This window comes from Pristiophorus japonicus, chromosome 29, assembly GCF_044704955.1.
Source record: "Pristiophorus japonicus isolate sPriJap1 chromosome 29, sPriJap1.hap1, whole genome shotgun sequence".
Taxonomy (NCBI): domain Eukaryota; kingdom Metazoa; phylum Chordata; class Chondrichthyes; family Pristiophoridae; genus Pristiophorus; species Pristiophorus japonicus.
The window spans coordinates 9,210,524-9,280,086 of record NC_092005.1 but is presented as its reverse complement, the minus strand read 5'-3'; positions in this window follow the sequence as shown (position 1 = coordinate 9,280,086).

Below are 69,563 nucleotides of genomic sequence, written 5' to 3'. Positions count from 1 at the left end.
AAACTGAGCAGAAAAACTGAAAAAACTGAAGAAAAACTTGGGAAAAAACTGTGAAAAAAACTGTGAAAAAAAGAAGAACTGAGAAAAAAAACTGAAGAAAAACTTAGAAAAAAGCTGTGCACAAAACTGTGAAAAAAAGGAACTGAGAAAAGAAACTGAGAAAAAACTGAGCAGAAAAACTGAGCAGAAAAACTGAGAAAAAAAACTGAGAATAAAAACTGAGAAAAAAAGACTGAAAAAACTGAAGAAAAACTTAGAAAAAAACTGTGAAAAAAAAGAAGAACTGAGAAAAAAACTGAAGAAAAACTTAGAAAAAAACTGTGAAAAAAACTGTGAAAAAAAAGAACTGAGAAAAAAAACTGAAGAAAAAATTCGAAAAAAACTGTGAAAAAAACAGTGAAAAAAAAGAACTGAAAAAAAAATGAGAAAAAACTGACTAGAAAAACTGAGCAGAAAAACTGAGGAGAAAAACTGAGAAAAAAACTGTGAAAAAAACTGTGAAAAAAAAGAACTGAGTAAAAAAACTGAAGAAAAACTTAGAAAAAAACTGTGAAAAAAACTGTGAAAAAAAAGAAGAACTGAGAAAAAAAACTGAAGAAAAACTTAGAAAAAAACTGTGAAAAAAACAGTGAAAAAAAAGAAGAACTGAAAAAAAAATGAGAAAAAACTGACTAGAAAAACTGAGCAGAAAAACTGAGGAGAAAAACTGAGAAAAAAACTGTGAAAAAAGCTGTGAAAAAAAAGAAGAACTGAGAAAAAACTGAAGAAAAAGTTAGAAAAAAACTGTGCACAAAAATGTGAAAAAAAAGAACTGAGAAAAGAAACTGAGAAAAAACTGAGCAGAAAAACTGAGCAGAAAATCTGAAAAAACTGAAGAAAAACTTGGGAAAAAACTGTGAAAAAAAAGAAGAACTGAGAAAAAAAAATGAAGAAAAACTTAGAAAAAAACTGTGAAAAAAACTGTGAAAAAAAGAAGAACTGAGAAAAAAAACTGAAGAAAAACTTAGAAAAAAGCTGTGCACAAAACTGTGAAAAAAAGGAACTGAGAAAAGAAACTGAGAAAAAACTGAGCAGAAAAACTGAGCAGAAAAACTGAGAAAAAAAACTGAGAATAAAAACTGAGAAAAAAAACTGAAAAAACTGAAGAAAAACTTAGAAAAAAACTGTGAAAAAAACAGTGAAAAAAAAGAACTGAAAAAAAAATGAGAAAAAACTGACTAGAAAAACTGAGCAGAAAAACTGAGGAGAAAAACTGAGAAAAACACTGAGAATAAAAGACTGAAAAAACTTAAGAAAAACTTAGAAAAAAACTGTGAAAAAAACTGTGAAAAAAAGAACTGAGAAAAAAAACTGAAGAAAAACTTAGAAAAAAGCTGTGCACAAAACTGTGAAAAAAAGGAACTGAGAAAATAAACTGAGAAAAAACTGAGGAGAAAAATTGAGCAGAAAAACTAAGAAAAAAAACTGAGAATAAAAACTGAGAAAAAAAGACTGAAAAAACTGAAGAAAAACAGAAAAAAACTGTGAAAAAAACTGAAAAAAACTGAAGAAAAACTTAGAAAAAAACTGTGCAGAAAACTGTGAAAAAATAGAACTGATAAAAGAAACTGAGAAAAAAACTGAGCAGAAAAACTGAGCAGAAAAACTGAGGAGAAAAACTGAGAAAAACACTGAGAAAAAAAGACTGAAAAAACTGAAGAAAAACTTAGAAAAAAACTGTGCACAAAAATGTGAAAAAAAAGAACTGAGAAAAGAAACTGAGAAAAAACTGAGCAGAAAAACTGAGCAGAAAAACTGAAAAAACTGAAGAAAAACTTGGGAAAAAACTGTGAAAAAAATGAAGAACTGAGAAAAAAACTGAAGAAAAACTTAGAAAAAATCTGTGAAAAAAACTGTGGAAAAAAAAAAGAACTGAGAAAAAAAACTGAAGAAAAACTTAGAAAAAAGCTGTGCACAAAACTGTGAAAAAAAGGAACTGAGAAAAGAAACTGAGAAAAAACTGAGCAGAAAAACTGAGCAGAAAAACTGAGAAAAAAAACTGAGAATAAAAACTGAGAAAAAAAGACTGAAAAAACTGAAGAAAAACTTAGAAAAAAACTGTGAAAAAAACTGTGAAAAAAAAGAAGAACTGAGAAAAAAACTGAAGAAAAACTTAGAAAAAAACTGTGAAAAAAACTGTGAAAAAAAAGAAGAACTGAGAAAAAAAAATGAAGAAAAAATTAGAAAAAAACTGTGAAAAAAACAGTGAAAAAAAAGAAGAACTGAAAAAAAAATGAGAAAAAACTGACTAGAAAAACTGAGCAGAAAAACTGAGGAGAAAAAGTGAGAAAAACACTGAGAATAAAAGACTGAAAAAATTTAAGAAAAACTTAGAAAAAAACTGTGAAAAAAACTGTGAAAAAAAGAAGAACTGAGAAAAAAAACTGAAGAAAAACTTAGAAAAAAGCTGTGCACAAAACTGTGAAAAAAAGGAACTGAGAAAAGAAACTGAGAAAAAACTGAGCAGAAAAACTGAGCAGAAAAACTGAGAAAAAAAACTGAGAATAAAAACTGAGAAAAAAAAGACTGAAAAAACTGAAGAAAAACTTAGAAAAAAACTGTGAAAAAAACATTGAAAAAAAAGAACTGAAAAATAAATGAGAAAAAACTGACTAGAAAAACTGAGCAGAAAAACTGAGGAGAAAAACTGAGAAAAACACTGAGAATAAAAGACTGAAAAAACTTAAGAAAAACTTAGAAAAAAACTGTGAAAAAAACTGTGAAAAAAAGAAGAACTGAGAAAAAAAACTGAAGAAAAACTTAGAAAAAAATTGTGCACAAAACTGTGAAAAAAAGAACTGAGAAAAGAAACTGAGAAAAAACTGAGCAGAAAAATTGAGCAGAAAAACTGAGAAAAAAAACTGAGAATAAAAACTGAGAAAAAAAGACTGAAAAAACTGAAGAAAATCATAGAAAAAAACTGTGAAAAAAACTGAAAAAAACTGAAGAAAAACTTAGAAAAAAACGGTGCAGAAAACTGAAAAAAAAGAACTGAGAAAAGAAACTGAGGAAAAAACTGAGCAGAAAAACTGAGCAGAAAAACTGAGGAGAAAAACTGAGAAAAACACTGAGAAAAAAAGACTGAAAAAACTGAAGAAAAACTTAGAAAAAAACTGCACAAAAATGTGAAAAAGAAGAACTGAGAAAAGAAACTGAGAAAAAACTGAGCAGAAAAACTGAGCAGAAAAACTGAAAAAACTGAAAAAAACTGTGAAAAAAAAGAACTGAGAAAAAAAACTGAAGAAAAACTTAGAAAAAAACTGTGAAAAAAACAGTGAAAAAAAAGAAGAACTGAAAAAAAAATGAGAAAAAACTGACTAGAAAAACTGAGCAGAAAAACTGAGGAGAAAAACTGAGAAAAACACTGAGAAAAAAAGACTGAAAAAACTGAAGAAAAACTTAGAAAAAAACTGTGCACAAAAATGTGAAAAAAAAGAACTGAGAAAAGAAACTGAGAAAAAACTGAGCAGAAAAACTGAGCAGAAAAACTGAAAAAACTGAAGAAAAACTTGGGAAAAAACTGTGAAAAAAAAGAAGAACTGAGAAAAAAACTGAAGAAAAACTTAGAAAAAAACTGTGAAAAAAACTGTGAAAAAAAGAAGAACTGAGAAAAAAAACTGAAGAAAAACTTAGAAAAAAGCTGTGCACAAAACTGTGAAAAAAAGGAACTGAGAAAAGAAACTGAGAAAAAACTGAGCAGAAAAACTGAGGAGAAAAACTGAGAAAAAAACAGTGAAAAAAAAGAACTGAAAAAAAAATGAGAAAAAACTGACTAGAAAAACTGAGCAGAAAAACTGAGGAGAAAAACTGAGAAAAAAACTGTGAAAAAAACTGTGAAAAAAAAGAAGAACTGAGAAAAAAAACTGAAGAAAAAATTAGAAAAAAACTGTGAAAAAAACAGTGAAAAAAAAGAAGAACTGAAAAAAAAATGAGAAAAAACAGACTAGAAAAACTGAGCAGAAAAACTGAGGAGAAAAAGTGAGAAAAACACTGAGAATAAAAGACTGAAAAAACTTAGAAAAAAACTGTGAAAAAAACTGTGAAAAAAAGAAGAACTGAGAAAAAAAACTGAAGAAAAACTTAGAAAAAAGCTGTGCACAAAACTGTGAAAAAAAGGAACTGAGAAAAGAAACTGAGAAAAAACTGAGCAGAAAAACTGAGCAGAAAAACTGAGAAAAAAAACTGAGAATAAAAACTGAGAAAAAAAGACTGAAAAAACTGAAGAAAAACTTAGAAAAAAACTGTGAAAAAAACAGTGAAAAAAAAGAACTGAAAAAAAAATGAGAAAAAACTGACTAGAAAAACTGAGCAGAAAAACTGAGGAGAAAAACTGAGAAAAAAACTGTGAAAAAAACTGTGAAAAAAAAGAAGAACTGAGAAAAAAAACTGAAGAAAAACTTAGAAAAAAACTGTGAAAAAAACTGAAAAAAAAGAAGAACTGAGAAAAAAAACTGAAGAAAAACTTAGAAAAAAACTGTGAAAAAAACTGTGAAAAAAAAGAAGAACTGAAAAAAAATGAGAAAAAACTGACTAGAAAAACTGAGCAGAAAAACTGAGGAGAAAAACTGAGAAAAAAACAGTGAAAAAAAAGAACTGAAAAAAAATGAGAAAAAACTGACTAGAAAAACTGAGCAGAAAAACTGAGGAGAAAAACTGAGAAAAAAACAGTGAAAAAAAAGAACTGAAAAAAAAATGAGAAAAAACTGACTAGAAATACTGAGCAGAAAAACTGAGGAGAAAAACTGAGAAAAAAACTGTGAAAAAAACTGTGAAAAAAAAGAAGAACTGAGAAAAAAAACTGAAGAAAAACTTAGAAAAAAACTGTGAAAAAAACTGTGAAAAAAAAGAAGAACTGAGAAAAAAAACTGAAGAAAAACTTAGAAAAAAACTGTGAAAAAAACTGTGAAAAAAAAGAAGAATTGAGAAAAAAAACTGAAGAAAAACTTAGAAAAAAACTGTGAAAAAAAAGAAGAACTGAGAAAAAAACTGAAGAAAAACTTAGAAAAAAACTGTGCACAAAAATGTGAAAAAAAAGAACTGAGAAAAGAAACTGAGAAAAAACTGAGCAGAAAAACTGAGCAGAAAAACTGAAAAAACTGAAGAAAAACTTGGGAAAAAACTGTGAAAAAAAAGAAGAACTGAGAAAAAAACTGAAGAAAAACTTAGAAAAAAACTGTGAAAAAAACTGTGAAAAAAAAGAAGAACTGAGAAAAAAAACTGAAGAAAAACTTAGAAAAAAACTGTGAAAAAAAACAGTGAAAAAAAAGAAGAACTGAAAAAAAAATGAGAAAAAACTGACTAGAAAAACTGAGCAGAAAAACTGAGGAGAAAAACTGAGAAAAACAGACTGAAAAAACTGAAGAAAAACTTAGAAAAAAACTGTGCACAAAAATGTGAAAAAAAAGAACTGAGAAAAGAAACTGAGAAAAAACTGAGCAGAAAAACTGAGCAGAAAAACTGAAAAAACTGAAGAAAAACTTGGGAAAAAACTGTGAAAAAAAAGAACTGAGAAAAAAACTGAAGAAAAACTTAGAAAAAAACTGTGAAAAAAACTGTGAAAAAAAAAGAAGAACTGAGAAAACAAAATGAAGAAAAACTTAGAAAAAAACTGTGAAAAAACTGTGAAAAAAAAGAACTGAGAAAAAAACTGAAGAAAAACTTAGAAAAAAACTGTGAAAAAAACTGTGAAAAAAAAGAAGAACTGAGAAAAAAAAATGAAGAAAAAATTAGAAAAAAACTGTGAAAAAAACAGTGAAAAAAAAGAAGAACTGAAAAAAAATGAGAAAAAACTGACTAGAAAAACTGAGCAGAAAAACTGAGGAGAAAAAGTGAGAAAAACACTGAGAATAAAAGACTGAAAAAACTTAAGAAAAACTTAGAAAAAAACTGTGAAAAAAACTGTGAAAAAAAGAAGAACTGAGAAAAAAAACTGAAGAAAAACTTAGAAAAAAGCTGTGCACAAAACTGTGAAAAAAAGGAACTGAGAAAAGAAACTGAGAAAAAACTGAGCAGAAAAACTGAGCAGAAAAACTGAGAAAAAAAACTGAGAATAAAAACTGAGATAAAAAGACTGAAAAAACTGAAGAAAAACTTAGAAAAAAACTGTGAAAAAAACATTGAAAAAAAAGAACTGAAAAAAAAATGAGAAAAAACTGACTAGAAAAACTGAGCATAAAAACTGAGGAGAAAAACTGAGAAAAACACTGAGAATAAAAGACTGAAAAAACTTAAGAAAAACTTAGAAAAAAACTGTGAAAAAAACTGTGAAAAAAAGAAGAACTGAGAAAAAAAACTGAAGAAAAACTTAGAAAAAAATTGTGCACAAAACTGTGAAAAAAAGAACTGAGAAAAGAAACTGAGAAAAAACTGAGCAGAAAAATTGAGCAGAAAAACTGAGAAAAAAAACTGAGAATAAAAACTGAGAAAAAAAGACTGAAAAAACGGAAGAAAATCATAGAAAAAAACTGTGAAAAAAACTGAAGAAAAACTTAGAAAAAAACGGTGCAGAAAACTGAAAAAAAAGAACTGAGAAAAGAAACTGAGGAAAAAACTGAGCAGAAAAACTGAGCAGAAAAACTGAGCAGAAAAACTGAGAAAAACACTGAGAAAAAAAGACTGAAAAAACTGAAGAAAAACTTAGAAAAAAACTGCACAAAAATGTGAAAAAGAAGAACTGAGAAAAGAAACTGAGAAAAAACTGAGCAGAAAAACTGAGCTGAAAAACTGAAAAAACTGAAAAAAAACTGTGAAAAAAAAGAACTGAGAAAAAAAACTGAAGAAAAACTTAGAAAAAAACTGTGAAAAAAACAGTGAAAAAAAAGAAGAACTGAAAAAAAAATGAGAAAAAACTGACTAGAAAAACTGAGCAGAAAAACTGTGCACAAAAATGTGAAAAAAAAGAACTGAGAAAAGAAACTGAGAAAAAACTGAGCAGAAAAACTGAGCAGAAAAACTGAAAAAACTGAAGAAAAACTTGGGAAAAAACTGTGAAAAAAACTGTGAAAAAAAGAAGAACTGAGAAAAAAAACTGAAGAAAAACTTAGAAAAAAGCTGTGCACAAAACTGTGAAAAAAAGGAACTGAGAAAAGAAACTGAGAAAAAACTGAGCAGAAAAACTGAGCAGAAAAACTGAGAAAAAAAACTGAGAATAAAAACTGAGAAAAAAAGACTGAAAAAACTGAAGAAAAACTTAGAAAAAAACTGTGAAAAAAAAGAAGAACTGAGGAAAAAACTGAAGAAAAACTTAGAAAAAAACTGTGAAAAAAACTGTGAAAAAAAAGAACTGAGAAAAAAAACTGAAGAAAAAATTCGAAAAAAACTGTGAAAAAAACAGTGAAAAAAAAGAACTGAAAAAAAAATGAGAAAAAACTGACTAGAAAAACTGAGCAGAAAAACTGAGGAGAAAAACTGAGAAAAAAAACTGTGAAAAAAACTGTGAAAAAAAAGAACTGAGTAAAAAAACTGAAGAAAAACTTAGAAAAAAACTGTGAAAAAAACTGTGAAAAAAAAGAAGAACTGAGAAAAAAAACTGAAGAAAAACTTAGAAAAAAACTGTGAAAAAAACAGTGAAAAAAAAGAAGAACTGAAAAAAAAATGAGAAAAAACTGACTAGAAAAACTGAGCAGAAAAACTGAGGAGAAAAACTGAGAAAAAAACTGTGAAAAAAGCTGTGAAAAAAAAGAAGAACTGAGAAAAAACTGAAGAAAAAGTTAGAAAAAAACTGTGCACAAAAATGTGAAAAAAAAGAACTGAGAAAAGAAACTGAGAAAAAACTGAGCAGAAAAACTGAGCAGAAAATCTGAAAAAACTGAAGAAAAACTTGGGAAAAAACTGTGAAAAAAAAGAAGAACTGAGAAAAAAAAATGAAGAAAAACTTAGAAAAACACTGTGAAAAAAACTGTGAAAAAAAGAAGAACTGAGAAAAAAAACTGAAGAAAAACTTAGAAAAAAGCTGTGCACAAAACTGTGAAAAAAAGGAACTGAGAAAAGAAACTGAGAAAAAACTGAGCAGAAAAACTGAGCAGAAAAACTGAGAAAAAAAACTGAGAATAAAAACTGAGAAAAAAAACTGAAAAAACTGAAGAAAAACTTAGAAAAAAACTGTGAAAAAAACAGTGAAAAAAAAGAACTGAAAAAAAAATGAGAAAAAACTGACTAGAAAAACTGAGCAGAAAAACTGAGGAGAAAAACTGAGAAAAACACTGAGAATAAAAGACTGAAAAAACTTAAGAAAAACTTAGAAAAAAACTGTGAAAAAAACTGTGAAAAAAAGAACTGAGAAAAAAAACTGAAGAAAAACTTAGAAAAAAGCTGTGCACAAAACTGTGAAAAAAAGGAACTGAGAAAATAAACTGAGAAAAAACTGAGGAGAAAAATTGAGCAGAAAAACTAAGAAAAAAAACTGAGAATAAAAACTGAGAAAAAAAGACTGAAAAAACTGAAGAAAAACAGAAAAAAACTGTGAAAAAAACTGAAAAAAACTGAAGAAAAACTTAGAAAAAAACTGTGCAGAAAACTGTGAAAAAATAGAACTGATAAAAGAAACTGAGAAAAAAACTGAGCAGAAAAACTGAAAAAACTGAAGAAAAACTTGGGAAAAAACTGTGAAAAAAATGAAGAACTGAGAAAAAAACTGAAGAAAAACTTAGAAAAAATCTGTGAAAAAAACTGTGAAAAAAAAGAAGAACTGAGAAAAAAAACTGAAGAAAAACTTAGAAAAAAGCTGTGCACAAAACTGTGAAAAAAAGGAACTGAGAAAAGAAACTGAGAAAAAACTGAGCAGAAAAACTGAGCAGAAAAACTGAGGAGAAAAACTGAGAAAAACACTGAGAATAAAAGACTGAAAAAACTTAAGAAAAACTTAGAAAAAAACTGTGAAAAAAACTGTGAAAAAAAGAACTGAGAAAAAAAACTGAAGAAAAACTTAGAAAAAAGCTGTGCACAAAACTGTGAAAAAAAGGAACTGAGAAAATAAACTGAGAAAAAACTGAGGAGAAAAATTGAGCAGAAAAACTAAGAAAAAAAACTGAGAATAAAAACTGAGAAAAAAAGACTGAAAAAACTGAAGAAAAACAGAAAAAAACTGTGAAAAAAACTGAAAAAAACTGAAGAAAAACTTAGAAAAAAACTGTGCAGAAAACTGTGAAAAAATAGAACTGATAAAAGAAACTGAGAAAAAAACTGAGCAGAAAAACTGAGCAGAAAAACTGAGGAGAAAAACTGAGAAAAACACTGAGAAAAAAAGACTGAAAAAACTGAAGAAAAACTTAGAAAAAAACTGTGCACAAAAATGTGAAAAAAAAGAACTGAGAAAAGAAACTGAGAAAAAACTGAGCAGAAAAACTGAGCAGAAAAACTGAAAAAACTGAAGAAAAACTTGGGAAAAAACTGTGAAAAAAATGAAGAACTGAGAAAAAAACTGAAGAAAAACTTAGAAAAAATCTGTGAAAAAAACTGTGAAAAAAAAGAAGAACTGAGAAAAAAAACTGAAGAAAAACTTAGAAAAAAGCTGTGCACAAAACTGTGAAAAAAAGGAACTGAGAAAAGAAACTGAGAAAAAACTGAGCAGAAAAACTGAGCAGAAAAACTGAGAAAAAAAACTGAGAATAAAAACTGAGAAAAAAAGACTGAAAAAACTGAAGAAAAACTTAGAAAAAAACTGTGAAAAAAACTGTGAAAAAAAAGAAGAACTGAGAAAAAAACTGAAGAAAAACTTAGAAAAAAACTGTGAAAAAAACTGTGAAAAAAAAGAAGAACTGAGAAAAAAAACTGAAGAAAAACTTAGAAAAAAACTGTGAAAAAAACAGTGAAAAAAAAGAAGAACTGAAAAAAAAATGAGAAAAAACTGACTAGAAAAACTGAGCAGAAAAACTGAGGAGAAAAAGTGAGAAAAACACTGAGAATAAAAGACTGAAAAAACTTAAGAAAAACTTAGAAAAAAACTGTGAAAAAAACTGTGAAAAAAAGAAGAACTGAGAAAAAAAACTGAAGAAAAACTTAGAAAAAAGCTGTGCACAAAACTGTGAAAAAAAGGAACTGAGAAAAGAAACTGAGAAAAAACTGAGCAGAAAAACTGAGCAGAAAAACTGAGAAAAAAAACTGAGAATAAAAACTGAGAAAAAAAAGACTGAAAAAACTGAAGAAAAACTTAGAAAAAAACTGTGAAAAAAACATTGAAAAAAAAGAACTGAAAAATAAATGAGAAAAAACTGACTAGAAAAACTGAGCAGAAAAACTGAGGAGAAAAACTGAGAAAAACACTGAGAATAAAAGACTGAAAAAACTTAAGAAAAACTTAGAAAAAAACTGTGAAAAAAACTGTGAAAAAAAGAAGAACTGAGAAAAAAAACTGAAGAAAAACTTAGAAAAAAATTGTGCACAAAACTGTGAAAAAAAGAACTGAGAAAAGAAACTGAGAAAAAACTGAGCAGAAAAATTGAGCAGAAAAACTGAGAAAAAAAACTGAGAATAAAAACTGAGAAAAAAAGTCTGAAAAAACTGAAGAAAATCATAGAAAAAAACTGTGAAAAAAACTGAAAAAAACTGAAGAAAAACTTAGAAAAAAACGGTGCAGAAAACTGAAAAAAAAGAACTGAGAAAAGAAACTGAGGAAAAAACTGAGCAGAAAAACTGAGCAGAAAAACTGAGGAGAAAAACTGAGAAAAACACTGAGAAAAAAAGACTGAAAAAACTGAAGAAAAACTTAGAAAAAAACTGCACAAAAATGTGAAAAAGAAGAACTGAGAAAAGAAACTGAGAAAAAACTGAGCAGAAAAACTGAGCAGAAAAACTGAAAAAACTGAAAAAAACTGTGAAAAAAAAGAACTGAGAAAAAAAACTGAAGAAAAACTTAGAAAAAAACTGTGAAAAAAACAGTGAAAAAAAAGAAGAACTGAAAAAAAAATGGGAAACAACTGACTAGAAAAACTGAGCAGAAAAACTGAGGAGAAAAACTGAGAAAAACACTGAGAAAAAAAGACTGAAAAAACTGAAGAAAAACTTAGAAAAAAACTGTGCACAAAAATGTGAAAAAAAAGAACTGAGAAAAGAAACTGAGAAAAAACTGAGCAGAAAAACTGAGCAGAAAAACTGAAAAAACTGAAGAAAAACTTGGGAAAAAACTGTGAAAAAAAAGAAGAACTGAGAAAAAAACTGAAGAAAAACTTAGAAAAAAACTGTGAAAAAAACTGTGAAAAAAAGAAGAACTGAGAAAAAAAACTGAAGAAAAACTTAGAAAAAAGCTGTGCACAAAACTGTGAAAAAAAGGAACTGAGAAAAGAAACTGAGAAAAAACTGAGCAGAAAAACTGAGGAGAAAAACTGAGAAAAAAACAGTGAAAAAAAAGAACTGAAAAAAAAATGAGAAAAAACTGACTAGAAAAACTGAGCAGAAAAACTGAGGAGAAAAACTGAGAAAAAAACTGTGAAAAAAACTGTGAAAAAAAAGAAGAACTGAGAAAAAAAACTGAAGAAAAAATTAGAAAAAAACTGTGAAAAAAACAGTGAAAAAAAAGAAGAACTGAAAAAAAAATGAGAAAAAACAGACTAGAAAAACTGAGCAGAAAAACTGAGGAGAAAAAGTGAGAAAAACACTGAGAATAAAAGACTGAAAAAACTTAGAAAAAAACTGTGAAAAAAACTGTGAAAAAAAGAAGAACTGAGAAAAAAAACTGAAGAAAAACTTAGAAAAAAGCTGTGCACAAAACTGTGAAAAAAAGGAACTGAGAAAAGAAACTGAGAAAAAACTGAGCAGAAAAACTGAGCAGAAAAACTGAGAAAAAAAACTGAGAATAAAAACTGAGAAAAAAAGACTGAAAAAACTGAAGAAAAACTTAGAAAAAAACTGTGAAAAAAACAGTGAAAAAAAAGAACTGAAAAAAAAATGAGAAAAAACTGACTAGAAAAACTGAGCAGAAAAACTGAGGAGAAAAACTGAGAAAAAAACTGTGAAAAAAAAGAAGAACTGAGAAAAAAAACTGAAGAAAAACTTAGAAAAAAACTGTGAAAAAAACTGAAAAAAAAGAAGAACTGAGAAAAAAAACTGAAGAAAAACTTAGAAAAAAACTGTGAAAAAAACTGTGAAAAAAAAGAAGAACTGAAAAAAAATGAGAAAAAACTGACTAGAAAAACTGAGCAGAAAAACTGAGGAGAAAAACTGAGAAAAAAACAGTGAAAAAAAAGAACTGAAAAAAAAATGAGAAAAAACTGACTAGAAAAACTGAGCAGAAAAACTGAGGAGAAAAACTGAGAAAAAAACAGTGAAAAAAAAGAACTGAAAAAAAAATGAGAAAAAACTGACTAGAAAAACTGAGCAGAAAAACTGAGGAGAAAAACTGAGAAAAAAACTGTGAAAAAAACTGTGAAAAAAAAGAAGAACTGAGAAAAAAAACTGAAGAAAAACTTAGAAAAAAACTGTGAAAAAAACTGTGAAAAAAAAGAAGAACTGAGAAAAAAAACTGAAGAAAAACTTAGAAAAAAACTGTGAAAAAAACTGTGAAAAAAAAGAAGAACTGAGAAAAAAAACTGAAGAAAAACTTAGAAAAAAACTGTGAAAAAAAAGAAGAACTGAGAAAAAAAACTGAAGAAAAACTTAGAAAAAAACTGTGAAAAAAACAGTGAAAAAAAAGAAGAACTGAAAAAAAATGAGAAAAAACTGACTAGAAAAACTGAGCAGAAAAACTGAGGAGAAAAACTGAGAAAAACACTGAGAAAAAAAGACTGAAAAAACTGAAGAAAAACTTAGAAAAAAACTGTGCACAAAAATGTGAAAAAAAAGAACTGAGAAAAGAAACTGAGAAAAAACTGAGCAGAAAAACTGAGCAGAAAAACTGAAAAAACTGAAGAAAAACTTGGGAAAAAACTGTGAAAAAAAAGAAGAACTGAGAAAAAAACTGAAGAAAAACTTAGAAAAAAACTGTGAAAAAAACTGTGAAAAAAAAGAAGAACTGAGAAAAAAAACTGAAGAAAAACTTAGAAAAAAACTGTGAAAAAAACAGTGAAAAAAAAGAAGAACTGAAAAAAAAATGAGAAAAAACTGACTAGAAAAACTGAGCAGAAAAACTGAGGAGAAAAACTGAGAAAAACAGACTGAAAAAACTGAAGAAAAACTTAGAAAAAAACTGTGCACAAAAATGTGAAAAAAAAGAACTGAGAAAAGAAACTGAGAAAAAACTGAGCAGAAAAACTGAGCAGAAAAACTGAGAAAAAAAACTGAGAATAAAAACTGAGAAAAAAAGACTGAAAAAACTGAAGAAAAACTTAGAAAAAACTGTGAAAAAAACAGTGAAAAAAACTGTGAAAAAAAAGAAGAACTGAGAAAAAAACTGAAGAAAAACTTAGAAAAAAACTGTGAAAAAAACAGTGAAAAAAAAGAAGAACTGAAAAAAAAATGAGAAAAAACTGACTAGAAAAACTGAGCAGAAAAACTGAGGAGAAAAACTGAGAAAAACAGACTGAAAAAACTGAAGAAAAACTTAGAAAAAAACTGTGCACAAAAATGTGAAAAAAAAAGAACTGAGAAAAGAAACTGAGAAAAAACTGAGCAGAAAAACTGAGCAGAAAAACTGAAAAAACTGAAGAAAAACTTGGGAAAAAACTGTGAAAAAAAAGAACTGAGAAAAAAACTGAAGAAAAACTTAGAAAAAAACTGTGAAAAAAACTGTGAAAAAAAAGAACTGAGAAAAAAAACTGAAGAAAAACTTAGAAAAAAACTGTGAAAAAAACTGAAAAAAAAGAAGAACTGAAAAAAAAATGAGAAAAAACTGACTAGAAAAACTGAGCAGAAAAACTGAGGAGAAAAACTGAGAAAAACACTGAGAAAAAAAGACTGAAAAAACTGAAGAAAAACTTAGAAAAAAACTGTGCACAAAAATGTGAAAAAAGAAGAACTGAGAAAAAAACTGAAGAAAAACTTAGAAAAAAACTGTGAAAAAAACTGTGAAAAAAAAGAAGAACTGAGAAAAAAAACTGAAGAAAAACTTAGAAAAAAACTGTGAAAAAAACAGTGAAAAAAAAGAAGAACTGAAAAAAAATGAGAAAAAACTGACTAGAAAAACTGAGCAGAAAAACTGAGGAGAAAAAGTGAGAAAAACACTGAGAATAAAAGACTGAAAAAACTTAAGAAAAACTTAGAAAAAAACTGTGAAAAATACTGTGAAAAAAAGAAGAACTGAGAAAAGAAACTGAAGAAAAACTTAGAAAAAAACTGTGAAAAAAACTGTGAAAAAAAAGAAGAACTGAGAAAAAAACTGAAGAAAAACTTAGAAAAAAACTGTGAAAAAAACTGTGAAAAAAAAGAAGAACTGAGAAAAAAAACTGAAGAAAAACTTAGAAAAAAACTGTGAAAAAAACAGTGAAAAAAAAGAAGAACTGAAAAAAAAATGAGAAAAAACTGACTAGAAAAACTGAGCAGAAAAACTGAGGAGAAAAACTGAGAAAAACAGACTGAAAAAACTTAAGAAAAACTTAGAAAAAAACTGTGCACAAAAATGTGAAAAAAAAAGAACTGAGAAAAGAAACTGAGAAAAAACTGAGCAGAAAAACTGAGCAGAAAAACTGAAAAAACTGAAGAAAAACTTGGGAAAAAACTGTGAAAAAAAAGAACTGAGAAAAAAACTGAAGAAAAACTTCGAAAAAAACTGTGAAAAAACTGTGAAAAAAAAGAAGAACTGAGAAAAAAAACTGAAGAAAAACTTAGAAAAAAACTGTGAAAAAAACTGAAAAAAAAGAAGAACTGAAAAAAAAATGAGAAAAAACTGACTAGAAAAACTGAGCAGAAAAACTGAGGAGAAAAAGTGAGAAAAACACTGAGAATAAAAGACTGAAAAAACTTAAGAAAAACTTAGAAAAAAACTGTGAAAAAAACTGTGAAAAAAAGAAGAACTGAGAAAAAAAACTGAAGAAAAACTTAGAAAAAGGCTGTGCACAAAACTGTGAAAAAAAGGAGCTGAGAAAAGAAACTGAGAAAAAACTGAGCAGAAAAACTGAGCAGAAAAACTGAGAAAAAAAACTGAGAATAAAAACTGAGAAAAAAAGACTGAAAAAACTGAAGAAAAACTTAGAAAAAAACTGTGAAAAAAACAGTGGAAAAAAAAGAACTGAAAAAAAAATGAGAAAAAGCTGACTAGAAAAACTGAACAGAAAAACTGAGGAGAAAAACTGAGAAAAAAACTGTGAAAAAAACTGTGAAAAAAAAGAACTGAGAAAAAAAACTGAAGAAAAACTTAGAAAAAAACTGTGAAAAAACTGAAAAAAAAGAAGAACTGAGAAAAAAAACTGAAGAAAAACTTAGAAAAAAACTGTGAAAAAAACAGTGAAAAAAAAGAAGAACTGAAAAAAAATGAGAAAAAACTGACTAGAAAAACTGAGCAGAAAAACTGAGGAGAAAAAGTGAGAAAAACACTGAGAATAAAAGACTGAAAAAACTTAAGAAAAACTTAGAAAAAAACTGTGAAAAAAACTGTGAAAAAAAGAAGAACTGAGAAAGAAAACTGAAGAAAAACTTAGAAAAAAGCTGTGCACAAAACTGTGAAAAAAAGGAACTGAGAAAAGAAACTGAGAAAAAACTGAGCAGAAAAACTGAGCAGAAAAACTGAGAAAAAAAACTGAGAATAAAAACTGAGAAAAAAAGACTGAAAAAACTGAAGAAAAACTTAGAAAAAACTGTGAAAAAACAGTGAAAAAAACTGTGAAAAAAAAGAAGAACTGAGAAAAAAATTGAAGAAAAACTTAGAAAAAAACTGTGAAAAAAACTGTGAAAAAAAAGAAGAACTGAGAAAAAAAACTGAAGAAAAACTTAGAAAAAAACTGTGAAAAAAACAGTGAAAAAAAAAGAACTGAAAAAAAAATGAGAAAAAACTGACTAGAAAAACTGAGCAGAAAAACTGAGGAGAAAAACTGAGAAAAACAGACTGAAAAAACTGAAGAAAAACTTAGAAAAAAACTGTGCACAAAACTGTGAAAAAAAGGAACTGAGAAAAGAAACTGAGAAAAAACTGAGCAGAAAAACTGAGCAGAAAAACTGAGAAAAAAAACTGAGAATAAAAACTGAGAAAAAAAGACTGAAAAAACTGAAGAAAAACTTAGAAAAAACTGTGAAAAAAACAGAGAAAAAAACTGTGAAAAAAAAGAAGAACTGAGAAAAAAACTGAAGAAAAACTTAGAAAAAAACTGTGAAAAAAACAGTGAAAAAAAAGAAGAACTGAAAAAAAAATGAGAAAAAACTGACTAGAAAAACTGAGCAGAAAAACTGAGGAGAAAAACTGAGAAAAACAGACTGAAAAAACTGAAGAAAAACTTAGAAAAAAACTGTGCACAAAAATGTGAAAAAAAAAGAACTGAGAAAAGAAACTGAGAAAAAACTGAGCAGAAAAACTGAGCAGAAAAACTGAAAAAACTGAAGAAAAACTTGGGAAAAAACTGTGAAAAAAAAGAACTGAGAAAAAAACTGAAGAAAAACTTAGAAAAAAACTGTGAAAAAAACTGTGAAAAAAAAGAACTGAGAAAAAAAACTGAAGAAAAACTTAGAAAAAAACTGTGAAAAAAACTGAAAAAAAAGAAGAACTGAAAAAAAAATGAGAAAAAACTGACTAGAAAAACTGAGCAGAAAAATTGAGGAGAAAAACTGAGAAAAACACTGAGAAAAAAAGACTGAAAAAACTGAAGAAAAACTTAGAAAAAAACTGTGCACAAAAATGTGAAAAAAGAAGAACTGAGAAAAAAACTGAAGAAAAACTTAGAAAAAAACTGTGAAAAAAACTGTGAAAAAAAAGAAGAACTGAGAAAAAAAACTGAAGAAAAACTTAGAAAAAAACTGTGAAAAAAACAGTGAAAAAAAAGAAGAACTGAAAAAAAATGAGAAAAAACTGACTAGAAAAACTGAGCAGAAAAACTGAGGAGAAAAAGTGAGAAAAACACTGAGAATAAAAGACTGAAATAACTTAAGAAAAACTTAGAAAAAAACTGTGAAAAATACTGTGAAAAAAAGAAGAACTGAGAAAAGAAACTGAAGAAAAACTTAGAAAAAAACTGTGAAAAAAACTGTGAAAAAAAAGAAGAACTGAGAAAAAAACTGAAGAAAAACTTAGAAAAAAACTGTGAAAAAAACTGTGAAAAAAAAGAAGAACTGAGAAAAAAAACTGAAGAAAAACTTAGAAAAAAACTGTGAAAAAAACAGTGAAAAAAAAGAAGAACTGAAAAAAAAATGAGAAAAAACTGACTAGAAAAACTGAGCAGAAAAACTGAGGAGAAAAACTGAGAAAAACAGACTGAAAAAACTTAAGAAAAACTTAGAAAAAAACTGTGCACAAAAATGTGAAAAAAAAAGAACTGAGAAAAGAAACTGAGAAAAAACTGAGCAGAAAAACTGAGCAGAAAAACTGAAAAAACTGAAGAAAAACTTGGGAAAAAACTGTGAAAAAAAAGAACTGAGAAAAAAACTGAAGAAAAACTTAGAAAAAAACTGTGAAAAAAACTGTGAAAAAAAAGAAGAACTGAGAAAAAAAACTGAAGAAAAACTTAGAAAAAAACTGTGAAAAAAACTGAAAAAAAAGAAGAACTGAAAAAAAAATGAGAAAAAACTGACTAGAAAAACTGAGCAGAAAAACTGAGGAGTAAAAGTGAGAAAAACACTGAGAATAAAAGACTGAAAAAACTTAAGAAAAACTTAGAAAAAAACTGTGAAAAAACTGTGAAAAAAAGAAGAACTGAGAAAAAAAACTGAAGAAAAACTTAGAAAAAAGCTGTGCACAAAACTGTGAAAAAAAGGAACTGAGAAAAGAAACTGAGAAAAAACTGTGCAGAAAAACTGAGCAGAAAAACTGAGAAAAAAAACTGAGAATAAAAACTGAGAAAAAAAGACTGAAAAAACTGAAGAAAAACTTAGAAAAAAACTGTGAAAAAAAAGAAGAACTGAGAAAAAAACTGAAGAAAAACTTAGAAAAAAACTGTGAAAAAAACTGTGAAAAAAAGAAGAACTGAGAAAAAAAAACTGAAGAAAAAATTAGAAAAAAACTGTGAAAAAAACAGTGAAAAAAAAGAACTGAAAAAAAAATGAGAAAAAACTGAGAATAAAAACTGAGAAAAAAAGACTGAAAAAACTGAAAAAAACTGAGAAACAAACTGTGAAAAAAACTGTGAAAAAAAAGAAGAACTGAGAAAAAAATTGAAGAAAAACTTAGAAAAAAACTGTGCACAAAACTGTGAAAAAAAAGAACTGAGAAAAAACTGAGCAGAAAAACTGAGCAGAAAAACTGAGAAAAAAAACTGAGAATAAAAACTGAGAAAAAAAGACTGAAAAAACAGAAGAAAAACTTAGAAAAAAACTGTGAAAAACACAGTGAAAAAAAAGAAGAACTGAAAAAAAAATGCGAAAAAACTGACTAGAAAAACTGAGCAGAAAAACTGAGGAGAAAAACTGAGAAAAACACTGAGAATAAAAGACTGAAAAAACTTAGAAAAAAACTGTGAAAAAAAGAAGAACTGAGAAAAAAAACTGAAGAAAAACTTAGAAAAAAACTGTGCACAAAACTGTGAAAAAATAGAACTGAGAAAATAAACTGAGAAAAAACTGAGGAGAAAAATTGAGCAGAAAAACTAAGAAAAAAAACTGAGAAAAAAAGACTGAAAAAACTGAAGAAAAACTTAGAAAAAAACTGTGAAAAACACAGTGAAAAAAAGAAGAACTGAAAAAAAAATGCGAAAAAACTGACTAGAAAAACTGAGCAGAAAAACTGAGGAGAAAAACTGAGAAAAACACTGATAATAAAAGACTGAAAAAACTTAAGAAAAACTTAGAAAAAAACAGTGAAAAAAAGAAGAACTGAGAAAAAAAACTGATGAAAAACTTAGAAAAAAACTGTGCACAAAACTGTGAAAAAAAAGAACTGAGAAAATAAACTGAGAAAAAACTGAGGAGAAAAATTGAGCAGAAAAACTAAGAAAAAAACTGAGAATAAAAACTGAGAAAAAAAAACTGAAAAAACTGAAGAAAAACATAGAAAAAAACTGTGAAAAAAACTGAAGAAAAACTTAGAAAAAAACTGTGCAGAAAACTGTGAAAAAAAAGAACTGAGCAAACAAACTGAGAAAAAAACTGTGAAAAAAACTGAGAAAAAAAGACTGAAAAAACTTAAGAAAAACTTAGAAAAAAACTGTGAAAAAAACTGTGAAAAAAAGAAGAACTGAGAAAAAAATCTGAAGAAAAACTTAGAAAAAAACTGTGCACAAAACTGTGAAAAAAAAGAACTGAGAATATAAACTGAGAAAAAACTGAGGAGAAAAATTGAGCAGAAAAACTAAAAAAAAAACTGAGAATAAAAACTGAGAAAAAAAGACTGAAAAAACTGAAGGAAAACATAGAAAAAAACTGAAGAAAAACTTAGAAAAAAACTGTGCAGAAAACTGTGAAAAAAAAGAACTGAGCAAAGAAACTGAGAAAAAAACTGAGCAGAAAAACTGAGCAGAAAAACTGAGGAGAAAAACTGAGAAAAACACTGAGAAAAAAAGACTGAAAAAACTTAAGAAGAACTTAGAAAAAAACTGTGAAAAAAACGAAGAACTGAGAAAAAAAACTGAAGAAAAACTTAGAAAAAAACTGTGCACAAAACTGTGAAAAAAAAGAACTGAGAATATAAACTGAGAAAAAACTGAGGAGAAAAATTGAGCAGAAAAACTAAGAAAAAAAACTGAGAATAAAAACTGAGAAAAAAAGACTGAAAAAACTGAAGGAAAACATAGAAAAAAACTGAAGAAAAACTTAGAAAAAAACTGTGCAGAAAACTGTGAAAAAAAAGAACTGAGCAAAGAAACTGAGAAAAAAACTGAGCAGAAAAACTGAGCAGAAAAACTGAGGAGAAAAACTGAGAAAAACACTGAGAAAAAAAGACTGAAAAAACTTAAGAAAAACTTAGAAAAAATCTGTGAAAAAAACAGTGAAAAAAAAGAAGAGCTGAGAAAAAAAACTGAAGAAAAACTTAGAAAAAAACTGTGCACAAAACTGTGAAAAAAAGAACTGAGAAAAGAAACTGAGAAAAAACTGAGCAGAAAAACTGAGCAGAAAAACTGAGGAGAAAAACTGAGAAAAACACTGATAATAAAAGACTGAAAAAACTTAAGAAAAACTTAGAAAAAAACAGTGAAAAAACGAAGAACTGAGAAAAAAAACTGAAGAAAAACTTAGAAAAAAACTGTGCACAAAACTGTGAAAAAAAAGAACTGAGAAAATAAACTGAGAAAAAACTGAGGAGAAAAATTGAGCAGAAAAACTAAGAAAAAAAACTGAGAATAAAAACTGAGAAAAAAACACTGAAAAAACTGAAGAAAAACATAGAAAAAAACTGTGAAAAAAACTGAAGAAAAACTTAGAAAAAAACTGTGCAGAAAACTGTGAAAAAAAAGAACTGAGCAAACAAACTGAGAAAAAAACTGTGAAAAAAACTGAAGAAAAACTTAGAAAAAAACTGTGCAGAAAACTGTGAAACAAAGAACTGAGAAAAGAAACTGAGAAAAAACTGAGCAGAAAAACTGAGCAGAAAAACTGAGAAAAAAAACTGAGAATAAAAACTGAGAAAAAAAGACTGAAAAAACTGAAGAAAAACTTAGAAAAAAACTGTGAAAAAAACTGTGAGAAAAAGAAGAACTGAGAAAAAAACTGAAGAAAAACTTAGAAAAAAACTGCACAAAACTGTGAAAAAAACGAACTGAGAAAATAAACTGAGAAAAAACTGAGGAGAAAAATTGAGCAGAAAAACTAAGAAAAAAAACTGAGAATAAAAACTGAGAAAAAAAGACTGAAAAAACTGAAGAAAAACATAGAAAAAAACTGTGAAAAAAACTGTGAAAAAAACTGAAGAAAAACTTAGAAAAAAACTGTGCAGAAAACTGTGAAAAAAAAGAACTGAGAAAAGAAACTGAGAAAAAAACTGAGCAGAAAAACTGAGCAGAAAAACTGAGGAGAAAAACTGAGAAAAACACTGAGAAAAAAAGACTGAAAAAACTTAAGAAAAACTTAGAAAAAATCTGTGAAAAAAACTGTGAAAAAAAAGAAGAACTGAGAAAAAAAACTGAAGAAAAACTTAGAAAAAAACTGTGCACAAAACTGTGAAAAAAAAGAACTGATATAAGAAACTGAGAAAAAACTGAGCAGAAAAACTGAGCAGAAAAACTGAGGAGAAAAACTGAGAAAAACACTGAGAAAAAAAGACTGAAAAAACGTAAGAAAAACTTAGAAAAAAACTGAAAAAAACGAAGAACTGAGAAAAAAAACTGAAGAAAAACTTAGAAAAAAACTGTGCACAAAACTGTGAAAAAAAAACTGAGAAAAGAAACTGAGAAAAAACTGAGCAGAAAACTGAGCAGAAAAACTGAGAAAAAAAACTGAGAATAAAAACTGAGAAAAAAAGACTGAAAAAACTGAAGAAAAATTTAGAAAAAAACTGCACAAAACTGTGAAAAAAAAGAACTGAGAAAATAAACTGAGAAAAAACTGAGCTGAAAAACAGAGCAGAAAAACTGAGAAAAAAAACTGAGTAAAAAAACTATTAAAAAAAATTGAAGAAAAACGGAGGAAAAAAACTGAGAAGAAAAACTGAGAAAAAAAGACTGAAAAAACTGAAAAAAACTGTGAAAAAAACTGTGAAAAAAAAGAAGAACTGAGAAAAAAATTGAAGAAAAACTTAGAAAAAAACTGTGCACAAAACTGTGAAAAAAAAGAACTGAGAAAAAACTGAGCAGAAAAACTGAGCAGAAAAACTGAGAAAAAAAACTGAGAATAAAAACTGAGAAAAAAAGACTGAAAAAACTGAAGAAAAACTTAGAAAGAAACTGTGAAAAAAACTGTGAAAAAAAGAACTGAGAAAAAAAACTGAAGAAAAACTTAGAAAAAAACTGTGCACAAAACTGTGAAAAAAAAGAACTGAGAAAAAAAACTGAAGAAAAACTTAGAAAAAAACTGTGCACAAAACTGTGAAAAAAAAGAACTGAGAATATAAACTGAGAAAAAACTGAGGAGAAAAATTGAGCAGAAAAACTGAGAAAAAAAACTGAGAATAAAAACTGAGAAAAAAAGTCTGAAAAAACTGAAGGAAAACATAGAAAAAAACTGAAGAAAAACTTAGAAAAAAACTGTGCAGAAAACTGTGAAAAAAAAGAACTGAGCAAAGAAACTGAGAAAAAAACTGAGCAGAAAAACTGAGCAGAAAAACTGAGGAGAAAAACTGAGAAAAACACTGAGAAAAAAAGACTTGAAAAACTTAAGAAAAACTTAGAAAAAATCTGTGAAAAAAACTGTGAAAAAAAAGAAGAGCTGAGAAAAAAAACTGAAGAAAAACTTAGAAAAAAACTGTGCACATAACTGTGAAAAAAAGAACTGAGAAAAGAAACTGAGAAAAAACTGAGCAGAAAAACTGAGCAGAAAAACTGAGGAGAAAAACTGAGAAAAACACTGAGAAAAAAAGACTGAAAAAACGTAAGAAGTACTTAGAAAAAAACTGTGAAAAAAACGAAGAACTGAGAAAAAAAACTGAAGAAAAACTTAGAAAAAAACTGTGCACAAAACTGTGAAAAAAAAACTGAGAAAAGAAACTGAGAAAAAACTGAGCAGAAAACTGAGCAGAAAAACTGAGAATAAAAACTGAGAAAAAAAGACTGAAAAAACTGAAGAAAAATTTTGAAAAAAACTGCACAAAACTGTGAAAAAAAAGAACTGAGAAAATAAACTGAGAAAAAAACTGAGCTGAAAAACTGAGCAGAAAAACTGAGAAAAAAAACTGAGTAAAAAAACTATTAAAAAAAATTGAAGAAAAACGGAGGAAAAATACTGAGAAGAAAAACTGAGAAAAAAAGACTGAAAATACTGAAAAAAACTGAGAAAAAAACTGTGAAAAAAACTGTGAAAAAAAAGAACTGAGAAAAAAATTGAAGAAAAACTTAGAAAAAAACTGTGCACAAAACTGTGAAAAAAAAGAACTGAGAAAAAACTGAGCAGAAAAACTGAGCAGAAAAACTGAGAAAAAAAACTGAGAATAAAAACTGAGAAAAAAAGACTGAAAAAACGTAAGAAAAACTTAGAAAAAAACTGTGAAAAAAACGAAGAACTGAGAAAAAAAACTGAAGAAAAACTTAGAAAAAAACTGTGCACAAAACTGTGAAAAAAAACCGGAGAAAAGAAACTGAGAAAAAACTGAGCAGAAAACTGAGCAGAAAAACTGAGAAAAAAAACTGAGAATAAAAACTGAGAAAAAAAGACTGAAAAAACTGAAGAAAAACTTAGAAAAAAACTGTGAAATAAACTGTGAAAAAAAAGAACTTAGAAAAAAACTGAAGAAAAACTTAGAAAAAAACTGTGAAAAAAACAGTGAAAAAAGAGAAGAACTGAGAAAAAAAACTGAAGAAAAACTTAGAAAAAAACTGTGCAGAAAACTGTGAAAAAAAGAACTGAGAAAAGAAACTGAGAAAAAACTGAGCAGAAAAACTGAGCAGAAAAACTGAGGAGAAAAACTGAGAAAAAAAGACTGAAAAAACTGAAGAAAAACATAGAAAAAAACTGTGAAAAAAACTGTGAAAAAAACTGAAGAAAAACTTAGAAAAAAACTGTGCAGAAAACTGTGAAAAAAAAGAACTGAGAAAAGAAACTGAGAAAAAAACTGAGCAGAAAAACTGAGCAGAAAAACTGAGGAGAAAAACTGAGAAAAACACTGAGAAAAAAAGACTGAAAAAACTTAAGAAAAACTTAGAAAAAATCTGTGAAAAAAACTGTGAAAAAAAAGAAGAACTGAGAAAAAAAACTGAAGAAAAACTTAGAAAAAAACTGTGCACAAAACTGTGAAAAAAAAGAACTGATATAAGAAACTGAGAAAAAACTGAGCAGAAAAACTGAGCAGAAAAACTGAGGAGAAAAACTGAGAAAAACACTGAGAAAAAAAGACTGAAAAAACGTAAGAAAAACTTAGAAAAAAACTGAAAAAAACGAAGAACTGAGAAAAAAAACTGAAGAAAAACTTAGAAAAAAACTGTGCACAAAACTGTGAAAAAAAAACTGAGAAAAGAAACTGAGAAAAAACTGAGCAGAAAACTGAGCAGAAAAACTGAGAAAAAAAACTGAGAATAAAAACTGAGAAAAAAAGACTGAAAAAACTGAAGAAAAATTTAGAAAAAAACTGCACAAAACTGTGAAAAAAAAGAACTGAGAAAATAAACTGAGAAAAAACTGAGCTGAAAAACAGAGCAGAAAAACTGAGAAAAAAAACTGAGTAAAAAAACTATTAAAAAAAATTGAAGAAAAACGGAGGAAAAAAACTGAGAAGAAAAACTGAGAAAAAAAGACTGAAAAAACTGAAAAAAACTGTGAAAAAAACTGTGAAAAAAAAGAAGAACTGAGAAAAAAATTGAAGAAAAACTTAGAAAAAAACTGTGCACAAAACTGTGAAAAAAAAGAACTGAGAAAAAACTGAGCAGAAAAACTGAGCAGAAAAACTGAGAAAAAAAACTGAGAATAAAAACTGAGAAAAAAAGACTGAAAAAACTGAAGAAAAACTTAGAAAGAAACTGTGAAAAAAACTGTGAAAAAAAGAACTGAGAAAAAAAACTGAAGAAAAACTTAGAAAAAAACTGTGCACAAAACTGTGAAAAAAAAGAACTGAGAAAAAAAACTGAAGAAAAACTTAGAAAAAAACTGTGCACAAAACTGTGAAAAAAAAGAACTTAGAATATAAACTGAGAAAAAACTGAGGAGAAAAATTGAGCAGAAAAACTGAGAAAAAAAACTGAGAATAAAAACTGAGAAAAAAAGTCTGAAAAAACTGAAGGAAAACATAGAAAAAAACTGAAGAAAAACTTAGAAAAAAACTGTGCAGAAAACTGTGAAAAAAAAGAACTGAGCAAAGAAACTGAGAAAAAAACTGAGCAGAAAAACTGAGCAGAAAAACTGAGGAGAAAAACTGAGAAAAACACTGAGAAAAAAAGACTTGAAAAACTTAAGAAAAACTTAGAAAAAATCTGTGAAAAAAACTGTGAAAAAAAAGAAGAGCTGAGAAAAAAAACTGAAGAAAAACTTAGAAAAAAACTGTGCACATAACTGTGAAAAAAAGAACTGAGAAAAGAAACTGAGAAAAAACTGAGCAGAAAAACTGAGCAGAAAAACTGAGGAGAAAAACTGAGAAAAACACTGAGAAAAAAAGACTGAAAAAACGTAAGAAGTACTTAGAAAAAAACTGTGAAAAAAACGAAGAACTGAGAAAAAAAACTGAAGAAAAACTTAGAAAAAAACTGTGCACAAAACTGTGAAAAAAAAACTGAGAAAAGAAACTGAGAAAAAACTGAGCAGAAAACTGAGCAGAAAAACTGAGAAAAAAAACTGAGAATAAAAACTGAGAAAAAAAGACTGAAAAAACTGAAGAAAAATTTTGAAAAAAACTGCACAAAACTGTGAAAAAAAAGAACTGAGAAAATAAACTGAGAAAAAAACTGAGCTGAAAAACTGAGCAGAAAAACTGAGAAAAAAAACTGAGTAAAAAAACTATTAAAAAAAATTGAAGAAAAACGGAGGAAAAATACTGAGAAGAAAAACTGAGAAAAAAAGACTGAAAATACTGAAAAAAACTGAGAAAAAAACTGTGAAAAAAACTGTGAAAAAAAAGAACTGAGAAAAAAATTGAAGAAAAACTTAGAAAAAAACTGTGCACAAAACTGTGAAAAAAAAGAACTGAGAAAAAACTGAGCAGAAAAACTGAGCAGAAAAACTGAGAAAAAAAACTGAGAATAAAAACTGAGAAAAAAAGACTGAAAAAACGTAAGAAAAATTAGAAAAAAACTGTGAAAAAAACGAAGAACTGAGAAAAAAAACTGAAGAAAAACTTAGAAAAAAACTGTGCACAAAACTGTGAAAAAAAACCGGAGAAAAGAAACTGAGAAAAAACTGAGCAGAAAACTGAGCAGAAAAACTGAGAAAAAAAACTGAGAATAAAAACTGAGAAAAAAAGACTGAAAAAACTGAAGAAAAACTTAGAAAAAAACTGTGAAATAAACTGTGAAAAAAAAGAACTTAGAAAAAAACTGAAGAAAAACTTAGAAAAAAACTGTGAAAAAAACAGTGAAAAAAGAGAAGAACTGAGAAAAAAAACTGAAGAAAAACTTAGAAAAAAACTGTGCAGAAAACTGTGAAAAAAAGAACTGAGAAAAGAAACTGAGAAAAAACTGAGCAGAAAAACTGAGCAGAAAAACTGAGGAGAAAAACTGAGAAAAACACTGAGAAAAAAAGACTGAAAAAACTTAAGAAAAACTTAGAAAAAAACTGAAAAAAACGAAGAACTGAGAAAAAAAACTGAAGAAAAACTTAGAAAAAAACTGTGCACAAAACTGTGAAAAAAAAGAACTGAGAAAAGAAACTGAGAAAAAACTTAGCAGAAAAACTGAGCAGAAAAACTGAGAAAAAAAACTGAGAATAAAAACTGAGAAATAAAGACTGAAAAAACTGAAGAAAAACATAGAAAAAAACTGTGAAAAAAACAGTGAAAAAAAAGAAGAACTGAAAAAAAAATGAGAAAAAACTGACTAGAAAAACTGAGCAGAAAAACTGAGGAGAAAAACTGAGAAAAACACTGAGAATAAAAGACTGAAAATACTTAAGAAAAACTTAGAAAAAAACTGTTAAAAAAACTGTGAAAAAAAGAAGAACTGAGAAAAAAAACTGAAGAAAAACTTAGAAAAAAACTGTGCACAAAACTGTGAAAAAAAAAAGAACTGAGAAGAAAAACTGAGAACAAAACTGATTAGAAAAACTGAGCAGAAAAACTGAGCAGAAAAACTGAGAAAAAAAACTATTTAAAAAAACTGAAGAAAAACGGAGGAAAAAAACTGAGAGGAAAACTGAGACAAAAAGACTGAAAAAACTGAAGAAAAACTTCGAAAAAAATTGTGAAAAAAAAGAAGAACTGAGAAAAATAAACTGAAGAAAAACTGACCAGAAAAGCTGAGCAGAAAAACTGAGCAGAAAAACTGAGAAAAAAAACTGAAAAAACTGAAGAAAAACTTAGAAAAAACTGTGCACAAAACTGTGAAAAAAAGAACTGATATAAGAAATTGAGAAAAAACTGAGCAGAAAAACTGAGCAGAAAAACTGAGGAGAAAAACTGAGAAAAACACTGAGAAAAAAAGACTGAAAAAACGTAAGAAAAACTTAGAAAAAAACTGTGAAAAAAACGAAGAACTGAGAAAAAAAACTGAAGAAAAACTTAGAAAAAAACTGTGCACAAAACTGTGAAAAAAAAACTGAGAAAAGAAACTGAGAAAAAACTGAGCAGAAAACTGAGCAGAAAAACTGAGAAAAAAACTGAGAATAAAAACTGAGAAAAAAAGACTGAAAAAACTGAAGAAAAATTTAGAAAAAAACTGTGCACAAAACTGTGAAAAAAAAGAACTGAGAATATAAACTGAGAAAAAACTGAGGAGAAAAATTGAGCAGAAAAACTAAGAAAAAAAACTGAGAATAAAAACTGAGAAAAAAAGACTGAAAAAACTGAAGAAAAACATAGAAAAAAACTGTGAAAAAAATTGAAGAAAAACTTAGAAATAAAGTGCACAAAACTGTGAAAAAAAAGAACTGGGAAAAGAAACTGAGAAAAAACTGAGCAGAAAAACTGAGCAGAAAAACTGAGAAATAAAACTGAGAATAAAAACTGAGAAAAAAAGACTGAAAAAACTGAAGAAAAACTTAGAAAAAAACAGTGAAAAAAACAGTGAAAAAAAAGAAGAACTGAAAAAAAAATGAGAAAAAACTGACTATAAAACTGAGCAGAAAAACTGAGGAGAAAAACTGAGAAAAACACTGAGAAAAAAAGACTGAAAAAACTTAAGAAAAAATAGAAAAAATCTGTGAAAAAAACTGTGAAAAAAAAGAAGAACTGAGAAAAAAAACTGAAGAAAAACTTAGAAAAAAACTGTGCACAAAACTGTGAAAAAAAGAACTGATATAAGAAACTGAGAAAAAACTGAGCAGAAAAACTGAGCAGAAAAACTGAGGAGAAAAACTGAGAAAAACACTGAGAAAAAAAGACTGAAAAAACGTAAGAAAAACTTAGAAAAAAACTGTGAAAAAAACGAAGAACTGAGAAAAAAAACTGAAGAAAAACTTAGAAAAAAACTGTGCACAAAACTGTGAAAAAAAAACTGAGAAAAGAAACTGAGAAAAAACTGAGCAGAAAACTGAGCAGAAAAACTGAGAAAAAAAACTGAGAATAAAAACTGAGAAAAAAAGACTGAAAAAACTGAAGAAAAATTGAGAAAAAAACTGCACAAAACTATGAAAAAAAAGAACTGAGAAAATAAACTGAGAAAAAACTGAGCTGAAAAACAGAGCAGAAAAACTGAGAAAAAAAACTGAGTAAAAAAACTATTAAAAAAAATTGAAGAAAAACGGAGGAAAAAAACTGAGAAGAAAAACTGAGAAAAAAAGACTGAAAAAACTGAAAAAAACTGAGAAAAAAACTGTGAAAAAAACTGTGAAAAAAAAGAAGAACTGAGAAAAAAATTGAAGAAAAACTTAGAAAAAAACTGTGCACAAAACTGTGAAAAAAAAGAACTGAGAAAAAACTGAGCAGAAAAACTGAGCAGAAAAACTGAGAAAAAAAACTGAGAATAAAAACTGAGAAAAAAAGACTGAAAAAACTGAAGAAAAATTAGAAAAAAACTGTGAAAAAAACTGTGAAAAAAAGAAGAACTGAGAAAAAAAACTGAAGAAAAACTTAGAAAAAAACTGTGCACAAAACTGTGAAAAAAAAGAACTGAGAATATAAACTGAGAAAAAACTGAGGAGAAAAATTGAGGAGAAAAAGTGAGAAAAAAAACTGAGAATAAAAACTGAGAAAAAAAGACTGAAAAAACTGAAGGAAAACATAGAAAAAAACTGAAGAAAAACTTAGAAAAAAACTGTGCAGAAAACTGTGAAAAAAAAGAACTGAGCAAAGAAACTGAGAAAAAAACTGAGCAGAAAAACTGAGCAGAAAAACTGAGGAGAAAAACTGAGAAAAACATTGAGAAAAAAAGACTGAAAAAACTTAAGAAGAACTTAGAAAAAAACTGTGAAAAAAACGAAGAACTGAGAAAAAAAACTGAAGAAAAACTTAGAAAAAAACTGTGCACAAAACTGTGAAAAAAAAGAACTGAGAAAAGAAACTGAGAAAAAACTGAGCAGAAAACTGAGCAGAAAAACTGAGAAAAAAAACTGAGAATAAAAACTGAGAAAAAAAGACTGAAAAAACTGAAGAAAAACTTAGAAAAAAACTGTGAAAAAAACAGTGAAAAAAAAGAAGAACTGAGAAAAAAAAACTGAAGAAAAACTTAGAAAAAAACTGTGCAGAAAACTGTGAAAAAAAGAACTGAGAAAAGAAACTGAGAAAAAACTGAGCAGAAAAACTGAGCAGAAAAACTGAGGAGAAAAACTGAGAAAAACACTGAGAAAAAAAGACTGAAAAAACTTAAGAAAAACTTAGAAAAAAACTGTGAAAAAAACGAAGAACTGAGAAAAAAACTGAAGAAAAACTTAGAAAAAAACTGTGCACAAAACTGTGAAAAAAAAGAACTGAGAAAAGAAACTGAGAAAAAACTTAGCAGAAAAACTGAGCAGAAAAACTGAGAAAAAAAACTGAGAATAAAAACTGAGAAAAAAAGACTGAAAAAACTGAAGAAAAACATAGAAAAAACTGTGAAAAAAACAGTGAAAAAAAAGAAGAACTGAAAAAAAAATGAGAAAAAACTGACTAGAAAAACTGAGCAGAAAAACTGAGGAGAAAAACTGAGAAAAACACTGAGAATAAAAGACTGAAAATACTTAAGAAAAACTTAGAAAAAAACTGTGAAAAAAACTGTGAAAAAAAGAAGAACTGAGAAAAAAAACTGAAGAAAAACTTAGAAAAAAACTGTGCACAAAACTGTGAAAAAAAAGAAGAACTGAGAAGAAAAACTGAGAACAAAACTGATTAGAAAAACTGAGCAGAAAAACTGAGCAGAAAAACTGAGAAAAAAATCTCTAAAAAAACTGAAGAAAAACGAAGGAAAAAAACTGAGAAGAAAAACTGAGAAAAAAAGACTGAAAAAACTGAAGAAAAACTTAGAAAAAAACTGTGAAAAAAACTGTGAAAAAAAAGAACTGAGAAAAAAAAACTGAAGAAAAATTTAGAAAAAAACTGAAAAAAACTGTGAAAAATAAGAACTGAGAAAAAAAAACTGAGAAAAAACTGACTAGAAAAGCTGAGCAGAAAAACTCAGAAAAAAAACTATTTACAAAAAACTGAATAAAAACGGAGGAAAAAAACTGAGAAAAAAACTGAGAAAAAAAGACTGAAAAAACTTAAGAAAAACTTAGAAAAAATCTGTGAAAAAAACTGTGAAAAAAAAGAACTAAGTAGAAAAACTGAGAAAAAAACTGATTAGAAAATCTGAGCAGAAAAACTGAGCAGAAAAACTGAGAAAAAAAACTATTTAAAAAAACTGAAGAAAAACGGAGGAAAAAAACTGAGAGGAAAACTGAGACAAAAAGATTGAAAAAACTGAAGAAAAACTTCGAAAAAAACTTAGAAAAAAACTGTGAAAAAAATTGTGAAAAAAAAGAAGAACTGAGAAAAAAAAACTGAAGAAAAACTGACCAGAAAAGCTGAGCAGAAAAACTGAGCAGAAAAACTGAGAAAAAAAACTGAAAAAACTGAAGAAAAACTTAGAAAAAACTGTGCACAAAACTGTGAAAAAAAGAACTGATATAAGAAACTGAGAAAAAACTGAGCAGAAAAACTGAGCAGAAAAACTGAGGAGAAAAACTGAGAAAAACACTGAGAAAAAAAGACTGAAAAAACGTAAGAAAAACTTAGAAAAAAACTGTGAAAAAAACGAAGAACTGAGAAAAAAAACTGAAGAAAAACTTAGAAAAAAACTGCACAAAACTGTGAAAAATAAACTGAGAAAAGAAACTGAGAAAAAACTGAGCAGAAAACTGAGCAGAAAAACTGAGAAAAAAAACTGAGAATAAAAACTGAGTAAAAAAGACTGAAAAAACTGAAGAAAAATTTAGAAAAAAACTGTGCACAAAACTGTGAAAAAAAAGAACTGAGAATATAAACTGAGAAAAAACTGAGGAGAAAAATTGAGCAGAAAAACTAAGAAAAAAAACTGAGAATAAAAATCGAGAAAAAAAGACTGAAAAAACTGAAGAAAAACATAGAAAAAAACTGTGAAAAAAATTGAAGAAAAACTTAGAAATAAAGTGCACAAAACTGTGAAAAAAAAGAACTGGGAAAAGAAACTGAGAAAAAACTGAGCAGAAAAACTGAGCAGAAAAACTGAGAAATAAAACTGAGAATAAAAACTGAGAAAAAAAGACTGAAAAAACTGAAGAAAAACTTAGAAAAAAACTGTGAAAAAAACAGTGAAAAAAAAGAAGAACTGAAAAAAAAATGAGAAAAAACTGACTAGAAAAACTGAGCAGAAAAACTGAGGAGAAAAACTGAGAAAAACACTGAGAATAAAAGACTGAAAAAACTTAAGAAAAACTTAGAAAAAAACTGTGAAAAAAACTGTGAAAAAAAGAAGAACTGAGAAAAAAAACTGAAGAAAAACTTAGAAAAAAACTGTGCACAAAACTGTGAAAAAAAAGAACTGAGAAAATAAACTGAGAAAAAACTGAGGAGAACAATTGAGCAGAAAAACTAAGAAAAAAAACTGAGAATAAAAACTGAGAAAAAAAGACTGAAAAAACTGAAGGAAAACATAGAAAAAAACTGAAGAAAAACTTAGAAAAAAACTGTGCAGAAAACTGTGAAAAAAAAGAACTGAGCAAAGAAATTGAGAAAAAAACTGAGCAGAAAAACTGAGCAGAAAAACTGAGGAGAAAAACTGAGAAAAACACTGAGAAAAAAAGACTGAAAAAACTTAAGAAAAACTTAGAAAAAATCTGTGAAAAAAACTGTGAAAAAAAAGAAGAGCTGAGAAAAAAAACTGAAGAAAAACTTAGAAAAAAACTGTGCACAAAACTGTGAAAAAAAACCGGAGAAAAGAAACTGAGAAAAAACTGAGCAGAAAACTGAGCAGAAAAACTTAGAAAAAAAACTGAGAATAAAAACTGAGAAAAAAAGACTGAAAAAACTGAAGAAAAACTTAGAAAAAAACTGTGAAATAAACTGTGAAAAAAAAGAACTTAGAAAAAAACTGAAGAAAAACTTAGAAAAAAACTGTGAAAAAAACAGTGAAAAAAAAGAAGAACTGAGAAAAAAAAACTGAAGAAAAACTTAGAAAAAAACTGTGCAGAAAACTGTGAAAAAAAGAACTGAGAAAAGAAACTGAGAAAAAACTGAGCAGAAAAACTGAGCAGAAAAACTGAGGAGAAAAACTGAGAAAAACACTGAGAAAAAAAGACTGAAAAAACTTAAGAAAAACTTAGAAAAAAACTGTGAAAAAAACGAAGAACTAAGAAAAAAAACTGAAGCAAAACTTAGAAAAAAACTGTGCACAAAACTGTGAAAAAAAAGAACTGAGAAAAGAAACTGAGAAAAAACTTAGCAGAAAAACTGAGCAGAAAAACTGAGAAAAAAAACTGAGAATAAAAACTGAGAAAAAAAGACTGAAAAAACTGAAGAAAAACATAGAAAAAAACTGTGAAAAAAACAGTGAAAAAAAAGAAGAACTGAAAAAAAATGAGAAAAAACTGACTAGAAAAACTGAGCAGAAAAACTGAGGAGAAAAACTGAGAAAAACACTGAGAATAAAAGACTGAAAATACTTAAGAAAAACTTAGAAAAAAACTGTGAAAAAAACTGTGAAAAAAAGAAGAACTGAGAAAAAAAACTGAGGAAAAACTTAGAAAAAAACTGTGCACAAAACTGTGAAAAAAAAGAAGAACTGAGAAGAAAAACTGAGAACAAAACTGATTAGAAAAACTGAGCAGAAAAACTGAGCAGAAAAACTGAGAAAAAAATCTCTAAAAAAACTGAAGAAAAACGAAGGAAAAAAACTGAGAAGAAAAACTGAGAAAAAAAGACTGAAAAAACTGAAGAAAAACTTAGAAAAAAACTGTGAAAAAAACTGTGAAAAAAACTGTGAAAAAAAAGAAGAACTGAGAAAAAAAAATTGAAGAAAAACTTAGAAAAAACTGTGAAAAAAACTGTGAAGAAAAAGAAATGTGAAAAAAACTGTGAAAAAAAAGAACTGAGAAAAAAAACTGAAGAAAAACTTAGAAAAAATCTGTGAAAAAAACTGTGAAAAAAAAGAACTGAGAAGAAAAACTGAGAAAAAAAACTGATTAGAAAAACTGAGCAGAAAAACTGAGCAGAAAAACTGAGAAAAAAAGACTGAAAAAACTGAAGAAAAACTTAGAAAAAAACTGAAAAAAAACGAAAAAAACTGTGAAAAAAAAGAACTGAGAAAAAAAACAGTAGAAAAACTTAGAAAAAAACTGTGAAAAAACTGAAAAAAAAGAAGAACTGAGAAAAAAACTGAGAAAAAACTGACTAGAAAGCCTGAGCAGAAAAACTGAGCAGAAAAACTGAGAAAAAAAACTATTTACAAAAAACTGATTAAAAACGGAGGAAAAAAACTGAGAAAAAAACTGAGAAAAAAAGACTAAAAAAACTTAAGAAAAACTTAGAAAAAATCTCTGAAAAAACTGTGAAAAAAAAGAACTGAGTAGAAAAACTGAGAAAAAAACTGATTAGAAAAACTGAGCAGAAAAACTGAGCAGAAAAACCGAGAAAAAAAACTATTTAAAAAAACTGAAGAAAAACGGAGGAAAAAAACTGAGGAAAACTGAGAAAAAAAGACTGAAAAAACTTAAGAAAAACTTAGAAAAAAACTGTGAAAAAAAAGAAGAACTGTGAAAAAAACTGTGAAAAAAAAGAACTGAGAAAAAAAACTGAAGAAAAACTTAGAAAAAAATTGTGAAAAAAACAGTGAAAAAAAAGAAGAACTGAAAAAAAATGAGAAAAAACTGACTAGAAAAACTGAGCAGAAAAACTGAGGAGAAAAAGTGAGAAAAACACTGAGAATAAAAGACTGAAAAAACTTAAGAAAAATTTAGAAAAAAACTGTGAAAAAAACAGTGAAAAAAAGAAGAACTGAGAAAAAAAACTGAAGAAAAACTTAGAAAAAAGCTGTGCACAAAACTGTGAAAAAAAGGAACTGAGAAAAGAAACTGAGAAAAAACTGAGCAGAAAAACTGAGCAGAAAAACTGAGAAAAAAAACTGAGAATAAAAACTGAGAAAAAAAGACTGAAAAAACTGAAGAAAAACTTAGAAAAAAACTGTGAAAAAAACAGTGAAAAAAAAGAACTGAAAAAAAAATGAGAAAAAACTGACTAGAAAAACTGAGCAGAAAAACTCAGAAAAAAAACTATTTACAAAAAACTGAATAAAAACGGAGGAAAAAAACTGAGAAAAAAACTGGGAAAAAAAGACTGAAAAAACTTAAGAAAAACTTAGAAAAAATCTGTGAAAAAAACTGTGAAAAAAAAGAACTAAGTAGAAAAACTGAGAAAAAAACTGATTAGAAAATCTGAGCAGAAAAACTGAGCAGAAAAACTGAGAAAAAAAACTATTTAAAAAAACTGAAGAAAAACGGAGGAAAAAAACTGAGAGGAAAACTGAGACAAAAAGACTGAAAAAACTGAAGAAAAACTTCGAAAAAAACTTAGAAAAAAACTGTGAAAAAAATTGTGAAAAAAAAGAAGAACTGAGAAAAAAAAACTGAAGAAAAACTGACCAGAAAAGCTGAGCAGAAAAACTGAGCAGAAAAACTGAGAAAAAAAACTGAAAAAACTGAAGAAAAACTTAGAAAAAACTGTGCACAAAACTGTGAAAAAAAGAACTGATATAAGAAACTGAGAAAAAACTGAGCAGAAAAACTGAGCAGAAAAACTGAGGAGAAAAACTGAGAAAAACACTGAGAAAAAAAGACTGAAAAAACGTAAGAAAAACTTAGAAAAAAACTGTGAAAAAAACGAAGAACTGAGAAAAAAAACTGAAGAAAAACTTAGAAAAAAACTGTGCACAAAACTGTGAAAAAAAAACTGAGAAAAGAAACTGAGAAAAAACTGAGCAGAAAACTGAGCAGAAAAACTGAGAAAAAAAACTGAGAATAAAAACTGAGAAAAAAAGACTGAAAAAACTGAAGAAAAATTTAGAAAAAAACTGTGCACAAAACTGTGAAAAAAAAGAACTGAGAATATAAACTGAGAAAAAACTGAGGAGAAAAATTGAGCAGAAAAACTAAGAAAAAAAACTGAGAATAAAAACTGAGAAAAAAAGACTGAAAAAACTGAAGAAAAACATAGAAAAAAACTGTGAAAAAAATTGAAGAAAAACTTAGAAATAAAGTGCACAAAACTGTGAAAAAAAAGAACTGGGAAAAGAAACTGAGAAGAAACTGAGCAGAAAAACTGAGCAGAAAAACTGAGAAATAAAACTGAGAATAAAAACTGAGAAAAAAAGACTGAAAAAACTGAAGAAAAACGTAGAAAAAAACTGTGAAAAAAACAGTGAAAAAAAAGAAGAACTGAAAAAAAAATGAGAAAAAACTGACTAGAAAAACTGAGCAGAAAAACTGAGGAGAAAAACTGAGAAAAACACTGAGAATAAAAGACTGAAAAAACTTAAGAAAAACTTAGAAAAAAACTGTGAAAAAAACTGTGAAAAAAAGAAGAACTGAGAAAAAAAACTGAAGAAAAACTTAGAAAAAAACTGTGCACAAAACTGTGAAAAAAAAGAACTGAGAAAATAAACTGAGAAAAAACTGAGGAGAAAAATTGAGCAGAAAAACTAAGAAAAAAAACTGAGAATAAAAACTGAGAAAAAAAGACTGAAAAAACTGAAGGAAAACATAGAAAAAAACTGAAGAAAAACTTAGAAAAAAACTGTGCAGAAAACTGTGAAAAAAAAGAACTGAGCAAAGAAACTGAGAAAAAAACTGAGCAGAAAAACTGAGCAGAAAAACTGAGGAGAAAAACTGAGAAAAACACTGAGAAAAAAAGACTGAAAAAACTTAAGAAAAACTTAGAAAAAATCTGTGAAAAAAACTGTGAAAAAAAAGAAGAGCTGAGAAAAAAAACTGAAGAAAAACTTAGAAAAAAACTGTGCACAAAACTGTGAAAAAAAGAACTGAGAAAAGAAACTGAGAAAAAACTGAGCAGAAAAACTGAGCAGAAAAACTGAGGAGAAAAACTGAGAAAAACACTGAGAAAAAAAGACTGAAAAAACGTAACAAGAACTTAGAAAAAAACTGTGAAAAAAACGAAGAACTGAGAAAAAAAACTGAAGAAAAACTTAGAAAAAAACTGTGCACAAAACTGTGAAAAAAAAACTGAGAAAAGAAACTGAGAAAAAACTGAGCAGAAAACTGAGCAGAAAAACTGAGAAAAAAAACTGAGAATAAAAACTGAGAAAAAAAGACTGAAAAAACTGAAGAAAAATTTAGAAAAAAACTGTGCACAAAACTGTGAAAAAAAAGAACTGAGAATATAAACTGAGAAAAAACTGAGGAGAAAAATTGAGCAGAAAAACTAAGAAAAAAAACTGAGAATAAAAACTGAGAAAAAAAGACTGAAAAAACTGAAGAAAAACATAGAAAAAAACTGTGAAAAAAATTGAAGAAAAACTTAGAAATAAAGTGCACAAAACTGTGAAAAAAAAGAACTGGGAAAAGAAACTGAGAAAAAACTGAGCAGAAAAACTGAGCAGAAAAACTGAGAAATAAAACTGAGAATAAAAACTGAGAATAAAAACTGAGAAAAAAAGACTGAAAAAACTGAAGAAAAACTTAGAAAAAAACTGTGAAAAAAACAGTGAAAAAAAAGAAGAACTGAAAAAAAAATGAGAAAAAACTGACTAGAAAAACTGAGCAGAAAAACTGAGGAGAAAAACTGAGAAAAACACTGAGAATAAAAGACTGAAAAAACTTAAGAAAAACTTAGAAAAAAACTGTGAAAAAAACTGTGAAAAAAAGAAGAACTGAGAAAAAAAACTGAAGAAAAACTTAGAAAAAAACTGTGCACAAAACTGTGAAAAAAAAGAACTGAGAAAATAAACTGAGAAAAAACTGAGGAGAAAAATTGAGCAGAAAAACTAAGAAAAAAAACTGAGAATAAAAACTGAGAAAAAAAGACTGAAAAAACTGAAGGAAAACATAGAAAAAAACTGAAGAAAAACTTAGAAAAAAACTGTGCAGAAAACTGTGAAAAAAAAGAACTGAGCAAAGAAACTGAGAAAAAAACTGAGCAGAAAAACTGAGCAGAAAAACTGAGGAGAAAAACTGAGAAAAACACTGAGAAAAAAAGACTGAAAAAACTTAAGAAAAACTTAGAAAAAATCTGTGAAAAAAACTGTGCAAAAAAAGAAGAGCTGAGAAAAAAAACTGAAGAAAAACTTAGAAAAAAACTGTGCACAAAACTGTGAAAAAAAGAACTGAGAAAAGAAACTGAGAAAAAACTGAGCAGAAAAACTGAGCAGAAAAACTGAGGAGAAAAACTGAGAAAAACACTGAGAAAAAAAGGCTGAAAAAACGTAACAAGAACTTAGAAAAAAACTGTGAAAAAAACGAAGAACTGAGAAAAAAAACTGAAGAAAAACTTAGAAAAAAACTGTGCACAAAACTGTGAAAAAAAACTGAGAAAAGAAACTGAGAAAAAACTGAGCAGAAAACTGAGCAGAAAAACTGAGAAAAAAAACTGAGAATAAAAACTGAGAAAAAAAGACTGAAAAAACTGAAGAAAAATTTAGAAAAAAACTGCACAAATCTGTGAAAAAAAAGAACTGAGAAAATAAACTGAGAAAAAACTGAGCTGAAAAACTGAGCAGAAAAACTGAGAAAAAAACTGAGTAAAAAAACTATTAAAAAAAATTGAAGAAAAACGGAGGAAAAAAACTGAGAAGAAAAACTGAGAAAAAAAGACTGAAAAAACTGAAAAAAACTGAGAAAAAAACTGTGAAAAAAACTGAATAAAAAGAAGAACTGAGAAAAAAATTGAAGAAAAACTTAGAAAAAAACTGTGCACAAAACTGTGAAAAAAAAGAACTGAGAAAAAACTGAGCAGAAAAACTGAGCAGAAAAACTGAGAAAAAAAACTGAGAATAAAAACTGAGAAAAAAAGACTGAAAAAACGTAAGAAAAACTTAGAAAAAAACTGTGAAAAAAACGAAGAACTGAGAAAAAAAACTGAAGAAAAACTTAGAAAAAAACTGTGCACAAAACTGTGAAAAAAAACCGGAGAAAAGAAACTGAGAAAAAACTGAGCAGAAAACTGAGCAGAAAAACTGAGAAACAAAAAAATGAATAAAAACTGAGAAAAAAAGACTGAAAAAACTGAAGAAAAACTTAGAAAAAAACTGTGAAATAAACTGTGAAAAAAAAGAACTTAGAAAAAAACTTAAGAAAAATTTAGAAAAAATCTGTGAAAAAAACTGTGAAAAAAAAGAAGAGCTGAGAAAAAAAACTGAAGAAAAACTTAGAAAAAAACTGTGCACAAAACTGTGAAAAAAAGAACTGAGAAAAGAAACTGAGAAAAAACTGAGCAGAAAAACTGAGCAGAAAAACTGAGGAGAAAAACTGAGAAAAACACTGAGAACAAAAGACTGAAAAAACGTAAGAAGAACTTAGAAAAAAACTGTGAAAAAAACGAAGAACTGAGAAAAAAAACTGAAGAAAAACTTAGAAAAAAACTGTGCACAAAACAGTGAAAAAAAAACTGAGAAAAGAAACTGAGAAAAAACTGAGCAGAAAACTGAGCAGAAAAACTGAGAAAAAAAACTGAGAATAAAAACTGAGAAAAAAAGACTGAAAAAACTGAAGAAAAATTTAGAAAAAAACTGCACAAAACTGTGAAAAAAAAGAACTGAGAAAATAAACTGAGAAAAAACTGAGCTGAAAAACTGAGCAGAAAAACTGAGAAAAAAAACTGAGTAAAAAAACTATTAAAAAAAATTGAAGAAAAACGGAGGAAAAAAACTGAGAAGAAAAGCTGAGAAAAAAAGACTGAAAAAACTGAAAAAAAACTGAGAAAAAAACTGTGAAAAAAACTGAAAAAAAAGAAGAACTGAGAAAAAAATTGAAGAAAAACTTAGAAAAAAACTGTGCACAAAACTGTGAAAAAAAAGAACTGAGAAAAAACTGAGCAGAAAAACTGAGCAGAAAAACTGAGAAAAAAAACTGAGAATAAAAACTGAGAAAAAAAGACTGAAAAAACGTAAGAAAAACTTAGAAAAAAACTGTGAAAAAAACGAAGAACTGAGAAAAAAAACTGAAGAAAAATTTAGAAAAAAACTGTGCACAAAACTGTGAAAAAAAACCGGAGAAAAGAAACTGAGAAAAAACTGAGCAGAAAACTGAGCAGAAAAACTGAGAAACAAAAAAATGAATAAAAACTGAGAAAAAAAGACTGAAAAAACTGAAGAAAAACTTAGAAAAAAACTGTGAAAAAAACGAAGAACTGAGAAAAAAAACTGAAGAAAAACTTAGAAAAAAACTGTGCACAAAACTGTGAAAAAAAACTGAGAAAAGAAACTGAGAAAAAACTGAGCAGAAAACTGAGCAGAAAACTGAGCAGAAAAACTGAGAAAAAAAACTGAGAATAAAAACTGAGAAAAAAAGACTGAAAAAACTGAAGAAAAATTTAGAAAAAAACTGTGCACAAAACTGTGAAAAAAAAGAACTGAGAATATAAACTGAGAAAAAACTGAGGAGAAAAATTGAGCAGAAAAACTAAGAAAAAAAACTGAGAATAAAAATCGAGAAAAAAAGACTGAAAAAACTGAAGAAAAACATAGAAAAAAACTGTGAAAAAAATTGAAGAAAAACTTAGAAATAAAGTGCACAAAACTGTGAAAAAAAAGAACTGGGAAAAGAAACTGAGAAAAAACTGAGCAGAAAAACTGAGCAGAAAAACTGAGAAATAAAACTGAGAATAAAAACTGAGAAAAAAAGACTGAAAAAACTGAAGAAAAACTTAGAAAAAAACTGTGAAAAAAACAGTGAAAAAAAAGAAGAACTGAAAAAAAAATGAGAAAAAACTGACTAGAAAAACTGAGCAGAAAAACTGAGGAGAAAAACTGAGAAAAACACTGAGAATAAAAGACTGAAAAAACTTAAGAAAAACTTAGAAAAAAACTGTGAAAAAAACTGTGAAAAAAAGAAGAACTGAGAAAAAAAACTGAAGAAAAACTTAGAAAAAAACTGTGCACAAAACTGTGAAAAAAAAGAACTGAGAAAATAAACTGAGAAAAAACTGAGGAGAAAAATTGAGCAGAAAAACTAAGAAAAAAAACTGAGAATAAAAACTGAGAAAAAAAGACTGAAAAAACTGAAGGAAAACATAGAAAAAAACTGAAGAAAAACTTAGAAAAAAACTGTGCAGAAAACTGTGAAAAAAAAGAACTGAGCAAAGAAACTGAGAAAAAAACTGAGCAGAAAAACTGAGGAGAAAAACTGAGAAAAACACTGAGAAAAAAAGACTGAAAAAACTTAAGAAAAACTTAGAAAAAATCTGTGAAAAAAACTGTGAAAAAAAAGAAGAGCTGAGAAAAAAAACTGAAGAAAAACTTAGAAAAAAACTGTGCACAAAACTGTGAAAAAAAACCGGAGAAAAGAAACTGAGAAAAAACTGAGCAGAAAACTGAGCAGAAAAACTGAGAAAGAAAGACTGAAAAAACTGAAGAAAAACTTAGAAAAAAACTGTGAAATAAACTGTGAAAAAAAAGAACTTAGAAAAAAACTGAAGAAAAACTTAGAAAAAAACTGTGAAAAAAACAGTGAAAAAAAAGAAGAACTGAGAAAAAAAAACTGAAGAAAAACTTAGAAAAAAACTGTGCAGAAAACTGTGAAAAAAAGAACTGAGAAAAGAAACTGAGAAAAAACTGAGCAGAAAAACTGAGCAGAAAAACTGAGGAGAAAAACTGAGAAAAACACTGAGAAAAAAAGACTGAAAAAACTTAAGAAAAACTTAGAAAAAAACTGTGAAAAAAACGAAGAACTGAGAAAAAAAACTGAAGAAAAACTTAGAAAAAAACTGTGCACAAAACTGTGAAAAAAAAGAACTGAGAAAAGAAACTGAGAAAAAACTTAGCAGAAAAACTGAGCAGAAAAACTGAGAAAAAACTGAGAATAAAAACTGAGAAAAAAAGACTGAAAAAACTGAAGAAAAACTTAGAAAAAAACTGTGAAAAAAACTGTGAAAAAAAAGAACTGAAAAAAAATGAGAAAAAACTGACTAGAAAAACTGAGCAGAAAAACTGAGGAGAAAAACTGAGAAAAACAGACTGAAAAAACTGAAGAAAAACTTAGAAAAAAACTGTGAAAAAAACTGTGAAAAAAAAGAACTGAAAAAAAATGAGAAAAACTGACTAGAAAAACTGAGCAGAAAAACTGAGGAGAAAAACTTAGAAAAAAACTGTGAAAAAAACTGTGAAAAAAAAGAACTGAGAAAAAAAACTGAAGAAAAACTTAGAAAAAAACTGTGAAAAAAACTGTGAAAAAAAGAACTGAGAAAAAAAACTGAAGAAAAACTTAGAAAAAAACTGTGCAGAAAACTGTGAAAAAAAGAACTGAGAAAAGAAACTGAGAAAAAACTTAGCAGAAAAACTGAGCAGAAAAACTGAGAAAAAAAACTGAGAATAAAAACTGAGAAAAAAAGACTGAAAAAGCTGAAGAAAAACATAGAAAAAAACTGTGAAAAAAACAGTGAAAAAAAAGAAGAACTGAAAAAAAAATGAGAAAAAACTGACTAGAAAAACTGAGCAGAAAAACTGTGGAGAAAAACTGAGAAAAACACTGAGAATAAAAGACTGAAAATACTTAAGAAAAACTTAGAAAAAAACTGTGAAAAAAACTGTGAAAAAAAGAACTGAGAAAAAAAACTGAAGAAAAACTTAGAAAAAAACTGTGCACAAAACTGTGAAAAAAAAGAAGAACTGAGAAGAAAAACTGAGAACAAAACTGATTAGAAAAACTGAGCAGAAAAACTGAGCAGAAAAATTGAGAAAAAAATCTCTATAAAAAAACTGAAGAAAAACGAAGGAAAAAAACTGAGAAGAAAAACTGAGAAAAAAAGACTGAAAAAACTGAAGAAAAACTTAGAAAAAAACTGTGAAAAAAACTGAAAAAAAACTGAAAAAAAAGAACTGAGAAACAAAAACTGAAGAAAAATTTAGAAAAAAACTGAAAAAAACTGTGAAAAATAAGAAGAACAGAGAAAAAAAAACTGATGAAAAAACTGACTAGAAAAGCTGAGCAGAAAAACTCAGAAAAAAAACTATTTACAAAAAACTGAATAAAAACGGAGGAAAAAAACTGAGAAAAAAACTGAGAAAAAAAGACTGAAAAAACTTAAGAAAAACTTAGAAAAAATCTGTGAAAAAAACTGTGAAAAAAAAGAACTGAGTAGAAAAACTGAGAAAAAAACTGATTAGAAAATCTGAGCAGAAAAACTGAGCAGAAAAACTGAGAAAAAAAACTATTTAAAAAAACTGAAGAAAAACGGAGGAAAAAAACTGAGAGGAAAACTGAGACAAAAAGACTGAAAAAACTGAAGAAAAACGTCGAAAAAAACTTAGAAAAAAACTGTGAAAAAAATTGTGAAAAAAAAGAAGAACTGAGAAAAAAAACTGAAGAAAAACTTAGAAAAAAGCTGTGAAAAAAACTGTGAAAAAAAAGAAGAACTGAGAAAAAAAACTGAGAAAAAACTGACTAGAAAAGCTGAGCAGAAAAACTGAGCAGAAAAACTGAGAAAAAAACCTGAAAAAACTGAAGAAAAACTGAGAAAAAAACTGTGAAAAAAACTGTGAAGAAAAGAAGAACTGAGAAAGAAACTGAGAAAAAACTGACTCGAAAACCTGAGCAGAAAAACTGAGCAGAAAAACTGAGAAAAAAAACTATTTACAAAAAACTGAATAAAAACGGAGGAAAAAAACTGAGAAGAAAAACTGAGAAAAAAAGACTGAAAAAACTGAAGAAAAACTTAGAAAAAAACTGTGAAAAAAACTGTGAAAAAAACTGTGAAAAAAAAGAAGAACTGAGAAAAAAAAATTGAAGAAAAACTTAGAAAAAACTGTGAAAAAAACTGTGAAGAAAAAGAAATGTGAAAAAAACTGTGAAAAAAAAGAACTGAGAAAAAAAACTGAAGAAAAACTTAGAAAAAATCTGTGAAAAAAACTGTGAAAAAAAAGAACTGAGAAGAAAAACTGAGAAAAAAAACTGATTAGAAAAACTGAGCAGAAAAACTGAGCAGAAAAACTGAGAAAAAAAGACTGAAAAAACTGAAGAAAAACTTAGAAAAAAACTGAAAAAAAACGAAAAAAACTGTGAAAAAAAAGAACTGAGAAAAAAAACAGTAGAAAAACTTAGAAAAAAACTGTGAAAAAACTGAAAAAAAAGAAGAACTGAGAAAAAAACTGAGAAAAAACTGACTAGAAAGCCTGAGCAGAAAAATTGAGCAGAAAAACTGAGAAAAAAAACTATTTACAAAAAACTGATTAAAAACGGAGGAAAAAAACTGAGAAAAAAACTGAGAAAAAAAGACTAAAAAAACTTAAGAAAAACTTAGAAAAAGTCTCTGAAAAAACTGTGAAAAAAAAGAACTGAGTAGAAAAACTGAGAAAAAAACTGATTAGAAAAACTGAGCAGAAAAACTGAGCAGAAAAACCGAGAAAAAAAACTATTTAAAAAAACTGAAGAAAAACGGAGGAAAAAAACTGAGGAAAACTGAGAAAAAAAGACTGAAAAAACTTAAGAAAAACTTAGAAAAAAACTGTGAAAAAAAAGAAGAACTGTGAAAAAAACTGTGAAAAAAAAGAACTGAGAAAAAAAACAAGAAAAATTTAGAAAAAAACTTTGAAAAAAACTGTGAAAAAAAGAAGAACTGAGAAAAAAACTGAGAAAAAACTGACTAGAAAACCTGAGCAGAAAAACTGAGCAGAAAAACTGAGAAAAAAAGACTGAAAAAACTTAAGTAAATCTTAGAAAAAATCTGTGAAAAAAACTGTGAAAAAAAAGAAGAACTGAGAAGAAAAACTGAGAAAAAACTGATTAGAAAAACTGAGCAGAACAACTGAGCAGAAAAACGGTGAAAAAAACTATTTAAAAAAACTGAAGAAAAACGGAGGAAAAAAACTGAGAAGAAAAACTGAGAAAAAAGACTGAAAAAACTGAAGAAAAATTTAGAAAAAAACTGTGTAAAAACTGTGAAAAAAAAGAACTGAGAAAAAAACTGAAGAAAAACTTAGAAAAAAACTGTGAAATAAAAGAAGAACTGTGAAAAAAACTGTGAAAAAAAAGAACTGAGAAAAAAAACTGAAGAAAAACAGAAAAAAACTGTGAAAAAAACTGTGAAAAAAAGAAGAACTGAGAAAAAAACAGTGAAAAAACTGATTAGAAAAACTGAGCAGAAAAACTGAGAAAAAAAACTATTTAAAAAAACTGAAGCAAAACGGAGGAAAAAAACTGAGAGGAAAACTGAGACAAAAAGACTGAAAAAACTGAAGAAAAACTTCGAAAAAAACTTAGAAAACAACTGAGAAAAAACTGACAAGAAAAGCTGAGCAGAAAAAATGAGCAGAAAAACTGAGGAAAAAAACTGAAAAAACTGAAGAAAAACTTAGAAAAAAACTGTGTAAAAAACTGTGAAAAAAAAGAACTGAGGAAAAAAACTGATGAAAAACTTAGAAAAAAACTGTGAAAAAAACTGTGAAAAAAAAGAAGAACTGTGAAAAAAACTGTGAAAAAAAAGAACTGAGAAAAAAAACTGAAGAAAAATTTAGAAAAAAACTTTGAAAAAAACTGTGAAAAAAAGAAGAACTGAGAAAAAAACTGAGAAAAAACTGACTAGATAACCTGAGCAGAAAAACTGAGCAGAAAAACTGAGAAAAAAAGACTGAAAAAACTTAAGTAAATCTTAGAAAAAATCTGTGAAAAAAACTGTGAAAAAAAAGAAGAACTGAGAAGAAAAACTGAGAAAAAAAACTGATTAGAAAAACTGAGCAGAAAAACTGAGCAGAAAAACTGAGAAAAAAATCTCTATAAAAAAACTGAAGAAAAACGAAGGAAAAAAACTGAGAAGAAAAACTGAGAAAAAAAGACTGAAAAAACTGAAGAAAAACTTAGAAAAAAACTGTGAAAAAAACTGAAAAAAAATGTGAAAAAAAAGAACTGAGAAAAAAAAACTGAAGAAAAATTTGGAAAAAAACTGTGAAAAAAACTGTGAAAAATGAGAAGAACTGAGAAAAAAAACTGAGAAAAAACTGACTAGAAAAGCTGAGCAGAAAAACTCAGAAAAAAAACTATTTACAAAAAACTGAATAAAAACGGAGGAAAAAAACTGAGAAAAAAACTGAGAAAAAAAGACTGAAAAAACTGAAGAAAAACTTAGAAAAAAACTGTGAAAAAAAACTGTGAAAAAAACTGCGAAAAAAAAGAAGAACTGAGAAAAAAAAACTGAAGAAAAACTTAGAAAAAACTGAAAAAAACTGTGAAAAAAAAGAACTGTGAAAAAAACTGTGAAAAAAAAGAACTGAGAAAAAAAACTGAAGAAAAACTTAGAAAAAATCTGTGAAAAAAACTGTGAAAAAAAAGAACTGAGAAGAAAAACTGAGAAAAAAACTGAGCAGAAAAACTGAGCAGAAAAACTGAGCAGAAAAACTGAGAAAAAAATCTCTTTAAAAAAACTGAAGAAAAACGAAGGAAAAAAACTGAGAAGAAAAACTGAGAAAAAAAGACTGAAAAAACTGAAGAAAAATTTAGAAAAAAACTGTGAAAAAAACTGTGAAAAAAAAGAACTGTGAAAAAAACTGTGAAAAAAAAGAACTGAGAAAAAAAACTGAAGAAAAACTCAGACAAAAACTTTGAAAAAAAGCTACTAACAAAAAACTGAATAAAAACGGAGGGAAAAAAAAGAGACAAAAACTGAGAAAAAAAGACTGAAAAAACTTAAGTAAAACTTAGAAAAAATCTGTGAAAAAAACTGTGAAAAAAAAGAAGAACTGAGAAGAAAAACTGAGAAAAAAACTGAAAAAAAAATACTGAAAAAACTTAAGTAAAACTTAGAAAAAATCTGTGAAAAAAACTGTGAAAAAAAAGAAGAACTGAGAAGAAAAACTGAGAAAAAACTGATTAGAAAAACTGAGCAGAAAAACTGAGCAGAAAAACTGTGAAAAAAACTATTTAAAAAAACTGAAGAAAAAGTTAGAAAAAAACTGTGAAAAAAAAGAAGAACTGTGAAAAAAACTGTGAAAAAAAAGAACTGAGCAAAAACTGACTAGAAAATCTGAGCAGAAAAACTGAGCAGAAAAACTGAGAAAAAAAACTATTTACAAAAAACTGAATAAAAACGGAGGAAAAAAACTGAGAAAAAAACTGAGAAAAAAAGACTGAAAAAACTTAAGAAAAACTTAGAAAAAATCTGTGAAAAAAACTGTGAAAAAAAAGAAGAACTGAGAAGAAAAACTGAGAAAAAATCTGATTAGAAAAACTGAGTAGAAAAACTGAGCAGAAAAACTGAGAAAAAAATCTAATTAAAAAAACTGAAGAAAAACGAAGGAAAAAAACTGAGAAGAAAAACTGAGGAAAAAAGACTGAAAAAACTGAAGAAAAACTTAGAAAAAAACTGAAAAAAACTGTGAAAAAAACTGTGAAAAAAAAGAAGAACTGAGAAAAAAAACTGAAGAAAAACTTAGAAAAAAGCTGTGAAAAAAACTGTGAAAAAAAAGAACAGTTTTTTTCTAAGTTTTTCTTCAGTTTTTTCAGTCTTTTTTTCTCCGTTTTTCTGCTCAGTTTTTCTGCACAGTTTTTCTAATCAGTTTTTTTTCTCAGTTTTTCTTCTCAGTTCTTTTTTTTCACAGTTTTTTTCACAGATTTTTTCTAAGTTTTTCTTAAGTTTTTTCAGTCTTTTTTTTCTCAGTTTTTTTCTCAGTTTTTTTCCTCCGTTTTTATTCAGTTTTTTGTAAATAGATTTTTTTCTCAGTTTTTCTGCTCAGTTTTTCGTCTCAGGTTTTCTAGTCAGTTTTTTCTCAGTTTTTTTCTCAGTTCTTCTTTTTTTTCAGTTTTTTTCACAGTTTTTTTCTAAGTTTTTCTTCAGTTTTTTTTCTCAGTTCTTTTTTTTCACAGTTTTTTTCACAGTTCTTGTTTTTCACAGTTTTTTTCACAGTTTTTTCTAAGTTTTTCTTCAGTTTTTTTTTCTCAGTTCTTTTTTTTCACAGTTTTTTTCACAGTTTCTTTCACAGTTTTTTTCTAAGTTTTTCTTCAGTTTTTTCAGTCTTTTTTTCTCAGTTTTTCTTCTCAGTTTTTTTCCTTCGTTTTTCTTCAGTTTTTTTAATTAGATTTTTTTCTCAGTTTTTCTGCTCAGTTTTTCTACTCAGTTTTTCTAATCAGATTTTTTCTCAGTTTTTCTTCTCAGTTCTTCTTTTTTTTCACAGTTTTTTTTACAGATTTTTTCTAAGTTTTTCTTAAGTTTTTTCAGTCTTTTTTTCTCAGTTTTTTTCTCAGTTTTTTTCCTCCGTTTTTATTCAGTTTTTTGTAAATAGTTTTTTTTCTCAGTTTTTCTGCTCAGTTTTTCTGCTCAGTTTTTCTAATCAGTTTTTTCTCAGTTTTTCTTCTCAGTTCTTCTTTTTTTTCACAGTTTTTTTCACAGATTTTTTCGAAGTTTTTCTTAAGTTTTTTCAGTCTTTTTATCTCAGTTTTCCTCTCAGTTTTTTTCCTCCGTTTTTCTTCAGTTTTTTTAAATAGTTTTTTTTCTCAGTTTTTCTGCTCAGTTTTTCTGCTCAGGTTTTCTAGTCAGTTTTTCTAATCAGATTTTTTCTCAGTTTTTCTTCTCAGTTCTTCTTTTTTTTCACAGTTTTTTTTACAGATTTTTTCTAAGTTTTTCTTAAGTTTTTTCAGTCTTTTTTTCTCAGTTTTTTTCTCAGTTTTTTTCCTCCGTTTTTATTCAGTTTTTTGTAAATAGTTTTTTTTCTCAGTTTTTCTGCTCAGTTTTTCTGCTCAGTTTTTCTAATCAGTTTTTTCTCAGTTTTTCTTCTCAGTTCTTCTTTTTTTTCACAGTTTTTTTCACAGATTTTTTCGAAGTTTTTCTTAAGTTTTTTCAGTCTTTTTATCTCAGTTTTCCTCTCAGTTTTTTTCCTCCGTTTTTCTTCAGTTTTTTTAAATAGTTTTTTTTCTCAGTTTTTCTGCTCAGTTTTTCTGCTCAGGTTTTCTAGTCAGTTTTTTCTCAGTTTTTTTCTCAGTTCTTCTTTTTTTCACAGTTTTTTTCACAGTTTTTTTCTAAGTTTTTCTTCAGTTTTTTTTCTCAGTTCTTTTTTTTCACAGTTTTTTTCACAGTTCTTTTTTTTCACAGTTTTTTTCACAGTTTTTTCTAAGTTTTTCTTCAGTTTTTTTTTCTCAGTTCTTCTTTTTTTTCACAGTTTTTTTCACAGTTTTTCTCACAGTTTTTTTCTAAGTTTTTCTTCAGTTTTTTCAGTCTTTCTTTCTCAGTTTTTCTTCTCAGTTTTTTTCCTTCGTTTTTCTTCAGTTTTTTTAATTAGATTTTTTTCTCAGTTTTTCTGCTCAGTTTTTCTACTCAGTTTTTCTAATCAGATTTTTTCTCAGTTTTTCTTCTCAGTTCTTCTTTTTTTTCACAGTTTTTTTCACAGATTTTTTCTAAGTTTTTCTTAAGTTTTTTCAGTCTTTTTTTCTCAGTTTTTTCTCAGTTTTTTTCCTCCGTTTTTATTCAGTTTTTTGTAAATAGTTTTTTTTCTCAGTTTTTCTTCACAGTTTTTTTCCTCCGTTTTTCTTCAGTTTTTTTTAATAGTTTTTTTTCTCAGTTTTTCTGCTTATTTTTTCTGCTCAGCTTTTCTAGTCAGTTGTTTCTCAGTTTTTTTTCTCAGTTCTTCTTTTTTTCACAGTTTTTTCACAGCTTTTTTCTAAGTTTTTCTTCAGTTTTTTTTTCTCAGTTCTTCATTTTTTTCACAGTTTTTTTCACAGTTTTTTTCACTGTTTATTTCTAAGTTTTTCTTCAGTTTTTTCAGTCTTTTTTTCTCAGTTTTATCTTCTAAGTTTTTTTCCTCCGTTTTTCTTCAGTTTTTTTAAATAGATTTTTTTCTCAGTTTTCCTCTCAGTTTTTTTCCTCCGTTTTTCTTCAGTTTTTTTAAATAGTTTTTTTTCTCAGTTTTTCTGCTCAGTTTTTCTAATCAGTTTTTTTCTCAGTTTTTCTACTCAGTTCTTTTTTTTCACAGTTTTTTTCAGAGATTTTTTCTAAGTTTTTCTTAAGTTTTTTCAGTCTTTTTTTCTCAGTTTTTTTCTCATTTTTTTTCCTCCGTTTTTATTCAGTTTTTTGAAATAGTTTTTTTTCTCAGTTTTTCTGCTCAGTTTTTCTGCTCAGGTTTTCTAGTCAGTTTTTTCTCAGTTCTTCTTTTTTTTCAGTTTTTTTCACAGTTTTTTTCTAAGTTTTTCTACAGTTTTTTTTTCTCAGTTCTTTTTTTTCACAGTTTTTTTCAGATTTTTTCAGTTTTTTTCTAAGTTTTTCTTCAGTTTTTTTTTCTCAGTTCTTTTTTTTCACAGTTTTTTTCACAGTTCTTGTTTTTCACAGTTTTTTTCACAGTTTTTTCTAAGTTTTTCTTCATTTTTTTTTCTCAGTTCTTCTTTTTTTTCACAGTTTTTTTCACAGTTTTTTTCACAGTTTTTTTCACAGTTTTTTTCTAAGTTTTTCTTCAGTTTTTTCAGTCTTTTTTTCTCAGTTTTTCTTCTCAGTTTTTTTCCTTCGTTTTTCTTCAGATTTTTTAATTAGATTTTTTTCTCAGTTTTTCTGCTCAGTTTTTCTACTCAGTTTTTCTAATCCGATTTTTTCTCAGTTTTTCTTCTCAGTTCTTCTTTTTTTTCACAGTTTTTTTCACAGATTTTTTCTAAGTTTTTCTTAAGTTTTTTCAGTCTTTTTTTCTCAGTTTTTTGCTCAGTTCTTTTTTTTCACAGTTTTTTACACAGTTTTTTTCTAAGTTTTTCTTCAGTTTTTTTCTCAGTTCTTTTTTTTCACAGTTTTTTTCACAGTTCTTTTTTTTCACAGTTTTTTTCACAGTTTTTTCTAAGTTTTTCTTCAGTTTTTTTTTCTCAGTTCTTCTTTTTTTTCACAGTTTTTTTCACAGTTTTTCTCACAGTTTTTTTCTAAGTTTTTCTTCAGTTTTTTCAGTCTTTCTTTCTCAGTTTTTCTTCTCAGTTTTTTTCCTTCGTTTTTCTTCAGTTTTTTTAATTAGATTTTTTTCTCAGTTTTTCTGCTCAGTTTTTCTACTCAGTTTTTCTAATCAGATTTTTTCTCAGTTTTTCTTCTCAGTTCTTCTTTTTTTTCACAGTTTTTTTCACAGATTTTTTCTAAGTTTTTCTTAAGTTTTTTCAGTCTTTTTTTCTCAGTTTTTTCTCAGTTTTTTTCCTCCGTTTTTATTCAGTTTTTTGTAAATAGTTTTTTTTCTCAGTTTTTCTTCACAGTTTTTTTCCTCCGTTTTTCTTCAGTTTTTTTTAATAGTTTTTTTTCTCAGTTTTTCTGCTTATTTTTTCTGCTCAGCTTTTCTAGTCAGTTGTTTCTCAGTTTTTTTTATCAGTTCTTCTTTTTTTCACAGTTTTTTCACAGCTTTTTTCTAAGTTTTTCTTCAGTTTTTTTTTCTCAGTTCTTCATTTTTTTCACAGTTTTTTTCACAGTTTTTTTCACTGTTTATTTCTAAGTTTTTCTTCAGTTTTTTCAGTCTTTTTTTCTCAGTTTTATCTTCTAAGTTTTTTTCCTCCGTTTTTCTTCAGTTTTTTTAAATAGATTTTTTTCTCAGTTTTCCTCTCAGTTTTTTTCCTCCGTTTTTCTTCAGTTTTTTTAAATAGTTTTTTTTCTCAGTTTTTCTGCTCAGTTTTTCTAATCAGTTTTTTTCTCAGTTTTTCTACTCAGTTCTTTTTTTTCACAGTTTTTTTCAGAGATTTTTTCTAAGTTTTTCTTAAGTTTTTTCAGTCTTTTTTTCTCAGTTTTTTTCTCATTTTTTTTCCTCCGTTTTTATTCAGTTTTTTGAAATAGTTTTTTTTCTCAGTTTTTCTGCTCAGTTTTTCTGCTCAGGTTTTCTAGTCAGTTTTTTCTCAGTTCTTCTTTTTTTTCAGTTTTTTTCACAGTTTTTTTCTAAGTTTTTCTACAGTTTTTTTTTCTCAGTTCTTTTTTTTCACAGTTTTTTTCAGATTTTTTCACAGTTTTTTTCTAAGTTTTTCTTCAGTTTTTTTTTCTCAGTTCTTTTTTTTCACAGTTTTTTTCACAGTTCTTGTTTTTCACAGTTTTTTTCACAGTTTTTTCTAAGTTTTTCTTCATTTTTTTTTTCTCAGTTCTTCTTTTTTTTCACAGTTTTTTTCACAGTTTTTTTCACAGTTTTTTTCACAGTTTTTTTCTAAGTTTTTCTTCAGTTTTTTCAGTCTTTTTTTCTCAGTTTTTCTTCTCAGTTTTTTTCCTTCGTTTTTCTTCAGATTTTTTAATTAGATTTTTTTCTCAGTTTTTCTGCTCAGTTTTTCTACTCAGTTTTTCTAATCCGATTTTTTCTCAGTTTTTCTTCTCAGTTCTTCTTTTTTTTCACAGTTTTTTTCACAGATTTTTTCTAAGTTTTTCTTAAGTTTTTTCAGTCTTTTTTTCTCAGTTTTTTGCTCAGTTCTTTTTTTTCACAGTTTTTTACACAGTTTTTTTCTAAGTTTTTCTTCAGTTTTTTTCTCAGTTCTTTTTTTTCACAGTTTTTTACACAGTTTTTTTCTAAGTTTTTCTTCAGTTTTTTCAGTCTTTTTTCTCAGTTTTTCTTCTCAGTTTTTTTCCTCCGTTTTTCTTCAGTTTTTTTAAATAGTTTTTTTCACAGTTTTTCTGCTCAGTTTTTCTGCTCAGTTTTTCTAATCAGTTTTTTCTCAGTTTTTCTTCTCAGTTCTTCTTTTTTTTCACAGTTTTTTTCACAGATTTTTTCGAAGTTTTTCTTCAGTTTTTTCAGTCTTTTTTCTCAGTTTTTCTTCTCAGTTTTTTTCCTCCGTTTTTCTTCAGTTTTTTTAAATAGTTTTTTTCACAGTTTTTCTGCTCAGTTTTTCTGCTCAGCTTTTCTAGTCAGTTTTTTCTCAGTTTTTTTTCTCAGTTCTTCTTTTTTTTCACAGTTTTTTTCACAGCTTTTTTCTAAGTTTTTCTTCAGTTTTTTTTTCTCAGTTCTTTTTTTTCACAGTTTTTTTCTAAGTTTTTTTCTAAGTTTTTCTTCAGTTTTTTCAGTCTTTTTATCTCAGTTTTCCTCTCAGTTTTATTCCTCCGTTTTTCTTCAGTTTTTTTAAATAGTTTTTTTTCTCAGTTTTTCTGCTCAGTTTTTCTGCTCAGGTTTTCTAGTCAGTTTTTTCTCAGTTTTTTTCTCAGTTTTTTTCTAAGCTTTTCTACAGTTTTTTTTTCTCAGTTCTTTATTTTCACAGTTTTTTTCAGATTTTTCACAGTTTTTTTCTAAGTTTTTCTTCAGTTTTTTCAGTCTTTTTTTCTCAGTTATTCTTCTCAGTTTTTTTCCTTCGTTTTTCTTCAGTTTTTTTAAAGAGATTTTTTTCTCCGTTTTTCTGCTCAGTTTTTCTGCTCAGGTTTTCTAGTCAGTTTTTTTCTCAGTTTTTTCTCAGTTCTTCATTTTTTCACAGTTTTTTTCACAGTTTTTTTCTAAGTTTTTCTTCAGTCTTTTTTCTCAGTTCTTTTTTTCACAGTTTTTTTCTCAGTTCTTCTTTTTTTTCACAGTTTTTTTCACAGTTCTTTTTTTTCACAGTTTTTTTCACAGTTTTTTTCACAGATTTTTTCTAAGTTTTTCTTAAGTTTTTTCAGTCTTTTTTTCTCAGTTTTTTTCTCAGTTTTTTTCCTCCGTTTTTATTCAGTTTTTTGTAAATAGTTTTTTTTCTCAGTTTTTCTTCTCAGTTCTTTTTTTTCACAGTTTTTTTCACAGATTTTTTCTAAGTTTTTCTTCAATTTTTTCAGTCTTTTTTTCTCAGTTTTTCTTCACAGTTTTTTTCCTCCGTTTTTCTTCAGTTTTTTTTAATATTTTTTTTCTCAGTTTTTCTTCTCAGTTCTTTTTTTTCACAGTTTTTTTCACAGATTTTTTCTAAGTTTTTCTTCAATTTTTTCAGTCTTTTTTTCTCAGTTTTTCTTCACAGTTTTTTTCCTCCGTTCTTCTTTTTTTTATTTAATAGTTTTTTTTCTCAGTTTTTCTGCTTATTTTTTCTGCTCAGCTTTCCTAGTCAGTTGTTTCTCAGTTTTTTTTCTCAGTTCTTCTTTTTTTTCACAGTTTTTTTCACAGTTTTTCTCACAGTTTTTTTCTAAGTTTTTCTTCAGTTTTTTCAGTCTTTCTTTCTCAGTTTTTCTTCTCAGTTTTTTTCCTTCGTTTTTCTTCAGTTTTTTTAATTAGATTTTTTTCTCAGTTTTTCTGCTCAGTTTTTCTACTCAGTTTTTCTAATCAGATTTTTTCTCAGTTTTTCTTCTCAGTTCTTCTTTTTTTTCACAGTTTTTTTCACAGATTTTTTCTAAGTTTTTCTTAAGTTTTTTCAGTCTTTTTTTCTCAGTTTTTTCTCAGTTTTTTTCCTCCGTTTTTATTCAGTTTTTTGTAAATAGTTTTTTTTCTCAGTTTTTCTTCACAGTTTTTTTCCTCCGTTTTTCTTCAGTTTTTTTTAATAGTTTTTTTTCTCAGTTTTTCTGCTTATTTTTTCTGCTCAGCTTTTCTAGTCAGTTGTTTCTCAGTTTTTTTTATCAGTTCTTCTTTTTTTCACAGTTTTTTCACAGCTTTTTTCTAAGTTTTTCTTCAGTTTTTTTTTCTCAGTTCTTCATTTTTTTCACAGTTTTTTTCACAGTTTTTTTCACTGTTTATTTCTAAGTTTTTCTTCAGTTTTTTCAGTCTTTTTTTCTCAGTTTTATCTTCTAAGTTTTTTTCCTCCGTTTTTCTTCAGTTTTTTTAAATAGATTTTTTTCTCAGTTTTCCTCTCAGTTTTTTTCCTCCGTTTTTCTTCAGTTTTTTTAAATAGTTTTTTTTCTCAGTTTTTCTGCTCAGTTTTTCTAATCAGTTTTTTTCTCAGTTTTTCTACTCAGTTCTTTTTTTTCACAGTTTTTTTCAGAGATTTTTTCTAAGTTTTTCTTAAGTTTTTTCAGTCTTTTTTTCTCAGTTTTTTTCTCATTTTTTTTCCTCCGTTTTTATTCAGTTTTTTGAAATAGTTTTTTTTCTCAGTTTTTCTGCTCAGTTTTTCTGCTCAGGTTTTCTAGTCAGTTTTTTCTCAGTTCTTCTTTTTTTTCAGTTTTTTTCACAGTTTTTTTCTAAGTTTTTCTACAGTTTTTTTTTCTCAGTTCTTTTTTTTCACAGTTTTTTTCAGATTTTTTCACAGTTTTTTTCTAAGTTTTTCTTCAGTTTTTTTTTCTCAGTTCTTTTTTTTCACAGTTTTTTTCACAGTTCTTGTTTTTCACAGTTTTTTTCACAGTTTTTTCTAAGTTTTTCTTCATTTTTTTTTTCTCAGTTCTTCTTTTTTTTCACAGTTTTTTTCACAGTTTTTTTCACAGTTTTTTTCACAGTTTTTTTCTAAGTTTTTCTTCAGTTTTTTCAGTCTTTTTTTCTCAGTTTTTCTTCTCAGTTTTTTTCCTTCGTTTTTCTTCAGATTTTTTAATTAGATTTTTTTCTCAGTTTTTCTGCTCAGTTTTTCTACTCAGTTTTTCTAATCCGATTTTTTCTCAGTTTTTCTTCTCAGTTCTTCTTTTTTTTCACAGTTTTTTTCACAGATTTTTTCTAAGTTTTTCTTAAGTTTTTTCAGTCTTTTTTTCTCAGTTTTTTGCTCAGTTCTTTTTTTTCACAGTTTTTTACACAGTTTTTTTCTAAGTTTTTCTTCAGTTTTTTTCTCAGTTCTTTTTTTTCACAGTTTTTTACACAGTTTTTTTCTAAGTTTTTCTTCAGTTTTTTCAGTCTTTTTTCTCAGTTTTTCTTCTCAGTTTTTTTCCTCCGTTTTTCTTCAGTTTTTTTAAATAGTTTTTTTCACAGTTTTTCTGCTCAGTTTTTCTGCTCAGTTTTTCTAATCAGTTTTTTCTCAGTTTTTCTTCTCAGTTCTTCTTTTTTTTCACAGTTTTTTTCACAGATTTTTTCGAAGTTTTTCTTCAGTTTTTTCAGTCTTTTTTCTCAGTTTTTCTTCTCAGTTTTTTTCCTCCGTTTTTCTTCAGTTTTTTTAAATAGTTTTTTTCACAGTTTTTCTGCTCAGTTTTTCTGCTCAGCTTTTCTAGTCAGTTTTTTCTCAGTTTTTTTTCTCAGTTCTTCTTTTTTTTCACAGTTTTTTTCACAGCTTTTTTCTAAGTTTTTCTTCAGTTTTTTTTTCTCAGTTCTTTTTTTTCACAGTTTTTTTCTAAGTTTTTTTCTAAGTTTTTCTTCAGTTTTTTCAGTCTTTTTATCTCAGTTTTCCTCTCAGTTTTATTCCTCCGTTTTTCTTCAGTTTTTTTAAATAGTTTTTTTTCTCAGTTTTTCTGCTCAGTTTTTCTGCTCAGGTTTTCTAGTCAGTTTTTTCTCAGTTTTTTTCTCAGTTTTTTTCTAAGCTTTTCTACAGTTTTTTTTTCTCAGTTCTTTATTTTCACAGTTTTTTTCAGATTTTTCACAGTTTTTTTCTAAGTTTTTCTTCAGTTTTTTCAGTCTTTTTTTCTCAGTTATTCTTCTCAGTTTTTTTCCTTCGTTTTTCTTCAGTTTTTTTAAAGAGATTTTTTTCTCCGTTTTTCTGCTCAGTTTTTCTGCTCAGGTTTTCTAGTCAGTTTTTTTCTCAGTTTTTTCTCAGTTCTTCATTTTTTCACAGTTTTTTTCACAGTTTTTTTCTAAGTTTTTCTTCAGTCTTTTTTCTCAGTTCTTTTTTTCACAGTTTTTTTCTCAGTTCTTCTTTTTTTTCACAGTTTTTTTCACAGTTCTTTTTTTTCACAGTTTTTTTCACAGTTCTTTTCACAGATTTTTTCTAAGTTTTTCTTAAGTTTTTTCAGTCTTTTTTTCTCAGTTTTTTTCTCAGTTTTTTTCCTCCGTTTTTATTCAGTTTTTTGTAAATAGTTTTTTTTCTCAGTTTTTCTTCTCAGTTCTTTTTTTTCACAGTTTTTTTCACAGATTTTTTCTAAGTTTTTCTTCAATTTTTTCAGTCTTTTTTTCTCAGTTTTTCTTCACAGTTTTTTTCCTCCGTTCTTCTTTTTTTTATTTAATAGTTTTTTTTCTCAGTTTTTCTGCTTATTTTTTCTGCTCAGCTTTCCTAGTCAGTTGTTTCTCAGTTTTTTTTCTCAGTTCTTCTTTTTTTTCACAGTTTTTTTCACAGTTTTTCTCACAGTTTTTTTCTAAGTTTTTCTTCAGTTTTTTCAGTCTTTCTTTCTCAGTTTTTCTTCTCAGTTTTTTTCCTTCGTTTTTCTTCAGTTTTTTTAATTAGATTTTTTTCTCAGTTTTTCTGCTCAGTTTTTCTACTCAGTTTTTCTAATCAGATTTTTTCTCAGTTTTTCTTCTCAGTTCTTCTTTTTTTTCACAGTTTTTTTCACAGATTTTTTCTAAGTTTTTCTTAAGTTTTTTCAGTCTTTTTTTCTCAGTTTTTTCTCAGTTTTTTTCCTCCGTTTTTATTCAGTTTTTTGTAAATAGTTTTTTTTCTCAGTTTTTCTTCACAGTTTTTTTCCTCCGTTTTTCTTCAGTTTTTTTTAATAGTTTTTTTTCTCAGTTTTTCTGCTTATTTTTTCTGCTCAGCTTTTCTAGTCAGTTGTTTCTCAGTTTTTTTTATCAGTTCTTCTTTTTTTCACAGTTTTTTCACAGCTTTTTTCTAAGTTTTTCTTCAGTTTTTTTTTCTCAGTTCTTCATTTTTTTCACAGTTTTTTTCACAGTTTTTTTCACTGTTTATTTCTAAGTTTTTCTTCAGTTTTTTCAGTCTTTTTTTCTCAGTTTTATCTTCTAAGTTTTTTTCCTCCGTTTTTCTTCAGTTTTTTTAAATAGATTTTTTTCTCAGTTTTCCTCTCAGTTTTTTTCCTCCGTTTTTCTTCAGTTTTTTTAAATAGTTTTTTTTCTCAGTTTTTCTGCTCAGTTTTTCTAATCAGTTTTTTTCTCAGTTTTTCTACTCAGTTCTTTTTTTTCACAGTTTTTTTCAGAGATTTTTTCTAAGTTTTTCTTAAGTTTTTTCAGTCTTTTTTTCTCAGTTTTTTTCTCATTTTTTTTCCTCCGTTTTTATTCAGTTTTTTGAAATAGTTTTTTTTCTCAGTTTTTCTGCTCAGTTTTTCTGCTCAGGTTTTCTAGTCAGTTTTTTCTCAGTTCTTCTTTTTTTTCAGTTTTTTTCACAGTTTTTTTCTAAGTTTTTCTACAGTTTTTTTTTCTCAGTTCTTTTTTTTCACAGTTTTTTTCAGATTTTTTCACAGTTTTTTTCTAAGTTTTTCTTCAGTTTTTTTTTCTCAGTTCTTTTTTTTCACAGTTTTTTTCACAGTTCTTGTTTTTCACAGTTTTTTTCACAGTTTTTTCTAAGTTTTTCTTCATTTTTTTTTTCTCAGTTCTTCTTTTTTTTCACAGTTTTTTTCACAGTTTTTTTCACAGTTTTTTTCACAGTTTTTTTCTAAGTTTTTCTTCAGTTTTTTCAGTCTTTTTTTCTCAGTTTTTCTTCTCAGTTTTTTTCCTTCGTTTTTCTTCAGATTTTTTAATTAGATTTTTTTCTCAGTTTTTCTGCTCAGTTTTTCTACTCAGTTTTTCTAATCCGATTTTTTCTCAGTTTTTCTTCTCAGTTCTTCTTTTTTTTCACAGTTTTTTTCACAGATTTTTTCTAAGTTTTTCTTAAGTTTTTTCAGTCTTTTTTTCTCAGTTTTTTGCTCAGTTCTTTTTTTTCACAGTTTTTTACACAGTTTTTTTCTAAGTTTTTCTTCAGTTTTTTTCTCAGTTCTTTTTTTTCACAGTTTTTTACACAGTTTTTTTCTAAGTTTTTCTTCAGTTTTTTCAGTCTTTTTTCTCAGTTTTTCTTCTCAGTTTTTTTCCTCCGTTTTTCTTCAGTTTTTTTAAATAGTTTTTTTCACAGTTTTTCTGCTCAGTTTTTCTGCTCAGTTTTTCTAATCAGTTTTTTCTCAGTTTTTCTTCTCAGTTCTTCTTTTTTTTCACAGTTTTTTTCACAGATTTTTTCGAAGTTTTTCTTCAGTTTTTTCAGTCTTTTTTCTCAGTTTTTCTTCTCAGTTTTTTTCCTCCGTTTTTCTTCAGTTTTTTTAAATAGTTTTTTTCACAGTTTTTCTGCTCAGTTTTTCTGCTCAGCTTTTCTAGTCAGTTTTTTCTCAGTTTTTTTTCTCAGTTCTTCTTTTTTTTCACAGTTTTTTTCACAGCTTTTTTCTAAGTTTTTCTTCAGTTTTTTTTTCTCAGTTCTTTTTTTTCACAGTTTTTTTCTAAGTTTTTTTCTAAGTTTTTCTTCAGTTTTTTCAGTCTTTTTATCTCAGTTTTCCTCTCAGTTTTATTCCTCCGTTTTTCTTCAGTTTTTTTAAATAGTTTTTTTCTCAGTTTTTCTGCTCAGTTTTTCTGCTCAGGTTTTCTAGTCAGTTTTTTCTCAGTTTTTTTCTCAGTTTTTTTCTAAGCTTTTCTACAGTTTTTTTTTCTCAGTTCTTTATTTTCACAGTTTTTTTCAGATTTTTCACAGTTTTTTTCTAAGTTTTTCTTCAGTTTTTTCAGTCTTTTTTTCTCAGTTATTCTTCTCAGTTTTTTTCCTTCGTTTTTCTTCAGTTTTTTTAAAGAGATTTTTTTCTCCGTTTTTCTGCTCAGTTTTTCTGCTCAGGTTTTCTAGTCAGTTTTTTTCTCAGTTTTTTCTCAGTTCTTCATTTTTTCACAGTTTTTTTCACAGTTTTTTTCTAAGTTTTTCTTCAGTCTTTTTTCTCAGTTCTTTTTTTCACAGTTTTTTTCTCAGTTCTTCTTTTTTTTCACAGTTTTTTTCACAGTTCTTTTTTTTCACAGTTTTTTTCACAGTTTTTTTCACAGATTTTTTCTAAGTTTTTCTTAAGTTTTTTCAGTCTTTTTTTCTCAGTTTTTTTCTCAGTTTTTTTCCTCCGTTTTTATTCAGTTTTTTGTAAATAGTTTTTTTTCTCAGTTTTTCTTCTCAGTTCTTTTTTTTCACAGTTTTTTTCACAGATTTTTTCTAAGTTTTTCTTCAATTTTTTCAGTCTTTTTTTCTCAGTTTTTCTTCACAGTTTTTTTCCTCCGTTTTTCTTCAGTTTTTTTTAATATTTTTTTTCTCAGTTTTTCTTCTCAGTTCTTTTTTTTCACAGTTTTTTTCACAGATTTTTTCTAAGTTTTTCTTCAATTTTTTCAGTCTTTTTTTCTCAGTTTTTCTTCACAGTTTTTTTCCTCCGTTCTTCTTTTTTTTATTTAATAGTTTTTTTTCTCAGTTTTTCTGCTTATTTTTTCTGCTCAGCTTTCCTAGTCAGTTGTTTCTCAGTTTTTTTTCTCAGTTCTTCTTTTTTTTCACAGTTTTTTTCACAGTTTTTTTCACAGTTTTTTTCTAAGTTTTTCTTCAGTTTTTTCAGACTTTTTTTCTCAGTTTTTCTTCTAAGTTTTTTTCCTCCGTTTTTCTTCAGTTTTTTTAAATAGATTTTTTTCTCAGTTTTTCTGCTCAGTTTTTCTGCTCAGGTTTTCTCGTCAGTTTTTTCTCAGTTCTTTTCTCAGTTCTTCTTTTTTTTCAGTTTTTTTCACAGTTTTTTTCTAAGTTTTTCTACAGTTTTTTTTCTCAGTTCTTTTTTTTCACAGTTTTTTTCAGATTTTTTCACAGTTTTTTTCTAAGTTTTTCTTCAGTTTTTTCAGTCTTTTTTTCTCCGTTTTTCTGCTCAGTTTTTCTGCACAGTTTTTCTAATCAGTTTTTTTTCTCAGTTTTTCTTCTCAGTTCTTTTTTTTCACAGTTTTTTTCACAGATTTTTTCTAAGTTTTTCTTCAGTTTTTTCAGTCTTCTTTTCTCAGTTTTTCTTCTCAGTTTTTTTCCTTCGTTTTTCTTCAGTTTTTTTAAAGAGATTTTTTTCTCCGTTTTTCTGCACAGTTTTTCTGCTCAGGTTTTCTAGTCAGTTTTTTCTCAGTTTTTTTCTCAGTTCTTCATTTTTTCACAGTTTTTTTCACAGTTTTTTTCTAAGTTTTTCTTCAGTCTTTTTTCTCAGTTCTTTTTTTTCACAGTTTTTTTCTCAGTTCTTCTTTTTTTTCACAGTTTTTTTCACAGTTCTTGTTTTTCACAGTTTTTTTCACAGTTTTTTTCAGTTTTTTCTAAGTTTTTCTTCATTTTTTTTTCTCAGTTCTTTTTTTTCACAGTTATTTTCACAGTTTTTTCACAGATTTTTTCTATGTTTTTCTTAAGTTTTTTCAGTCTTTTTTTCTCAGTTTTTTTCTCAGTTTTTTTCCTCCGTTTTTATTCAGTTTTTTGTAAATAGTTTTTTTTCTCAGTTTTTCTTCTCAGTTCTTTTTTTTCACAGTTTTTTTCACAGATTTTTTCTAAGTTTTTCTTCAATTTTTTCAGTCTTTTTTTCTCAGTTTTTCTTCACAGTTTTTTTCCTCCGTTTTTCTTCAGTTCTTTTTAATATTTTTTTTCTCAGTTTTTCTTCTCAGTTCTTTTTTTTCACAGTTTTTTTCAAAGATTTTTTCTAAGTTTTTCTTCAATTTTTTCAGTCTTTTTTTCTCAGTTTTTCTTCACAGTTTTTTTCCTACGTTCTTCTTCAGTTTTTTTTAATAGTTTTTTTTCTCAGTTTTTCTGCTTATTTTTTCTGATCAGCTTTCCTAGTCAGTTGTTTCTCAGTTTTTTTTCTCAGTTCTTCTTTTTTTTCACAGTTTTTTTCACAGTTTATTTCACAGTTTTTTTCTAAGTTTTTCTTCAGTTTTTTCAGACTTTTTTTCTCAGTTTTTCTTCTAAGTTTTTTTCCTCCGTTTTTCTTCAGTTTTTTTAAATAGATTTTTTTCTCAGTTTTTCTGCTCAGTTTTTCTGCTCAGGTTTTCTCGTCAGTTTTTTCTCAGTTTTTTTCTCAGTTCTTCTTTTTTTTCAGTTTTTTTCACAGTTTTTTTCTAAGTTTTTCTACAGTTTTTTTTCTCAGTTCTTTTTTTTCACAGTTTTTTTCAGATTTTTTCACAGTTTTTTTCTAAGTTTTTCTTCAGTTTTTTCAGTCTTTTTTTCTCCGTTTTTCTGCTCAGTTTTTCTGCACAGTTTTTCTAATCAGTTTTTTTTCTCAGTTTTTCTTCTCAGTTCTTTTTTTTCACAGTTTTCTTCACAGATTTTTTCTAAGTTTTTCTTAAGTTTTTTCAGTCTTTTTTTTCTCAGTTTTTTTCTCAGTTTTTTTCCTCCGTTTTTATTCAGTTTTTTGTAAATAGATTTTTTTCTCAGTTTTTCTGCTCAATTTTTCTGCTCAGGTTTTCTAGTCAGTTTTTTCTCAGTTTTTTTCTCAGTTCTTCTTTTTTTTCAGTTTTTTTCACAGTTTTTTTCTAAGTTTTTCTTCAGTTTTTTTTCTCAGTTCTTTTTTTTCACAGTTTTTTTCACAGTTCTTGTTTTTCACAGTTTTTTTCACAGTTTTTTCTAAGTTTTTCTTCAGTTTTTTTTTCTCAGTTCTTCTTTTTTTTTCACAGTTTTTTTCACAGTTTCTTTCACAGTTTTTTTCTAAGTTTTTCTTCAGTTTTTTCAGTCTTTTTTTTCTCAGTTTTTCTTCTCAGTTTTTTTCCTTCGTTTTTCTTCAGTTTTTTTAATTAGATTTTTTTCTCAGTTTTTCTGCTCAGTTTTTCTACTCAGTTTTTCTAATCAGATTTTTTCTCAGTTTTTCTTCTCAGTTCTTCTTTTTTTTCACAGTTTTTTTCACAGATTTTTTCTAAGTTTTTCTTAAGTTTTTTCAGTCTTTTTTTCTCAGTTTTTTTCCTCCGTTTTTATTCAGTTTTTTGTAAATAGATTTTTTTCTCAGTTTTTCTGCTCAGTTTTTCTGCTCAGGTTTTCTAGTCAGTTTTTTCTCAGTTTTTTTCTCAGTTCTTCTTTTTTTCACAGTTTTTTTCACAGTTTTTTTCTAAGTTTTTCTTCAGTTTTTTTCTCAGTTCTTTTTTTTCACAGTTTTTTACACAGTTTTTTTCTAAGTTTTTCTTCAGTTTTTTCAGTCTTTTTTCTCAGTTTTTCTTCTCAGTTTTTTTCCTCCGTTTTTCTTCAGTTTTTTTAAATAGTTTTTTTCACAGTTTTTCTGCTCAGTTTTTCTGCTCAGTTTTTCTAATCAGTTTTTTCTCAGTTTTTCTTCTCAGTTCTTCTTTTTTTTCACAGTTTTTTTCACAGATTTTTTCGAAGTTTTTCTTAAGCTTTTTCAGTCTTTTTATCTCAGTTTTCCTCTCAGTTTTTTTCCTCCGTTTTTCTTCAGTTTTTTTAAATAGTTTTTTTTCTCAGTTTTTCTGCTCAGTTTTTCTGCTCAGGTTTTCTAGTCAGTTTTTTCTCAGTTTTTTTCGCAGTTCTTCTTTTTTTCACAGCTTTTTTCACAGTTTTTTTCTAAGTTTTTCTTCAGTTTTTTTTCTCAGTTCTTTTTTTTCACAGTTTTTTTCATAGTTCTTTTTTTTCACAGTTTTTTTCACAGTTTTTTCTAAGTTTTTCTTCAGTTTTTTTTCTCAGTTCTTCTTTTTTTTCACAGTTTTTTTCACAGTTTTTTTCACAGTTTTTTTCTAAGTTTTTGTTCAGTTTTTTCAGTCTTTCTTTCTCAGTTTTTCTTCTCAGTTTTTTTCCTTCGTTTTTCTTCAGTTTTTTTAATGAGATTTTTTTCTCAGTTTTTCTGCTCAGTTTTTCTACTCAGTTTTTCTAATCAGATTTTTTCTCAGTTTTTCTTCTCAGTTCTTCTTTTTTTTCACAGTTTTTTTCACAGATTTTTTCTAAGTTTTTCTTAAGTTTTTTCAGTCTTTTTTTCTCAGTTTTTTTCTCAGTTTTTTTCCTCCGTTTTTATTCAGTTTTTTGTAAATAGTTTTTTTTCTCAGTTTTTCTTCACAGTTTTTTTCCTCCGTTTTTCTTCAGTTTTTTTAATAGTTTTTTTTCTCAGTTTTTCTGCTTATTTTTTCTGCTCAGCTTTTCTAGTCAGTTGTTTCTCAGTTTTGTTTCTCAGTTCTTCTTTTTTTCACAGTTTTTTTCACAGCTTTTTTCTAAGTTTTTCTTCAGTTTTTTCAGTCTTTTTTTCTCAGTTTTATCTTCTAAGTTTTTTTCCTCCGTTTTTCTTCAGTTTTTTTAAATAGTTTTTTTTCTCAGTTTTTCTGCTCAGTTTTTCTAATCAGTTTTTTTCTCAGTTTTTCTACTCAGTTCTTTTTTTTCACAGTTTTTTTCAGAGATTTTTTCTAAGTTTTTCTTAAGTTTTTTCAGTCTTTTTTTCTCAGTTTTTTTCTCATTTTTTTTCCTCCGTTTTTATTCAGTTTTTTGAAATAGTTTTTTTTCTCAGTTTTTCTGCTCAGTTTTTCTGCTCAGGTTTTCTAGTCAGTTTTTTCTCAGTTCTTCTTTTTTTCAGTTTTTTTCACAGTTTTTTTCTAAGTTTTTCTACAGTTTTTTTTCTCAGTTCTTTTTTTTCACAGTTTTTTTCAGATTTATTCACAGTTTTTTTCTAAGTTTTTCTTCAGTTTTTTCAGTCTTTTTTTCTCCGTTTTTCTGCTCAGTTTTTCTGCTCAGTTTTTCTAATCAGTTTTTTTTCTCAGTTTTTCTTCTCAGTTCTTTTTTTTACCGGTTTTGTTCACAGATTTTTTCTAAGTTTTTCTTAAGTTTTTTCAGTCTTTTTTTTCTCAGTTTTTTTCTCAGTTTTTTTCCTCCGTTTTTATTCAGTTTTTTGTAAATAGATTTTTTTCTCAGTTTTTCTGCTCAGTTTTTCGTCTCAGGTTTTCTAGTCAGTTTTTTCTCAGTTTTTTTCTCAGTTCTTCTTTTTTTTCAGTTTTTTTCACAGTTTTTTTCTAAGTTTTTCTTCAGTTTTTTTTCTCAGTTCTTTTTTTTCACAGTTTTTTTCACAGTTCTTGTTTTTCACAGTTTTTTTCACAGTTTTTTCTAAGTTTTTCTTCAGTTTTTTTTTCTCAGTTCTTCTTTTTTTTCACAGTTTTTTTCACAGTTTCTTTCACAGTTTTTTTCTAAGTTTTTCTTCAGTTTTTTCAGTCTTTTCTTCTCAGTTTTTCTTCTCAGTTTTTTTCCTTCGTTTTTCTTCAGTTTTTTTAATTAGATTTTTTTCTCAGTTTTTCTGCTCAGTTTTTCTACTCAGTTTTTCTAATCAGATTTTTTCTCAGTTTTTCTTCTCAGTTCTTCTTTTTTTTCACAGTTTTTTTTACAGATTTTTTCTAAGGTTTTCTTAAGTTTTTTCAGTCTTTATTTCTCAGTTTTTTTCTCAGTTTTTTTCCTCCGTTTTTATTCAGTTTTTTGTAAATAGATTTTTTTCTCAGTTTTTCTGCTCAGTTTTTCTGCTCAGGTTTTCTAGTCAGTTTTTTCTCAGTTTTTTTCTCAGTTCTTCTTTTTTTCACAGTTTTTTCACAGTGTTTTTCTAAGTTTTTCTTCAGTTTTTTTCTCAGTTCTTTTTTTTCACAGTTTTTTACACAGTTTTTTTCTAAGTTTTTCTTCAGTTTTTTCAGTCTTTTTTCTCAGTTTTTCTTCTCAGTTTTTTTCCTCCGTTTTTCTTCAGTTTTTTTAAATAGTTTTTTTCACAGTTTTTCTGCTCAGTTTTTCTGCTCAGTTTTTCTAATCAGTTTTTTCTCAGTTTTTCTTCTCAGTTCTTCTTTTTTTTCACAGTTTTTTTCACAGATTTTTTCGAAGTTTTTCTTAAGTTTTTTCAGTCTTTTTATCTCAGTTTTCCTCTCAGTTTTTTTCCTCCGTTTTTCTTCAGTTTTTTTAAATAGTTTTTTTTCTCAGTTTTTCTGCTCAGTTTTTCTGCTCAGGTTTTCTAGTCAGTTTTTTCTCAGTTTTTTTCTCAGTTCTTCTTTTTTTCACAGTTTTTTTCACAGTTTTTTCTAAGTTTTTCTTCAGTTTTTTTACTCAGTTCTTCTTTTTTTTCACAGTTTTTTTCACAGTTTTTTTCACAGTTTTTTTCTAAGTTTTTGTTCAGTTTTTTCAGTCTTTCTTTCTCAGTTTTTCTTCTCAGTTTTTTTCCTTCGTTTTTCTTCAGTTTTTTTAATGAGATTTTTTTCTCAGTTTTTCTGCTCAGTTTTTCTACTCAGTTTTTCTAATCAGATTTTTTCTCAGTTTTTCTTCTCAGTTCTTCTTTTTTTTCACAGTTTTTTTCACAGATTTTTTCTAAGTTTTTCTTAAGTTTTTTCAGTCTTTTTTTCTCAGTTTTTTTCTCAGTTTTTTTCCTCCGTTTTTATTCAGTTTTTTGTAAATAGTTTTTTTTCTCAGTTTTTCTTCACAGTTTTTTTCCTCCGTTTTTTTTCAGTTTTTTTAATAGTTTTTTTTCTCAGTTTTTCTGCTTATTTTTTCTGCTCAGCTTTTCTAGTCAGTTGTTTCTCAGTTTTGTTTCTCAGTTCTTCTTTTTTTCACAGTTTTTTTCACAGCTTTTTTCTAAGTTTTTCTTCAGTTTTTTCAGTCTTTTTTTCTCAGTTTTATCTTCTAAGTTTTTTTCCTCCGTTTTTCTTCAGTTTTTTTAAAAAGATTTTTTTCTCAGTTTTTCTGCTCAGTTTTTCTGCTCAGTTTTTCTAATCAGTTTTTTTTCTCAGTTTTTCTTCTCAGTTCTTCTTTTTTTTCACAGTTTTTTTCACAGATTTTTCTAAATTTTTCTTAAGTTTTTTCAGTCTTTTTTTCTCAGTTTTCCTCTCAGTTTTTTTCCTCCGTTTTTCTTCAGTTTTTTTAAATAGTTTTTTTTCTCAGTTTTTCTGCTCAGTTTTTCTAATCAGTTTTTTTTCTCAGTTTTTCTACTCAGTTCCTTTTTTTCACAGTTTTTTTCAGAGATTTTTTCTAAGTTTTTCTTAAGTTTTTTCAGTCTTTTTTTCTCAGTTTTTTTCTCATTTTTTTTCCTCCGTTTTTATTCAGTTTTTTGAAATAGTTTTTTTTCTCAGTTTTTCTGCTCAGTTTTTCTGCTCAGGTTTTCTAGTCAGTTTTTTCTCAGTTCTTCTTTTTTTCAGTTTTTTTCACAGTTTTTTTCTAAGTTTTTCTACAGTTTTTTTTCTCAGTTCTTTTTTTTCACAGTTTTTTTCAGATTTTTTCACAGTTTTTTTCTAAGTTTTTCTTCAGTTTTTTCAGTCTTTTTTTCTCCGTTTTTCTGCTCAGTTTTTCTGCTCAGTTTTTCTAATCAGTTTTTTTTCTCAGTTTTTCTTCTCAGTTCTTTTTTTTACCGGTTTTGTTCACAGATTTTTTCTAAGTTTTTCTTAAGTTTTTTCAGTCTTTTTTTTCTCACTTTTTTTCTCAGTTTTTTTCCTCCGTTTTTATTCAGTTTTTTGTAAATAGATTTTTTTCTCAGTTTTTCTGCTCAGTTTTTCGTCTCAGGTTTTCTAGTCAGTTTTTTCTCAGTTTTTTTCTCAGTTCTTCTTTTTTTTCAGTTTTTTTCACAGTTTTTTTCTAAGTTTTTCTTCAGTTTTTTTTCTCAGTTCTTTTTTTTCACAGTTTTTTTCACAGTTCTTGTTTTTCACAGTTTTTTTCACAGTTTTTTCTAAGTTTTTCTTCAGTTTTTTTTTCTCAGTTCTTCTTTTTTTTCACAGTTTTTTTTCACAGTTTCTTTCACAGTTTTTTTCTAAGTTTTTCTTCAGTTTTTCAGTCTTTTCTTCTCAGTTTTTCTTCTCAGTTTTTTTCCTTCGTTTTTCTTCAGTTTTTTTAATTAGATTTTTTCACAGTTTTTCTGCTCAGTTTTTCTGCTCAGTTTTTCTAATCAGTTTTTTCTCAGTTTTTCTTCTCAGTTCTTCTTTTTTTTCACAGTTTTTTTCACAGATTTTTTCGAAGTTTTTCTTCAGTTTTTTCAGTCTTTTTTCTCAGTTTTTCTTCTCAGTTTTTTTCCTCCGTTTTTCTTCAGTTTTTTTAAATAGTTTTTTTCACAGTTTTTCTGCTCAGTTTTTCTGCTCAGCTTTTCTAGTCAGTTTTTTCTCAGTTTTTTTTCTCAGTTCTTCTTTTTTTTCACAGTTTTTTTCACAGCTTTTTTCTAAGTTTTTCTTCAGTTTTTTCAGTCTTTTTATCTCAGTTTTCCTCTCAGTTTTATTCCTCCGTTTTTCTTCAGTTTTTTTAAATAGTTTTTTTTCTCAGTTTTTCTGCTCAGTTTTTCTGCTCAGGTTTTCTAGTCAGTTTTTTCTCAGTTTTTTTCTCAGTTTTTTTCTAAGCTTTTCTACAGTTTTTTTTTCTCAGTTCTTTATTTTCAGTTTTTTTCAGATTTTTCACAGTTTTTTTCTAAGTTTTTCTTCAGTTTTTTCAGTCTTTTTTTCTCAGTTATTCTTCTCAGTTTTTTTCCTTCGTTTTTCTTCAGTTTTTTTAAAGAGATTTTTTTCTCCGTTTTTCTGCTCAGTTTTTCTGCTCAGGTTTTCTAGTCAGTTTTTTTCTCAGTTTTTTCTCAGTTCTTCATTTTTTCACAGTTTTTTTCACAGTTTTTTTCTAAGTTTTTCTTCAGTCTTTTTTCTCAGTTCTTTTTTTCACAGTTTTTTTCTCAGTTCTTCTTTTTTTTCACAGTTTTTTTCACAGTTCTTTTTTTTCACAGTTTTTTTCACAGTTTTTTTCACAGATTTTTTCTAAGTTTTTCTTAAGTTTTTTCAGTCTTTTTTTCTCAGTTTTTTTCTCAGTTTTTTTCCTCCGTTTTTATTCAGTTTTTTGTAAATAGTTTTTTTTCTCAGTTTTTCTTCTCAGTTCTTTTTTTTCACAGTTTTTTTCACAGATTTTTTCTAAGTTTTTCTTCAATTTTTTCAGTCTTTTTTTCTCAGTTTTTCTTCACAGTTTTTTTCCTCCGTTTTTCTTCAGTTTTTTTTAATATTTTTTTTCTCAGTTTTTCTTCTCAGTTCTTTTTTTTCACAGTTTTTTTCACAGATTTTTTCTAAGTTTTTCTTCAATTTTTTCAGTCTTTTTTTCTCAGTTTTTCTTCACAGTTTTTTTACTCCGTTCTTCTTTTTTTTATTTAATAGTTTTTTTTCTCAGTTTTTCTGCTTATTTTTTCTGCTCAGCTTTCCTAGTCAGTTGTTTCTCAGTTTTTTTTCTCAGTTCTTCTTTTTTTTCACAGTTTTTTTCACAGTTTTTTTCACAGTTTTTTTCTAAGTTTTTCTTCAGTTTTTTCAGACTTTTTTTCTCAGTTTTTCTTCTAAGTTTTTTTCCTCCGTTTTTCTTCAGTTTTTTTAAATAGATTTTTTTCTCAGTTTTTCTGCTCAGTTTTTCTGCTCAGGTTTTCTCGTCAGTTTTTTCTCAGTTCTTTTCTCAGTTCTTCTTTTTTTTCAGTTTTTTTCACAGTTTTTTTCTAAGTTTTTCTACAGTTTTTTTTCTCAGTTCTTTTTTTTCACAGTTTTTTTCAGATTTTTTCACAGTTTTTTTCTAAGTTTTTCTTCAGTTTTTTCAGTCTTTTTTTCTCCGTTTTTCTGCTCAGTTTTTCTGCACAGTTTTTCTAATCAGTTTTTTTTCTCAGTTTTTCTTCTCAGTTCTTTTTTTTCACAGTTTTTTTCACAGATTTTTTCTAAGTTTTTCTTCAGTTTTTTCAGTCTTCTTTTCTCAGTTTTTCTTCTCAGTTTTTTTCCTTCGTTTTTCTTCAGTTTTTTTAAAGAGATTTTTTTCTCCGTTTTTCTGCACAGTTTTTCTGCTCAGGTTTTCTAGTCAGTTTTTTCTCAGTTTTTTTCTCAGTTCTTCATTTTTTCACAGTTTTTTTCACAGTTTTTTTCTAAGTTTTTCTTCAGTCTTTTTTCTCAGTTCTTTTTTTTCACAGTTTTTTTCTCAGTTCTTCTTTTTTTTCACAGTTTTTTTCACAGTTCTTGTTTTTCACAGTTTTTTTCACAGTTTTTTTCAGTTTTTTCTAAGTTTTTCTTCATTTTTTTTTCTCAGTTCTTTTTTTTCACAGTTTTTTTCACAGTTTTTTCACAGATTTTTTCTATGTTTTTCTTAAGTTTTTTCAGTCTTTTTTTCTCAGTTTTTTTCTCAGTTTTTTTCCTCCGTTTTTATTCAGTTTTTTGTAAATAGTTTTTTTTCTCAGTTTTTCTTCTCAGTTCTTTTTTTTCACAGTTTTTTTCACAGATTTTTTCTAAGTTTTTCTTCAATTTTTTCAGTCTTTTTTTCTCAGTTTTTCTTCACAGTTTTTTTCCTCCGTTTTTCTTCAGTTCTTTTTAATATTTTTTTTCTCAGTTTTTCTTCTCAGTTCTTTTTTTTCACAGTTTTTTTCACAGATTTTTTCTAAGTTTTTCTTCAATTTTTTCAGTCTTTTTTTCTCAGTTTTTCTTCACAGTTTTTTTCCTACGTTCTTCTTCAGTTTTTTTTAATAGTTTTTTTTCTCAGTTTTTCTGCTTATTTTTTCTGCTCAGCTTTCCTAGTCAGTTGTTTCTCAGTTTTTTTTCTCAGTTCTTCTTTTTTTTCACAGTTTTTTTCACAGTTTTTTTCACAGATTTTTTCTAAGTTTTTCTTAAGTTTTTTCAGTCTTTTTTTTCTCAGTTTTTTTCTCAGTTTTTTTCCTCCGTTTTTATTCAGTTTTTTGTAAATAGATTTTT